The 63,188-nt window shown below is 44.8% G+C and overlaps 1 protein-coding gene across 1 annotated transcript; it reads left to right on the top strand.

Annotated features, from left to right (window-relative positions):
- Positions 1 to 38,458: 38,458 nt before the first annotated feature.
- On the top strand, positions 38,459 to 49,668 carry LOC143990335 (alpha-1,4-N-acetylglucosaminyltransferase-like). The gene is made up of 2 exons (XM_077490379.1): positions 38,459 to 38,913; positions 48,812 to 49,668. The coding sequence occupies exons 1-2, from the start codon at positions 38,476 to 38,478 to the stop codon at positions 49,397 to 49,399; spliced, it is 1,026 nt and encodes a 341-aa protein (XP_077346505.1). The 5' UTR covers positions 38,459 to 38,475; the 3' UTR covers positions 49,400 to 49,668.
- Positions 49,669 to 63,188: the final 13,520 nt, after the last annotated feature.

Below are 63,188 nucleotides of genomic sequence, written 5' to 3' on the forward strand. Positions count from 1 at the left end.
CATGCACAGGTGTCGGGGGTTTCTTAGTATAGATACAGTCCAAAAGTCTTTTTTCCTTGGAACAGTCAGTCTTTTGGTTTCAGCTTGCATTGGCTCAAATGATACCATACTGATCTCCCCTGGACTTTAAATACCGTCAAATTCTGGATCTTTCCACTTTCTCTTATGCACTTTAATATACATGTAGTCTCCAGGAATCAATGATATTTATTTTGCATTGCCTCCACCTGGATGAGATATTTCTTCGGGAACTGGAATCTGTTTGGAAAGAAACTGCACAGCTTTAGTTAACTCTTTTAAATACACTAACATTTCATCCCTACACTGGGTCTCATCCCTACACTGGGTCTCATCCCTACACTAGGTCTCTGCATTTGTATGCTGCCTTTTTTTACAGCTAAGCAGTGGGCATAATTATGCCTGTCACGATTTCATGTGGTGTTAAATTATGTTCTTTAGCTCTTGTATTTCTAAGACTAAACAATGCAAGTGGTAGACAGTCTACCCAAGTCTTTCCTGTGGTCCTGCAGATTTTAGCTAATTTTGTTTTCAACAGCCCATTCGTTCCTTTCAACCAATCCATATGATTGTGGATGATAAACACTCACCAGGTTCTGTCTTATGCCAAGCATGGTACAGATATGAGCAATTATTTCATTGATCTGAGAGCTATGCAAATTCCAAACCTGAGAAACACCTCTCGGATTAGAAATTTAGCTGCTGTTTTTGCGCTCTGCATGTATGAAAGTCCTCTATCCATTTTGAAAAAGGACAGGCTATCACTAAAATGTACCTATATCTTTGGCATTGTTCCATCATATCAATGAATTCCATGTGAAGCTGTATAAAGGTACCTTGAGGTCTTGGAATGGTAGACATAACCACTTTTTGCATGGGACTTGGTGTGTATGTTTGGCAAATGGCACAGGTTTGTAAGAAGTAACTGACTTGCTCTGCTAAATTAGGGACATACCATTCTATGCTGAGCTGTGCCATTAATGTGAGTTTTTGACTCGTGAGTTGGTAAGTTTAATTCTGTCAGCATTACAGAAAGTAATGCTTGAGGAAGCACCACTTTTCCTGACCCTGCTTGTCTCCACAATCCTGTGGCAGGGCAAAGTATACAACCCCTATATTTCCATAGCTCTTTTTAAGCCACTGGTGCATTTGTCTAACATTCTAAAAGACTGTGAACATTTTCAGCTTTTGAGGATCCTGATTTAGATTCTACTGATTCAGTTGTACGTCCATAATGTAGGCTGGGTACGGTGTCACCATGTAAGCTGCCTCCTTGGCTGCTGCATCAGCCATGTGATTCCCTCGGCTAATAACATCATTACCCTACGATGTGCAGCACACTTAACAACTGCAAGTTCAGAGGGTAATGTAACTGCAGTAAGAAGTTGCTGAAGCAATTGTTTATGATGTATAGGGGAACTATCACTTTTAACAAACCCCCTGCACTCCCAGACATAAGCATTGACATGAATAGTAGAGCAAACATAGGCAGAGTCAGAATAGATAGTTAGAGATGAATTTTGAAATTCAGATGGAGCAACAATAACAGCAATTAATTCATCAGCCTGAGCAGAAAAGTTGTTAGGTAGTGCCCTTTGAGAAACAAAAACAAAAGAATCACGTTGAAATGCCACTACCGCTGAACCTGTATGCCGTAAACCTGTGCATTGACCAATATTAGAAGAACCATCTACAAAGACAATAATGGCAGTAGACAAAGGATCTTCAGAGATAGTCAAATTATCTTGGTGAGTAGGGGAATATACAGCAAAATCATGAGGTGTTTTTTCATCAAACTCCCGGGCAAGAAAAGTGGCAGGATTAACAATAGAACACCTCACCATGTACAGATTGGCATTGGATAGGATAACTTCATATTCAGAACATCTTTGAGGAGTGAGACAAGCCTTTTCAAACACTGCATACAAGGAATGTTCAGCATACAGATTAACAGGATGCCCCAAAGTGACGAAAGAGGACTTTTCAACAGCGAAGGCAGGAGCAGCAAGGCCCTGTTCATATGGAAATAAGCCCCCCCCCCCCCCCCACCCCCCACATCTTGTTTTGCACTGTAATAACCTAAAGGCTTATGGTCAATAGAGGTTTTTTGAGCAAGAGCAGTAGACATGTATCCATTTGAAACCTGTGAAAAGAGATAAAACATTTTAGTATAATCTGGAATACCCAATGAAGGCTCCTACATGAGAGAGCAAAAAACCTCAGTTGTAGGGGCAAGTCACTCAATACTTTCATTTTGCTTTTTCTCTTTCATTAAGTCAATCAAGGGCTTAGTAAGAAGTGCATAGTCAGAGATCCATGATCTACAATAATTTGTCATCCCCCAAAAACTTTTGGAGCTGCCTGTTTGTGGCTGAGGGAAATTCATTATTACAAGCACCCTGTCTTCTGTAATGGACTTAAGATTGTGACCAATAGTCTGTCCAAGGTATGTGACTTGTTTTTGACAATACTGCAACTTTGATCTATTAACTTTATGGCCATTGCTTGCTCTAAGCAAGAGCAGTGTGTCTCCTTGACAATCTTGCTCAACATACAAGCAAATCATCTACATACTGGATGAGAGTGGATGAGAGGTAAATTAGCCAAATCGTGTGCTATTATTCTATTGAACACACTTTCACAATATCCTTGTGGTAATCTACTATAGTTATAAGGCGATTTTTCATAAGAAAAAGCAAATAAAAATTGAGATTCTACATGCAATGGTATACTAATAAAATGCTGCACTTAGATCAATCACAGTAAAATGTGTTGCAGTAGGTGGAATATTGGACACAACCGTAGCCGGATTAGGTACGACAGGGAATTCAGCTTGTACAATCTGATTAATGGGTCTAAGATCTTGGAGCATATGCCATTCCCCTGTTTTACCCTTTTTAATTAATTGGGGTGTTGCAGGGACTAGATGTCTTATAAATTACTCAGTTTCTCTAGCCTTCGAATTGTATGTTCTATTCCATGATAAGCTTCTGCAGACGTACTGTCTTATCCTAGGCAGCTGACAATTAGGCTTTAGCTGTATTTTTATTGGGCCTACTAAAGTCAGAAGACCTACATCATCCTTGTCTTTTGTCCATAATGAGTCAGGTATTTTTGAGGCACTATCCTCATGTATGTCATTTAATACAGTCTGAGACATGACATTTTGTGTAAATAACTGTACGGGGAACCTTAACTTGATACTAACAACAGAATTTAAAGACTAAATAGGTGGACTTTAAAGGCACAAAACGATTTTTAGATTTTATCTAATTTATTATTCAAATATAGAGATAAAATACAATTTTACAAATAAACATGCAAAAAAAACAATTAATAAAATTGATTATCAGTATACCCTACATATATAGATCTTGACACCACATAGCATACTAATATAGTACGTTACCACATCCACGAGTGATTGAACCAAATATGTTCTTAATTGACACTCTCCAAAAAGTGTGTGGATGTCCAAGAGGCTGTGGGTCCAGGTATAGGTCCGGGTATGAGTAGTTTCAATAGCTGGACATGTTGCGTGTGGAAAACGCTTCCTCAGGAGCAGTAATTTCTAATAGAATGTACATAAAAATACTTAAAGAAATAGAAATACACATCAATACACATTGCCCCTGTCAACCACCACTTGCTGGGTCAACAGGGGAAAGAAGCAAAATCACCTGGCTGGAGCATATGAGGCCGCGTACACACGGGCGGACTGTTCGCTCAACTTTGTCCGCTGAACAGTGTTTCAGCGGACAGTCGGCTCGTGTGTGGGGCTTCAGCGGACAGTTTCAGCGGACAGTTTGACGAACAAAGTTTTTCGGAAATTCCGAAAAACTGTCCGCTGAAACTTGGTTTGAGCGGACAGTCCACCCGTGTGTAGGCCACTTTCGAAATGAGCAAACTGTTCCCGCTCGGAGGAAAGTCTGCTCATTTCGAGCGCGTCTCCAGGTAGGCGGGGCCCGCGAAGGAGACGTCGCGGGCCCCGCCGCCTGGTATGGACTTAAAGGGGAACCCCAACGCCGAAAAAAATCAGCGTGGGGGTCCCCCCAAAGTCCACAACAGACCCTTGTCCGAGCACGCTACCCGGCCGGCCAGGAAAGGGGGGCGAGCGAGCGCGCCCCCCCTCCCGAGCCATACCAGGCCGCGTGCCCTCAACATGGGGGGTGCCTTGGGGAAGGGGGGGCCGCGCGGCCCCCCCCACCCCAAAGCACCTTGTCCCCATGTTGATGAGGACAAGGGCCTCTTCCCGACAACCCTGGCCGTTGGTTGTCGGGGTCTGCGGGCGGGGGGCTTATCGGAATCCGGGAGCCCCCTTTAATAAGGGGGCCCCCGGATACCGGCCCCCCACCCTATGTGAATGAGTATGGGGTACAATGTACCCCTACCCATTCACCTGTAAAATAAAAGTACCCAAAAAAAAAAACACAACACATGAGATAAAATACTTTATTGCACAGCTCCGGGGGTCTTCCGTCTTCGGGGGTCTTCTCGCCGGACTCCTCCGCTATCTTCTTGTAGCTCTTTTGCTAGCGGAGGAGTCCGGCTTTCTTCCTCCCCGCCGCCGGCCTCTTCTCCCGACTTCGGGGGTCTTGTCCCCCTCTTCGGTTCTTCTGCCGGGCCACCGCGCCTTCTTATAGCTCTTTTAGAGGCGGTGGCCCGGTCTTCTGTCGCCACTGTCGCCTTCCGGTCGCCTTCCGTTCTTCTTCTTGTTCTTCTTCTTCTTCTTCTTCTCCAGGAGATGTTGACACGTCACTCTCTCCGGCCGGAATGCCAGAGCCGCGCTGTGCGGCCACTTATATAGTGACAATGGGGCGGTGTCACATGGTATATGTCACATGGGTTGGTCACATGGTGACCCCGCCCCCTTACGATGTCATAGTCCCCATGTGACATCAACCCATGTGACCAACCCATGTGACATATACCATGTGACACCGCCCCATTGTCACTATATAAGTGGCCGCGCAGCGCGGCTCTGGCATTCCGGCCGGAGAGAGCGACGTGTCAACATCTCCTGGAGAAGAAGAAGAACAAGAAGAACGGAAGGCGACAGCGGCGACAGAAGACCGGGCCACCGCATGCAAAAGAGCTATAAGAAGGCGCGGTGGCCCGGCAGAAGAACCGAAGAGGGGGACAAGACCCCCGAAGTCGGGAGAAGAGGCCGGCGGCGGGGAGGAAGAAAGCCGGACTCCTCCGCTAGCAAAAGAGCTACAAGAAGATAGCGGAGGAGTCCGGCGAGAAGACCCCCGAAGACGGAAGACCCCCGGAGCTGTGCAATAAAGTATTTTATCTCGTGTGTTGTGTTTTTTTTTTTGGGTACTTTTATTTTACAGGTGAATGGGTAGGGGTACATTGTACCCCATACTCATTCACATAGGGTGGGGGGCCGGTATCCGGGGGCCCCCTTATTAAAGGGGGCTCCCGGATTCCGATAAGCCCCCCGCCCGCAGACCCCGACAACCAACGGCCAGGGTTGTCGGGAAGAGGCCCTTGTCCTCATCAACATGGGGACAAGGTGCTTTGGGGTGGGGGGGGCCGCGCGGCCCCCCCTTCCCCAAGGCAACCCCCATGTTGAGGGCACGTGGCCTGGTATGGCTCGGGAGGGGGGGCGCGCTCGCTCGCCCCCCTTTCCTGGCCGGCCGGGTAGCGTGCTCGGACAAGGGTCTGTTGTGGACTTTGGGGGGACCCCCACGCCGATTTTTTTCGGCGTTGGGGTTCCCCTTTAAGTACATTCCAGGCGGCGGAGCCCGCGACGTCTCCGTCGCGGGCCCCACCTACCTGCACACGCGCTCGAAATGAGCGGACTGTTGCCTCGTGTGTGGGCGAGTCCGTTCATTTCAAAAGTTGTGCGGACTTAGTACGACGAACAAAGTTTGCCGTATTTGTCCGCTCAAAAAGTGCCGTGTGTGGGCGTGTTCGTTCATTCAAAAGTTTGAGCGGACTGTTTGACGAACTAAGTTTCGGCAGACAGTCTCCGCGTGTGTACGCGGCCTTAGTGTCTATAGTATAACATTATTATAAGGACTTTTTTAGAAAAGGGTTCTAAAAAGTCTGCAGTGCAGTTAAAAATAGCAAATAAATTTAAACCAGTAGGGAATTTATTTAACCCCTTGCCTACTGGGCACTTAAACAACCCTCCTGCCCAGACCAATTTTCAGCTTTCGGTGCTTTCACACTTTGAATGACAATTACCCAGTCATGCAACACTGTACCCAAATGAATTTTTTGTTCTTTTTTCCCACAAATAGAGCTTTCTTTTGTTGGTATTTGATCACCTCTGGGTTTTTTATTTTTTGCGCTATAAATGAAAAAAGACCGAAAATTTTGAAAAAAAAAATGTTTTCTTTGTTTCTGTGATAAAATTATGCAAATTATAAATTTTTCTTCATAAATTTTTGCTACAATTTATACCGCTACATATCTTTGGTAAAAATAACCCAAGTTAGTGGACATTATTTGGTCTTTGTGAAAGTTAGAGAGTCTACAAGCTATGGTGCGAATCATACAAAATTGATCACATCTGATGTACTGGTGGCCTATCTCGCTTCTTGTGACCCGAACAAGCCAGGAAAGTACAAATACCCCCCAAATGACCCCTTTTTTGAAAGTAGACATTCTAAGGTATTTAGTAAGTGGCATGGTGAGGTTTTTGATGTTGTCATTTTTTTCCCACAATTCTTTGCAAAATGAATATTTTTTTTTCCACAAAATTGTCATTGTAATAGGTTATTTCTCTCACATGGCATGTGTATACCACAAATGACACCCCAAAATAAATTCTGCTACTCCTCCTGAGCATTATGATACCACATGTGTGGGACTTTTTCACAGCCTGGCCACTTAGAGAGGCCCAACATGCAGGGAGCGCCATCGCGTGTTCTAGGAGCATAAATTACACATCTAACTTGTTGACTACCTGTTACACTTTTGAAGGCCCTGGAGCACCAGGAAAATGACACATGGCACTGATGTGGCACTGATGACAGATGGAACTGATACATGACACTGATGACACGTGAGACTGTTGTGGCACTGATGACAGATGCCACTAATACAGGGCACTGATGACATGTGAAATTGATGACAGAGGGCACTAATATGTGGCACTGGTGACAGATGGCACTAATATGTAGCACTGATGACAGATGGCACTAATATGTGGCACTGGTGACAGATGGAATTAATATGTGGCACTGATGACACGTGACACTGATGACAGATGGCACTGATACGTGGCATGATGACACGTGACAGTGATAACAGATGGCATGTGACACTGACAGGTGGCACTGATGACAAATGGCACTGATACATGGCACTGATGACAGATACCCCTAATATGTGGCACTGATGACACGTGACACTGATATGGCACTGATGACAGATGGCACTATGTGGCACTGATGACACCTGGCACTGATGTTGCACTGATGACAGATAGCACTTATACATGGCACTGATGACAGATGGCACTGGGGACAAATGGCACTGACAACAGGTGGCACTAGGGACAGGTGGCACGAACAGGTGGCATTTGGGGCAGATAGTACTGGGGGCAGATGGCAGTGGGGACAGATGGCAGTGGGGGCAGATGGCAGTTTATTTTACTTTTATTTTTGTAACTTACGGCCGCTGCAGCCGTTCATCTATCCCTCCTCACACGCTGTCTGTGTGAGGAGGGAGAGCGGCGCTGAGAGATGATCTCATATGTTTACATATGAGATCATCTCTCATTGGACATGCAGATTGCACTGTAAATGGCCGCTGTGATTGGCCATTTACAGCGATCTATGATTGGCTGTGTCCAAGGGACACAGCCAGCACAGAACTTCCCCGATGCGTGCTCTCAGGAGCGCGCATTTAAGAAGTAAATAGGAGGATGTCCAGGGAAGCCCTCCCAGCAGGTAGCGTCCACGCTGTAGCCATCTTTCGGCTATAGCGTGGGCGGGAAGTGGTTAAGGAGGTTTTTTATATCAGTCTATCCGATTTTAGATTAGTAAACATCAAGATATAAATAATCTTTTTTATAAGTAGTATAGATATGCCAGCATACTGGCTAAAATAATAAACTTAAGATATATCATGGCCAAAATTTGCCAGGAAATAATCAAACAATATATTATAAAATAAATCCCACAATATGTCTAAAAGCTCTCAGAAAATTCCCTAGTAGTGTGTATTTTATTATGATACAACCATCTAATTATCAAAATATATATATATGCAGCTCGCCTGGCAAGCCCACAAATGAGTCAGCACTTACCATGAAAATAAATAGCTATTAAGCATAATAACATGCAAAAGAGCCAAAATACATGCAGAGACGTTTATGGTAAGAACCACAGAGGCGTGGGAGAGGCGCCAACACAGGGCTGATGTGCAAGTAGTTTTTAACAGGGTGATGTCAACAAAGGCAAATATAAACGCCCTGCCTATATAGTATAGAAAGGCCAGGGCTACACCGATCAAAAGATAAAGTCCCTAAAATAAGGATAAAAAAAACACTATAATCAATCACAGAGTCAAGGCTTAGATTCCAATTAAATATCAGGGAGGAAAAAGAGATGTGTCTTTAAAGTACAGATGATACCTTGCAGATGAAGTTCAGCCCTGGTGGCATCAGAATGTCTTCCTCTGCGTTAAATTGGCAACTGCATTAGATTCAGCTCACATATCAAAAATCTGATAAATCAAATCTTTATCAGTTAGTACCTTTGTTCACCTACATAATTTTGTAAATATGCCTGTAGTGCACTTGGGTCAATGCCAGGGGTTTCACATATAAGACCGCCAAAGGGTGCATGAAATGGTAAAGTTAAATTTGGACAGCAAATCCCTTCCTAGCAAGTTAGGCTTGGGTACATTCTGAATTATCCCAGAAGAACCTTGGATAGTAATATGCTTTCCTGACAGAGGCAAAGACTGACCATCCTTACCTACGCATGAAAACGTTGTATCAGTATCAGCCAGAAACTGGACGGTATGTCCCCTTACATTGACATGCACTATGGGCTCTTCTTTAGGGACATTTGTTATGGTCTTTACTGGCAACATAAGTATTTCTCTTGGGCACCCTCAGTCTTGTTTAGGGTTTTGTCTGGGGAGTCTGTATTTGCCAGCCAAATAAGGGTAGGGACCCTGTCTGGGGGGCCTACACATCCTAGCAACATGTCCCAACTTCCCACAGTTCCAACACTGATCTGTTCTTTTAGTAGGCATCCTATCAGGTGTATTTCTCTGATCTCTCCAAGGGATCCTATATGGCACATATCTCGGATTGTCCTGATTACCTCTTATATTTATAACAACAGCAGCCTTTACTACATGTGGTTTTCCCTGGTATACTTGCATCATTACGAGTTTTCTGTTCCTTCCTATCTTTTTCACACCTTTCCAGTTGTCTAAATTAATGTATAATATGTGCTTGGATTTTCATCCAAAGTTTCTGCTCCAGTCCTACCTCCTCATCCATTTTTTTCTGTATGTCTGCAGGTAATCCCTTTTTCACTGTATAGTAAAATAGAGTATGGGATCTCCCGTCTCATTCCAGTCTTGTCCTGCTTCTGCTCTCCATTTTTCTGCATTTCTGTAATATAGTCTAATGGGTCTTGTCCTTCTTTCATGTGAATTGCAGTAAGATTGCCTATATCCCTTCTATCGGGGTAAATCCTACGCAGAGCATCCCAAATGTACCCCATCATATACATCTACCTGTAGGGTAAGTTCAGGCAGTCCTGCTCCTACAAAAACTTCATTGGTCTTTGCTCCAATTGACCTTCCCAACAATGCTTTCATATCCCCTGTTGTTATGGATTGCCCTGTTGTTATTTCCTCCAGCTTTCTAATCCATTCACTTGCACCGCCAGTCAATGAGGACAGGGCTTTTATGAGATTTTCCTGATCCATATGGGACCAGGGCACATACCTCAAGTTTGCCCCACCTAGTCCTCCTTGAGCCCAGAGTAATGGCTGTTGTAAGACTGTATTTTCCCCAATAGATTCTCATTTTATTAAACAATCACCCATGTAATTATAGTCCCAATTCGGTTCACCTTGTTTTCCCCTGATCATTTCTCTTGCTGAATTCATGTAAAATGTGAAAAATTATCCCTTTTTTGGCCATAAATCAGCTACAACATTTTTTGTCCAACTGCCCAGATTGGCACTGAAGGGATTTACATAGTACCAACCATACTTCACTGCCATCGTTTCAGTTGGGGTTAACTTTGGTTGACTTTTCCCTGAATTCTAATAATTTCTTATTTCATTGTCTTTTGGAGTCGCAAAAACAGGGCACATGATATTGGTGTCTGCATATCCTGTCTCATCTATTGCCACCTTTGTTTCTCCATATTCCGTATAACTCACTTCTCCTTGTCTCCTCTGTTCTCCTTTCCCTGTGCTACTCTTCTGCTGTTTCACTTTACTTTCCTCAATCTTACTTATCTCTCCCCCTCCTTGTCACCTAGATGAATGCCAATTAGTCGTCAGATGACTCAGTGCAAATCATCCTTTACATCCTGTAGCTTTATCAGGGCTGAAGCATCTACCCAAACATCCCTATCTCCCCCAACTCCTACATTGTCTCTAGAACCCTCTGCCAATGAAGTATCAATAGTACCTCTTTTTTTATAGAAGAAGGTTTAGGGCAAAGGTGCCCAACCTTTTGAAGAGCGAGGTCCACTTAAGCAACTAAGTAACCAGTCGTGGGCCACATTGAGCAGATGACAGGTCCGCATCCACTCTGCGTATGCAAAGCGGACACAGACACAGCTCACTAGAAATAGGCAGGTGTAAATGGACACAAGTCTGTTTACATCTGCTGCTCCATAGAGGTGAATGGAACTTCCGATTGGGTCAGACAGATCATGTTAAAGAAGCTCAAGGCTACTTTTACACTGATGGTATGCGGTCTACCCACTCAGTGGATGCAGCGCACCTGTGGCTTTCCTGCATGTTAGCTGTACTTTGCTATAGAATTATATTATTTTCTGCAGTTGTGGTGCACTTTCTGAAAGTGTACCAACCGCACAGGTAAGACCAGAAGTCTATGGCCCAGTGTAGGTAAGCCGCAGGTGCACTGCACTATAATTGTGGATCAGTTTGAAAGCAGCCCAGTAACCACTGCAGAACAGATATGTCCCTATATACACTGATTTTAGTAATAAACTTGCTTTCCCAGGCAGAGTGCATTTGGTATCACTCCACCTATGACAGGAGTCCGTGCTATACAGAAAGTATTGGCTTATGCGGCTCTGCTCCGCAGCTGCTTGCTTTCTTTACTGCTGGCTTCATTCAAAACCCTAATGCTCTGGCATGGCAGGTAGGCAACCTGCAATCTGGGCTTGCCAAACCACTATCCCAGAGCAGGAGGTTGCGGGCCACATCAGAGGGCTCCGCGGGCCACATGTGGCCCCCGGGCCACTGGTTGGGCAACCCCTAGTTTAGGGCTACTACAAACTAGTGGTTGAGGTTAATTTGCTATAGGGGCTGAGGGTCCTTGTGAGGGCTGGTGGGAAGAAGCTAAAACTTGCAGAACTTTGTATCCTAAAGCCACAGTGGGCACCTCTATCCCAGGGTATAACCCCTTGGGCGTCTCATGATAAGGTGGGATTACATTAATTTGCCACATCCTTGTCCATTAGGCTGCACACTCGCACATCCTGTGCTGCCTGATGGGCTAGAGTTTAAGTATCCCTGAATGGTGTTTCTTGTGTTTGCCCTTTTTTTACAGTTTCTATCCATGTGTCGAACCCACTAAGTGTATTTGAATTAAAAGTGTACTAAGTGTATTTGAATTAAAAGTTCCAACTATTGGCCAGGCTAGAGTTAACCCCCTAGTCTGCTTCTGCCACCTTTCATCATATTTGATTATATCCTGTTTTCTATCTGGGTATTGCTTAATTACTTTATCTAATGGAGTATCTATACTTACAAACAACAAATCCTGACTCTATATTTACAAAAGGATTAGTATTCACAAAATTGCTAGTAAGTAGCAGTGCTACTTGAGAAAGAAGACCTGCCTTGTCTTCCTGACCAGCACAGCTCTGAATCTGATCAATTCCTCCATACTGCTGTTGCTAGTTTCACTTGACCCCACCCCACTCCGTGCCATGATCAGGCTCCTCCTACCGAGGCCTCTGTTGCTCCGAGTCTGATCAAACTTGATTGCAGGCAGCATAGCAAGGGGTGGGGCCAGAGCATCAGTGGAGTTCAAGGCTCTGCCCACCCGCGTCCCACTCCTTGATCAAATAAACCAACACTGGCACTGCGTGTGCATGCTGCTCATGCCTGCTGTCTGATGACTGTCTGTGACAGACAGTGGGAATTTTCAGCTCCAATTTGCGGGCAGCACATGCGGCACCACCCCTGCACCACTGCCACCCCGAGGCCTGGCCTCAGTGGCCTTGTGGTAAATCCGGCCCTGCCCAAGAATACTAAATAATTTGATCTTGCAAGGGATTTAATTATCCCAAACCCCTTCTGGACTGAATTGTACAGCCTAGGCAACCAATATGCATATAAACTTAGGTTCTCCAGGTGCCATAAATCCCCAAAACCTCTTCCAGACTAAATTTTGCAGTCAAAGGAACCAACATGCATTTAAACGTAGGTTCTCTAGGGGTCCTAAATCCTCAAAACCTCTTCCAGGCAAAAAGGGAACCAACTTGCATGTAAAACCTAGGTTTTTTTTTTTTTTTTTATTTAACTTCTTTTTTATTAAATTTTTGCACAAAAGATAACAGCAATATAAGACTTACATTGTCGTGTAGTTGTAGTCGTTGCTTCCAGTCGGGAAGCTTAGTCTAACAAGAGCAAGCATATTGAAAACGTAGATGTACATGTTAACAGTTAAGAGTTAAGAACAAATCTTGAGAGGACGAGAGCACCATCAGTCAACCCTGAACACCCCTACTGGGAACTAACTGTGTCCTGGGGAGAGTGACAGCGCTGCCCAGTCCTGGGCTATAGTAAGTAAAACAAATTGCGAAGGTAGGGGTAAACACACAACAACAAAAAAAAAAGGGGGGGGTAAAGTTAACAATCACCGCAGTAAAACCAATATTCTTTAACACTTAATATCGTAAAACCTAGGTTTACACAGAGCGTAACTAACCCTCTGCAGGGGTACCCCTTTAAAAAAAATAAAAAAAATTCCACCCAGGGTATTTCATCCTGTACAATGCACCTTAAGGCACCTACAGTTGAGCAAACTCAACCAGCTATCACAAAGATCTGCCTGCTGGACAGCAATACCCCAACAACAACCATCCGCCCCTCCTAGCACTAGAAAAATTACAGCACAATACAATGTAGAACTTTCAATAATAGGTGCTTGTTTACCTGATATAAATTGCGCAATATTGTGTTGAGCTTACTACCTCCCCAGCATGGAGTTAGGCAAGATCGGAGTTGAGGTGATGCTGTTCCCATACGGGCCATCAACTGAAGTAGAATAATGACGAATCTAACCAGGCAGGACTTCAGTGATGCAGGTTTATTAACAACAGCTGGGAACATACAGGTTTATGTATTACAAGATGCAAGTTGAATTTATACAGTTTCTTACAATGCAAGCATATTAGGTACAACATGATTGGATGTTAAGATCTACGTCAATGTAACTATACCATAACCATAAATCTGACACGTGCATACAACCAGACAAACTTATTAATTCCCAGAATTCCTATATGTTTATTAAAATTATTTATAACTGGTTTTGTCTATGATTTTACCTTTTACAATACTTGTGTAGAGACAATATGGCACCCAGTCATGTTAAATAAAACCCTCCTTGCCCTGATAAGACTTTACCAACTCAAGGATAACAGATTTACAACTTTGGGAAAATGAACTTGCAATAAACCCACCTTATGTGTTATACGTATTATTGTTTTGCACTATACAATTCTATGTGTATGTATTTATATACAGGAAGTCCCCGAGTTACGAACACAGTAGGAATGGTAGGTTTGTTCGTAAGTCAAAGTTGTTCATAAGTCGCAACATTGCATTTGTAAGTGTAACTTTCAGCCAGAACACTGCATTCATAAGTGTAGATAAATCGTTAAGATTGCGCTATGGATAAATTCTGTAAAGATTACTAACTGAAAAGATGGATGAAAGAAAAGTTATAAAATAAAGAGTAGGTAAACTAAAGCTCAAAGGGTTAAAGCTGCCTGTGCTTAGATACTACTTCTTTAGATAAAGGAGCAGGCCAGAGATATAGAATATAAATTAAGCTTTGGCGCTAGAACCCTTCATAACATACACCTAAGTGCAAAAGTAAATGTGTTTATTTTATTATGTGATCTATTCAGTGTTGCTATTAGCTAGCCTTTATGTATTTTGTTGTTGTGTGTGACAACCAAAAATGTGTATATTAGCCAAAAAAATATATATAATAAATAATATAAACCAAAATAAAATGTGTGATCTTCTTGTGTCCGCCGTACGGTGGTATTTGCCAAATATCTGTATGCGTACTTCTTGCAACTCCGTGATAATATATATATGTTGTGAAATACCCAAAAAATGAACGGCCAAAATAAATAAAAATAAATAAAATGTACCCAAAAATAAAAATAAAAATAAAAATATTTCGTGATCTAAAGGCAGTATTATATAACTGCAAGTTCCAAAAGTGACAATACAAAGTGATCTGATAAATAGCAAGAAAAAGTCCTTCAATATCCAAAGAAATTTTTTCAAAATCGCATCTCTCAGTTGCTGAAAAAACGCATGTAGTCTTTGCAGCAAAGGATAAGATAAAGTGACTAGTGCAGGAAGGTTAGGAACATTCCTCTCCAGTGCGCCACTCAGTGTTAAAGAAATATAATTGCGCTCACCAGAGAAAAAACCCTCAGAAGGGTTAGCCGAGCGACCACAGTATAAGCCACTGTGCTGCTTTCTTTAGGCTCTGCTCCTGCTGTACTGGGGGAATGTTCGCCCTTTTACTTCCGCATGTAGTCCATTGTTAAGTGCATAGAGGAGGAAACAGAAGTACATCCATAGTGCAACACTGTATTTAAACTTTTTATTCGATAAACAAGAAATTACTCACAATGTTGTTAAAAACAGTTTGCGTGTGTGTCGGCTTCGCCGGCGCTGTTGCCTGTTTACCAATGTGAAGGTGCACGTCCTTGGCCACGCCCTCATTCATAAGTGTAACTGCCATCTGTGCATGGATGTGGGATGTTCTGGGCACTTGTTATGTTATCTGGGGCATAGTACGGCAGTGTGGTATGTGTCTGGAGGTGCTCGGAAGGTATCCAGGACCAGCGTGGAGCACAAGTGGCTCGCATTTGAGGCCGTTCATAAGCAGGAGTCGTTCGTAACTCGGGTGTTCATAAATTGGAGACTTCACAAAAAGGTACTGTATTATTTACACAATATATATATATATATATATATATATATATATATATATATATGTGTATATATATATATATATATATATATATATATATATACATACACAAAGCTAACTAATTTATTCAACATTGTCTAATTATCAATACATACATACATACACATCAGTGTTCTTCTTATTCAATGCATTTTAACAGTTTTAATGAGGGCACAAGCAGAGCTTTTTGACACTGTCAAACTAAATTAATGTACATAACTTTCCCATATTACACATAATTATTTTAAAACCACCAGTATAAGATGTTTTATCACTTATTCTTGGCAATGATTATTTATTATCTTTAAGGAATTATCTTATCAGGCTGTAGTTCAAGTGCTGTCAAAGTGTTTATTTTCTAATTAGTGAACTTAAAAACTAACAATGAATTATCCTAAAACACTTTCACCCAGTAAACTTGTGACTGTCTTATAAAAAATATAAGCATGAAGCAGAGAGGTCATTTAAAGGTCAACATTTAAAAATGAAGTCTTTCTCTATATTTATGGAATAACATAGTATACATTAATAAAGATTACTAACTATTGCTTTACTATTGAATAATAATATTGATAAGACCACTACTATATAATAATAATAATAATAATATTTATAATAATATGAATAATAATTATATTATCAATATGAATAACATAAAACATATTGGTTAGTATGAAATTATACTACAGTGGCTAGCTGCTGCCTCGTGCATTTAAAAAAAAAAGAGCCTGTAGCATTTATTATGTTAGTGCATGTTAAGCAGGGCAATTCATGTTTATTGCAAATAAAAAAAATCTGAATGCTTTTCCTTTGCTTTGCATGTTGCATGAAGAAAAGAAAATGCACCTAAATGTGCATTACACAAGCACACAGTAATCATGTCAGGAATGCATGGCTACTACTTACTGCTTAACCACATGCTGACCAGTGCACAACGATATACGTCAGCACAATGGCACGGCTGGGCAAATGGGCGTACAGGTACGTCCCCTTCAAGAAGCGGCATTGTGGGCACCCACCGCGTGCTCCATACCATGGATCCCACAGCCTCAATGTTCAACAGGTGCCCACGATCGTGTCATGGGAAGGAAGAATGGGGAGATGCCTTTCTAAACAAGGCATTTCCCCCGTTCTGCCTAGTAACATGACAGAGATCACTGCTTCCTATCATCGGGAGCAGTGATCACTTTCATGTAATTAGTAACCCATCCCCCCACAGTTAGAATTAATCCCTAGGACACACTCCTTTATCGCCCCCTAGTGTTTAACTCCTTCCCTGTCAGTATCATTTACACAGCATTCAGTAAATTTTTATAGCACTGATCGCTTTATAAATGACAATGGTCCCAAAATAGTGTCAAAAGTGTCTGCCCGTTCACACAGGGGCGACGCGACTTGCAGCGCGACTCACAGACGCGACCTGCACACGACTTCAGCACCGACTTTTAAAACGACTTCTGTATAGAAGTCAATGCAAGTCGCCTGAAGTCGCCCCAAAAATAGTACAGGAACCTTTTTCTAAGTCGGAGCGACTTGAGTCGCTCCTACTAGAACGGTTCCATAGTACAGAACGGAGCGCGACTTGTCGCCTGACAAGTCGCGGTAGTGTGAACGGGCACTTAATGTCGCAGTCACAATAGAATTGCATAAAATGCCATAAAACTATTCCCTATTTTGTAGATGCTATAACTTTTGCGCAAACCAATCAATATATGCCTAAACTGAGTTTTTTTTATATATTTTTGGGGGATATTTATTAACCTCCCTGGCGGTATGATTAGTTCTGGTTTTAGGTGCTGAAAGAGGTACATTTTGCATGGAAATTTGGCGTTTTATATTGTAGTCCTGTAATTCTTAGGAATAACTCTCTTAAATCTGTTCAAACCAGAGTCTAGCAGTCATCTCGGGTATGATAATGTTTATAATATAATAAATAATAATAAAAATTATTCAATAATGTAATCAAATCCAAAAACACTGAAATTTGCTCATTTGCAGAATTGTCGCTGTCATTAGATTTAGTGTTTGATGATGAATTTCCCCACAAATCGCTATCGCTCGATTCTGCAAGTGATTATAATTTATTATCGCTGTTTTCTAGCTGGTCTAAAATCACTTTTGACATAAAGGGACACTTTTTGGTTGCTATGGACAATCTCCAAATTCCAGGCAGAAAAAAATGTATTTATAATATAAAAGTGCATGCAGGGCACTGCACAGACCACTAGGGACAAAGGGGTATGTAATGTAATTTTTTTTATACAGTACTGTAATCTGTAATACTGTATGTAATCTGTAATCTGTAATACTGTGTGTGTTTTGTGTGTTTTTACTTTTTTGAATTTGGCGCCGATCTCCGCTCCCGTGCGCCGTAACGTCCCAGGGAACGGAGCTCGGCGGCATTCGGGCACTGTGTGAATCGAGTGGAGGACAGCTCGATCACACCTCTACAAGGACCCTATAACGTTTGATCATACCTGTACAAGGACCCTATAATGATTGATTATATCTGTACAGGGACCCTATAAACCTATAACGATTGATCATAACCTGTACAAGGACACATAACAATTGAACATACCTGTACAAGGATTCTATAACGATAGATCATACTCATACAAGGACCTTATAACGATTGATCATACCTGTACAAGCACCTTATAAAGTTTGATCACACCTGTACAAGGACCCCTATAACGTTAACAATTGTCAGTGTTACTTAAGTAACTGTAAAGTGGTTTGGGTGTTAGAATTGACCCAACTTACTTTCTGCATGTATTTGGTATGGCACAAACTTTTCTTTTATTAAATCTGTATTCTATAGGGAAGAATTTTCAGTCCCATTGCTTTTCAGAAGTACTACTGAAGTATCTCCTATACCCCCTGTATAATGATGTGGTGTAGAACATGTTTAATTCAGGACCTATAGGCATGAGTGTGTGTAAAAGCCTGCCAATGCTATACAGGTAATTTAGGTGTAGCACCCACCACCTTTAGGTGGGTGCTAACAGGTTAAAGATAGGTGAAATTGCCAGTGCCTTACACTGTTTGTTTAGGCTTGGTGGGTTAATTTGGTTTGGGAGGAGTGGTAGAATAGAATATTCTGGAAAGGAGGCGGGTTAGGGACTGGAGTACAGGCAGTGTGTATTGCCCAAGGACCAATCATTTATTTGTATGGGCAGGGGCGGGACTGATATATATTCTGAGGTCACATGCTTCCTAGGGAGGATGGGAATATACTGAGTCCAGTAAAGCAGCCAAAACGTAACTCCAAGGAGCAGGCTCAAAGGCCTGGGGTTTCAGATGCCCCAGTGCTGGAGAGCAGGAACCTAACCTGAAAGCCTGGGGTTTCAGAGGCCCCAGTGCTGGATGGTCACAGCACAGCAAGTCATCCGAGAAATCCTGGGAAATTAATCCAGGCATCCCGGCTGGGATGGCCCTATATTCAAGACATGGGAAGTAGCTGCAAAGCGGGAGGAGTAGACCAGGGTTGACCTGGACTTTCCTGAACTGGCCTGGGGATGATCACAGGAGGCAAGATGGGCAGGTGAGGCCTGGGTCTTCCAGCATCCAATTACCAAGGTGCTTTTCAGAGAAACATTGGTCAGTTCGCTAAGGGAAATGGATCTAGCTACTCAGGGGAACTAGAAGGAGGAGGCAGCTCATACTTCCTATCACCACCATTACACATGGACTGCAGCAGAAGGAATAAAAGTTACCTGTTCAACATTATTAACCGTGTCTGTTGTGAATCATGCGGGGTGGAAAAACGGATGTATGTTGGCAATATGGTATGAACTACACAGCAGCTCCCAAGGGAGTAGTGCCAAAACAGAACTTCCCAGTGCGTGCCACCGCGGGATGTCCTCCCGGCAATTGGAGTCTGCACTGGAGTCTGTAGCCGTCTTTCGGCAATGAGGTTAGCAATCACTAATAATTCAGTGTTGTCACATGAAAAGATATAATAAAATATTTTCAAAAAACATTATTTTGTATTTTGACCATTGGGCTGTTTTGGCCCTAATTGTATAAATTGTTTTATATTATCTATGTAATTAAAATAATTTATATTTTTTGTAAATTTGATTTTGATTGATTTTCTTGCACCTTAAAACTTCATTCTTTGCTCTTTGGATATATACATTTTTGTCATAACGATATACTGTAGATGTTTCTTTATTAAATTAAAAGTTTTTATACTAAAAGGCCTAGTTTGATTTCGGTAAAAGGTAACTTTTACATATTGAAAGGCGGTGGTGCATTTCATAGAATCTCCAAGCTCCAATACTACTTTCATATATTATTATCTATATTGTTATCATTACAGTGCCTTGCGAAAGTATTCGCCCCCCTTGAACTTTTCAACCTTTTGCCACATTTCAGGCTTCAAACATAAAGATATAACATTTTAATTTTTTGTGAAGAATCACCAGCAAGTGGGACACAATTGTGAAGTGGAACCAAATCTATTGGATATTTTAAACTTTTTTAGCAAATAAAAAACTGAAAAGTGGTGCGTGCAAAATTATTCGGCCCCTTTACTTTCAGTGCAGCAAACTCACTCCAGAAGTTCAGCGAGGATCTCTGAATGATCCAATGTTGTCCTAAATGACTGATGGTGATAAATAGAATCCACCTGTGTGTAATCAAGTCTCTGTATAAATGCACCTGCTCTGTGATAGTCTCAGGGTTCTGTTGAAAGTGCAGAGAGCATCATGAAGACCAAGGAACACACCAGGCAGGTCCGTAATACTGTAGTGGAGAAGTTTAAAGCCAGATTTGGATACAAAAAGATTTCCCAAGCTTTAAACATCCCAAGGAGCACTGTGCAAGTGATAATTTTGAAATGGAAGGAGTATCAGACCACTGCAAATCTACCTGGCTGTCCCTCTAAACTTTCAGCTCAGACAAGGAGAAGACTGATCAGAGATGCAGCCAAGAGGCCCATGATCACTCTGGATGAACTGCAGAGAACTACAGCTGAGGTGGGAGAGTCTGTCCATAGGACAACAATCAGTCGTACACTGCACAAATCTGGCCTTTATGGAAGAGTGGCAAGAAGAAAGCCATTTCTCAAAGATATCCATAAAAAGTCTCGTCTAAAGTTTGCCACAAGCCACCTGGGAGACACACCAAACATGTGGAAGAAGGTGCTCACAATGCAAAACGATATGTTTGGTGTAAAAGCAACACAGCTCATCACCCTCAACACACCATCCCCACTGTCAAACATGGTGGTGGCAGCATCATGGTTTGGGCCTGCTTTTCTTCAGCAGGGACAGGGAAGATGGTTAAAATTGAGGGGAAGATGGATGCAGCCAAATACAGGACCATTCTGGATGAAAACCTGTTGGAGTCTGCAAAAGACCTGAAACTGGGACGGAGATTTATCTTCCAACAAGACAATGATCCCAAACATACAGCAAAATCTACAAAGGAATGGTTCACAAATAAACGTATCCAGGTGTTAGAATGGCCAAGTCAAAGTCCAGAACTGAATCCAATCGAGAATCTGTGGAAAGAGCTGAAAACTGCTGTTCACAAATGCTCTCCATCCAACCTCACTGAGCTCGAGCTGTTTTGCAAGGAAGAATGGACAAGAATTTCAGTCTCTCGGTGTGCAAAACTGATAGAGACATACCCCAAGCGACTTGCAGCTGTAATCGCAGCAAAAGGTGGCTCTATAAAGTATTAACGCAAGGTAGCCGAATAATTTTGCACGCCCCACTTTTCATTTTTTTATTAGTTAAAAAAGTTTCAAAAATCCAATAGATTTCGTTCCACTTCACAATTGTGTCCCACTCGTTGGTGATTCTTCACAAAAAATAAAAATGTTATATCTTTATGTTTGAAGCCTGAAATGTGGCAAAAGGTTGAAAAGTTCAAGGGGGCTGAATACTTTTGCAAGGCACTGTATATGTGATCTCTGATCTGTATAGGATGACCCAAGAAAAAAGTGTTTGCTCAATGGCTGAAAGGTAGCAGGGAAAGTGCAGCTTTATAACTATCACGTGATATCAATGAGATTAGCAATTATCAATGACAACACTGAAGAAAATACAGTTTGCTATACTGTAAAGTAGTGAATGTATAGCTTGTCTAAACATCTGGCAACAAAAGTGAGTACACCCTTAAGTAAAAATGTCCAAATTGAACCCAATTCGCCATTTTCCCTCCCCGGTGTCATGTGACTCATTTCGTGTTACAAGGTCTCAGGTGTGAATGGGGAGCAGGTGTGTTAAATTTGGTGTTATCGCTCTCACTCTCTTACTGGTCACTGGAAGCTCAAGATGGCACCTCATGACAAAGAACTCTGAGGATCTGAAAAAAAGAATGGTTGCTCTAAATAAAGATGGCCTAGGCTATGAGAAGTTTGCCAAGACCCTGAAACTGAGCTGCAGCAGGGTGGCCAAGACCATACAGCGGTTTAACAGGACAGGTTCCACTCAGAACAGGCCTCGCCATGGTCAACCAAAGAAGTTGAGCTTAGCATCATATCCAGAGGTTGTCTTTGGGAAATAAACGTATGAGTGCTGCCAGTATTACTGCAGAGTAGGCATGAGCATCGGCTGTTCTATTGTTCAACGAAGATCGAACATTATGAGCCGTTCGCACCAAATTAGAGAGGCACGTCACGGCCCATAATGCTCTGAGGCATCGCAGTGGTTTGCTGGCTGATGATTGGCCAAGCATGCTCTATAACCCGTATGCTTTGGCCAAACACAGCGCCATAAGCAAACAGCCATAATTGGCCAAAGGCAGAGTGACTTTGGCCAATTAGGGCTGAGGGGATTAAGTACACGCCCCACACTATATAAGGCCACCTGCACATTGGCCGTATATAGTGTGTCCCGGCATTGAGAGAGAGACAGTGTTATTTAATTTAATTTACAGTCCTGTTCCTTTGCATGTTTGTCACACTTAAGTGTTTCGGAACATCAAACCAATTTAAACAATAGTCAAGGACAACACAAGTAAACACAAAATGCAATTTGTAAATGAAGGTGTTTATTATTAAAGGTGAAAAAAAATCCAAACCATCATGGCCCTGTGTGAAAAAGTGATTGCCCCCCTTGTTAAAACATACTATAACTGTGGTTGTCCACACCTGAGTTCAATTTCTCTAGCCACACCCAGGCCTGATTATTGCCACACCTGTTCACAATCAAGGCATCACTTAAATAGGAGCTGCTTGACACAGTAAGGTCCACCAGAAGATCCTTAAAAGCTACACATCATGCCGAGACCCAAAGAAATTCAGGAACAATTGAGAAAGAAAGTAATTGAGATCTATCAGTCTGGAAAGGGTTATAAAGCCATTTCCAAAGCTTTGGGAATCCAGCGAACCACAGTGAGAGCCATTATCCACAAATGGCGAAGACATGGAACAGTGGTGAACCTTCCCAGGAGTGGCCGGCCGCCCAAAATTACCCCAAGAGCGCAGCGATGACTCATCCAAGAGGTCACAAAAGACCCCACAACAACGTCCAAGGAACCGCAGGCCTCACTTGCCTCAGTTAAGGTCAGCGTTCATGCCTCCACCATCAGGAAAAGACTGGGCAAAAATGGCCTGCATGGCAGAGTTCCAAGGAGAAAACCACTGCTGAGCAAAAAGAACATCAAAGCTCGTCTCAATTTCTCCACAACACATCTTGATGATCCCCAAGACTTTTGGGACAACATTCTGTGGACCGATGAGACAAAAGTGGAACTCTTAGGAAGGTGTGTGTCCAAGTATATCTGGCGTAGAAGGAACACTGCATTTCATAAAAAGAACATTATACCAACAGTAAAATATGGTGGTGGTAGTGTGATGGTCTGGGGCTGTTTTGCTGCTTCAGGACCTGGAAGACTTGCCGTGATAAAAGGAACTATGAATTCTGTTGTCTACCAAGAGATCCTGAAGGAGAATGTCCGACCATCTGTTCGTGTACTCAAGCTGAAACGAACTTGGGTTCTGCAGCAGGACAATGATCCTAAACACACCAGCAAGTCCACCACCGAATGGCTGAAGAAAAACAAAATGAAGACTTTGGAGTGGCCTAGCCAAAGTCCTGACCTGAATCCTATTGAGATGTTGTGGTATGACCTTAAAAAGGCCGTTCATGCTCGAAAACCCTCTAATGTAACTGAATTAGGACAATTCTGCAAAGATGAGTGGGCCAAAATTCCTCCAGGACGCTGTAAAAGCCTCATTGCACGTTATCGCAAACGCTTGGTTGCAGTTGTTGCTGCTAAAGGTGGCCAACCAGTTATTAGGTTTAGGGGGCAATCACTTTTTCACACAGGGCCATGATGGTTTGGATTTTTTTTCACCTTTAATAATAAACACCTTAATTTACAAATTGCATTTTGTGTTTACTTGTGTTGTCCTTGACTATTGTTTAAATTGGTTTGATGTTCCGAAACACTTAAGTGTGACAAACATGCAAAGGAACAGGAAATGAGGAAGGGGGCAAACACTTTTTCACACCACTGTAGATAGATTGAGCAGACATTTGATTCAGTTAGCTCCAGTATATTTAGTACATATATACATTTCAGGCATTGTATATATATATATATATATATATATATATATATATATATATATATACATATATATATATATATATAGTTTAGCTAGATCTCACTGCAGAGCGTTCCTTGTGTACTGTTCCTAATATACTACAGGCACACAGTTCATTCAGTTAGCTGCAGTATATTCAGTACTGTATCCTGTGCAGCTAGATCTCACTGCAGACCATCCCTGTTTTTTCTGTTCCTAATATACTGCAGGCAGGCAGTTGATTCAGTTAGCTGCAGTATATTGAGTACTGTATCCTGTGCAGCTAGATCTCACTGCAGACCGTTCCTGTTGTTCTGTTCAAAATAAATTACAGGCAGGTAGTTGATTCAGTTAGTGGCAGTATATTGAGTACTGTATCCTGTGCAGCTAGATCTCACCCCAGACTGTTCCTGTTGTTCTCTTCCTAATATACTACAGGCAAGCAGTTGATTCAGTTGGCTAAATTGCTAGCACTCCAACTGCTGCCTTTTCAACTGGTAGACTCTGCCCCCTTTCGTGAATTTGTGGAATGTGCGGTACCTCAGTGGCAGGTTCCCAAACGTCACTTTTTTTCGCAGAAGGCGATTCCAGCTGTCTACCGACATGTGGAAGGCAATGTCTTGGCCTCGCTGGACAGAGCGGTCGGCGGTAAGGTGCATATTACCACTGACTCATGGTCCAGCAGGCATAGACAGGGACGTTACCTTTCTTTCACGGCGCACTGAGTAACCCTACTGGCAGCTGGGAAGGATGCAGGACAGCGTGTAGTATTGTCAGAGCTTTTGTTTCCACCACCATGCCTCCAAAATGCTAGATAGTGGTAATTATGCCACTCTCCTCTACCCCCTCCTCTTCTTCATCCTCTATGGCCTCTTCCTGTGCAGATTTCTCCTCGGAACCAGCGATGCTCCGTAGGCATTCAAGGGGCTATGCAAGCACTCAGGAAAAAAGATGCCATGCGGTGCTTGAGTTGGTCTGCTTAGGGGACAGGTGCCACGCTGGGGCAGAGATTCTGCCAGCTCTGCAGGGGCAGGCTCAGAGGTGGTTGACGCCATGCCAGCTTCAGCTAGATCTCGCCGCAGACCGTTCCTGTTGTTCTGTTCAAAATATACTACAGGCAGGTAGTTGATTCAGTTAGCTGCAGAATATTGAGTACTGTATCCTGTGCAGCTAGATCTCACTCCAGACTGTTCCTGTTGTTCTCTTCCTAATATACTACAGGCAGGCAGTTGATTCAGTTAGCTGCAGTATATTCAGTACGGTATCCTGTGCAGTTAGATCTCTCTGCAGACCGTTCCTGTTGTTCTCTTCCTCATATACTACATGCAGACAGTTGATACAGTTAGCTGCAGTATATTGAGTATTGTATCCTGTGCAGCTAGATCTCACCGCAGACTGTTCCTGTTGTTCTGTTCCTAATATACTACAGGCAGCCAGTTGATTCAGTTAGCTGCAGTATATTCAGTACTGTATCCTGTGCAGCTAGATCTTACCACAGACCTTTCCTGTTGTTCTCTTCCTAATATACTAAAGACAGGCAGTTGATTCAGTTAGCTGCAGTATATTCAGTATGGTATCCTGTGCAGTTAGATCTCACTACAGACTGTTCCTGTTGTTCTCTTCCTAATATACTACAGGCAGGCAGTTGATTCAGTTAGCTGCAGTATATTCAGTACTGTATCCTGTGCAGCTAAATCCCGCTGCAGAGTGTTCCTGTTCTATTCCTAATACACTACAGGCAGGCAGTTTAGTCAGATAGCTGCATTATATTCAGTATACTGTATCCAGTTTAGCTAGATCTCGCTGCAGACCATCCCTGTTGTTCTCTTTGTAATATACTACAGGCAGGCAGTTGAGTCAGTTAGCTGCATTATATATTGAGTACTGTATCCTGTGCAGCTAGATCTCACTTCAGACCGTTCCTATTGTTCTGTTCCTAATATTCTACAGGCAGGCAATTGATTCAGTACGGTATCCTGTGCTGCTAGATCTCACTGCAGACCGTTCCTATTGTTCTGTTTCTAATATACTACAGGCAGGCAGTTGATTCAGTTAGCTGCAGTATATTCAGTATTGTATCCTGTGCAGCTAGATCTCACTGTAGACCATTCCTGTTCTCTTTGTAATATACTACAGGCAGCCAGTTGATTCATTTAGCTGCAGTATATTCAGTACTGTATCCTGTGCAGCTAGATCTCACTGCAGACCGTTCCTGTTTTTCTGTTCCTAATATACTACAGGCAGGCAGTTGATTCAGTTAGCTGCAGTATATTGAGTACTGTATCCTGTGCAGCTAGATCTCACTGCAAACTGTTCCTGTTGTTCTCTTCCTAATATACTACAGGCAGGCAGTTGATTCAGCTTTGTGCAGCTACATCTCACTACAGGCCATTCCTGGTGTACCTATTCAAATACATTACAAATACATCAAATACAGTATGTCTGGAAGGCCAACAAGGAGAGGCAGATGCTCACAGGCCACTAAAAGAGGGCAAGCAGGTTCTGTGTCTACAGCCAACATTGCTGGTCATGGACACAGTGCATCCTTAGCATGTGGCCGTGGGGCACACTTTTTTTTTGGCAGCTGGCCATTTTGAGCCACAACACGCAGAAGAGTTTGTAGAGTTGATGACCATGACCAAGCCGCCCTTATCCTCCTCATCCTCTGTCACCCAGACTCAGAGTACTTTGGCTGACAATGCAGCTGTCAAATCGGCCTCTTCCATTGGCGCAATGTCATCGGTCACTCCTTCCCTAACCCCACCATTATGCCCTGAGGAGTCCCCCAAACTGTTCAACCATTGTGTTGGGTGCATGCTGCAGGAGGATGTGCAGCGTTTTGAAGGCTCCAATGATGGTACCCAGATTGAGGAAGGCAGTAACATGAGCCCAGAGAGAGGGGGTGCCCAAGAAGGACAATGAATGAATCACTGAATCAGATGAATCACTGACCAGAGCTTGCACAGTATGCAATTGAGCTACTTGCCTGTCCTGCATCCAGCAATCTTTCGAAACGCACATTCAGTGCTGCTGAAGGCTTTGTAACCGATCACAAAGTGCGACTGTCCACCGACTTGGTTGATCGGCTCACCTTCATAAAAATAAATCAGTCTTGGATCAGCAGCTACCAAGCACCTGATGCTGATGTAACTGAATATTTTTTTTTATGAATGCAGAGTGACTACCCTCTTATGCTGAGTGACTATCCTATTCCTCCTCAATGTTCATGTTGATAGCTTTTAAGAACATTTTTGGTTCTGGGCGCCACCACCAGTGACTAAGGCCCAATTTTTTTGCCCTATTTAACAGGAGCGTGTAATTACATTTTTTTTTCTGTAATATTTTGCAGCAGGGCTTGTTCCTGCGCTCAACAGGAGTATCTGTGAGGGGTTGCAGTATTGTGGCGCCACCACCACAAGGCCCAATTTTTCTGATCAAATATTTAACAGCAGGGCTCGCTTCTGCCCTCAACAAGAGTATCTGTGAGGGGTTGCAATTTTTATGCCCCTATTTAACAGAGGCATGTAATTAAAAATCTTGATCTAATATTTCACAGCAGGGCCTGTTCTTGCACTCAACAAAAGTATCTGTGAAGCAATACAGTGTTGTGCCACCACCACCACCACCACTGCCAAAGGCCCAATTTTTCACCCCTGTTTAACAGCGGCATGTAATTACAATTCTGGATATAATATTTCACAGCAGGGCCCGTTCCAGTGCCCCCCAAGAGTAATTGTGAGGGCTTACAGTGTCCTGGTACCACCAACATCTAAGGCCCAATTTTCCGCAGAGTGTATAGGGCAGGCAGTATATATAGGTGGTCCTCTATTTTCAAAAATCCAACTTACAAATGACTCCTACTTACAAACGGAGGGAGGCAACAGGAAGTGAGAAAAAATCTACCCCTAGGAAGGGAAATTCTCTCCTGTAAGTGTTAATATGGGAAAAAGGTGTCTCCTCCACTGATTTATCACCAATCCTTGTTTCCCTTGTACGTCAACCTGTACCTGTGGGGATGGCAGTGGAATTTATTTTCAAGGGGGGATTTGCAGGACTATTTAGACCATATATCCTTGTGGAAGAGATTCATTGACGATATCTTTTTCATTTGATTGGAGCCTTTGAAGGACCTGAAGGGCTTCTTGGAAGCCCTAAAAATCAATGACTATAATTTGAGGTTTACTTCTACCTTTCATCAAATGACTGTGAATTTTTTGGACATTGAGATCTATAGAAATGAGGATGGGAGCTTAGGCTCCACCCTTTATAGAAAACCATCATCAGGTAACACCATTCTCAGTGCCAAAAGTTCACATCCGGCCCCTTTAATATCAAGCATATTGTATAGTCAGTACCTGCTCTTGAAGCGTAATTGCTCAAAACAGAAGTCTTTGTAGGAGAGTCTAGGGCATTACAGTTCCGTCTTAAAAAGAGAGGATACAGTAAGAACATATTGAAGAGGGCTTATCAGTGGGCCAATGGGCAGGATAGGCATTCCTTGATACATGGATCTAAATTAAAAACAAGGAAAGGAAATAAGGAAAGTACTGTAAAATGAATTACACGTTACTCAGGGCAGCAAAGTCAAGTCCGTAAAAAATAATGGATACATTTTGGTACCTATTAAGGGCAGATGAAAAAGTTGCAAAAAATATAAAAGAACACTCAGAAATCACTTTTAGGAGATCAGAATCTCTGAGGGACAAGCTAGTTCACAGTCACCATACACACTCCAAGGTGAAAAAAAACTCTCAGGATAGGTGGTAATGGCAAATATGGCAGGTGCAACTTTTGAAAATTTATTTGGGAGGCATAGGAGATTCTGTTGCCCACTGGCAAGATTTACAAACCTTATTTCTCCAGAGGAAGTTTACATTTAGGAAAGGATCATTTTTTTTGTTTGTTTTAGTGGTAATGTATTAAAAAGATCCTACAAAAGCTCCAGAAGAAGCCACGTTTGTGTTGAAACATGTAGAGGCAACCGTTCTTTTGTATTTTGACCAGTGGGCCGTCTTTTTTCGCCCTAATTTTATAAATTGTTTTATATTATCTATGTAATAAAAAAATTCTATTTTTTTTTTATTTGATTTTGATTGATTGCCTTGCACCTTAAAACTCCATTCTTTGCTCTTTGGATATACCGTATATACTCGAGTATAGGCCGACCCGAGTATAAGCCGAGGCCCCCAATTTACCCCCAAAAAACTGGGAAACCTATTGACTCGTGTATAAGCCGAGGGTGAGATATGCCTGTCCATCCCTGTGTGTGTGTCCATCCATCCATCCCTGTGTGTGTGTGTGTCCATCCATCCCTGTGTGTGTGTGTGTCCATCCATCCATCCATCCCTGTGTGTGTCCATCCATCCATCCATCCATCCCTGTGTGTGTGTGTGTCCATCCATCCATCCATCCATCCATCCCTGTGTGTGTGTCCATCCGTGTGTGTGTGTGTGTGTGTGTGTGTGTGTGGCCTTGTGTGTCCAGCCTACCTGTGTCCCAAGCCTCCGTCCGGTCCCGAGCCTCCGTCCGGTCCCGTCCCGTCCCGAGCCTCCGTCCGGTCCCGTCCCGTCCCAAGCCTCCGTCCGGTCCCGTTCCGTCCCGAGCCTCCGTCCGGTCCCGTCCCGTCCCGTCCCGAGACTCCGTCCGGTCCCGTCCCGTCCCGAGCCGAGCCTCCGTCCGGTCCCGTCCCAGGATCACCGCTCTTCGTCGGCGCCCATTCCCCTGTTCAAATGCCGCGCCTCCCTGTCTGTGATAGGCGGAACACAATTTCCCAGCAGCCTGTGTTCCGCCTATCACGGACATCGTCTCATCCTCGTCCGTAGTACGAGGATGAGACGATGTCCGTGATAGGCGGAACACAGGCTGCTGGGAAATTCAGTGTTCCGCCTATCACAGGCGAAGGCGGAGCCGGAGGCGCGGCTTTTGAATTATAGAATGGCCGCTGTCTGTCTGCTCGACACGCTGATCGAGCAGGCAGACAGCGATGACTCGAGTATAAGCCGAGGGGGGCACTTTCAGCCTCAAAAAAGAGGCTGAAAATCTCGGCTTATACTCGAGTATATACGGTATACATTTTTGTCATAACGATATAGATGTTTCTTTATTAAATTAAACGTTTTTATACTAAAAGGCCTAGTTTGATTTGGGTAAAAGGTAACTTTTACATATTTAAAGGCAGTGGTGCATTTAGTAGTATCTCCAAGCTCCAATACTAATTTGATATATTATTATCTATATACAGTAGTTATCATTATCTGTGATTTCTGATCAGTATAGGATGACCCAAGAAAAAAGTGTGTGAAATGGCTGAAAGGTAGCAGGGAAAGTGCAGCTTTATAACTATCACGTGATATCAATGAGATTAGCAATTATCAATGACAACACTGAAGAAAATACTGTTTGCTATACTGTAAAGTAGTGAATGTATAGCTTGCCTAAACATCTGGCAACAAAAGTGAGTACACCCTTAAGTGAAAATGTACAAATTGGACCCAATTAGCCATTTTCCCTCCCCGGTGTCATGTGACTCATTTGGTGTTACAAGGTCTCAGGTGTGAATGGGGAGCAGGTGTGTTAAATTTGGTGTTATCGCTCTCACTCTCTCATACTGGTCACTGGAAGCTCAACATGGCACCTCATGACAAAGAACTCTCTGAGGATCTGAAAAAAAGAATTGTTGCTCTACATAAAGATGGCCTAGGCTATGAGAAGATTGCCAAGTCCCTGAAACTGAGCAGCAGCAGGGTGGCCAAGACCATACAGCGGTTTAACAGGACAGGTTCCACTTAGAACAGGCCTCGCCATGGTCAACCAAAAAAGTTGAGCTTAGCATCATATCCAGAGGTTGTCTTTGGGAAATAAACGTATGAGTGCTGCCAGTATTACTGCAGAGTAGGCGTGAGCTTCAAGTTCGAGTCGAACATGAGTTTAAGTCGAACATCGGCAGAGTGACTTTGGCCAATTATGGCTCAGGGGATTAAGTACACGCCCCACACTATATAAGGCCACCTGCACATTGGCCGAATGTAGTGTGTTCCGGCATTGAGAGAGAGACAGTGTTATTTAATTTAATTTAGATAGATTGAGCAGGCATTTGATTCAGTTAGCTCCTGTATATTTAGTACATATATACATTTCAGGCTTTGTATATATATATATATATATATATATATATATATATATATATATATATATATGCACAGTTTAGCTAGATCTCACTGCAGAGCATTACTTATGTACTGTTCCTAATATACTACAGGCACACAGTTCATTCAGTTAGCTGCAGTATATTCAGTACTGTATCCTGTGCAGCTAGATCTCACTGCAGACGATCCCTGTTTTTCTGTTCCTAATATACTACAGGCAGGCAGTTGATTCAGATAGCTGCAGTATATTGAGTATTGTATCCTGTGCAGCTAGATCTCACTGCAGACCGTTCCTGTTGTTCTGTTCAAAATAAATTACAGGCAGGTAGTTGATTCAGTTAGTGGCAGTATATTGAGTACTGTATCCTGTGCAGCTAGATCTCACCCCAGACTGTTCCTGTTGTTCTCTTCCTAATATACTACAGGCAAGCAGTTGATTCAGTTGGCTAAATTGCTAGCACTCCAACTGCTGCCTTTTCAACTGGTAGACTCTGCCCCCTTTCGTGAATTTGTGGAATGTGCGGTACCTCAGTGGCAGGTTCCCAAACGTCACTTTTTTCGCAGAAGGCGATTCCAGCTGTCTACCGACATGTGGAAGGCAATGTCTTGGCCTCGCTGGACAGAGCGGTCGGCGGTAAGGTGCATATTACCACTGACTCATGGTCCAGCAGGCATAGACAGGGACGTTACCTTTCTTTCACGGCGCACTGAGTAACCCTACTGGCAGCTGGGAAGGATGCAGGACAGCGTGTAGTATTGTCAGAGCTTTTGTTTCCACCACCATGCCTCCAAAATGCTAGATAGTGGTAATTATGCCACTCTCCTCTACCCCCTCCTCTTCTTCTTCCTCTATGGCCTCTTCCTGTGCAGATTTCTCCTCGGAACCAGCGATGCTCCGTAGGCATTCAAGGGGCTATGCAAGCACTCAGGAAAAAAGATGCCATGCGGTGCTTGAGTTGGTCTGCTTAGGGGACAGGTGCCACGCTGGGACAGAGATTCTGCCAGCTCTGCAGGGGCAGGCTCAGAGGTGGTTGACGCCATGCCAGCTTCAGTCGGGATTGGTGGTGTGTGACAATGGCACCAACCTCCTCTCCATCCTGCCACAGGGACACTTCACCTATGTTCCCTGTTTGGCTCACGTATTTAGTTTGGTGGTGCAGCGGTTCTTGTACCTAGGCTTACAGGATCTCCAGAGGCAGGCCAGGAAAGTCTGTGGGCATTTACGCATATAATGCCAGTACTCGGCTGGCTGACCTCAAAAAGGAATGCAACCTGCCCAAGAACCACCTCATCTGTGACATGCCCACCAGGAATGCAACCTGCCCAAGAACAACCTCATCTGTGACATGCCCTCCAGGTGGAACTCAACGCTGGCAATGTTGCAGCGGCTACACATGCAGCAGAGGGCCATCAATGAGTACCTGTGTGAGTATGGCACCAGGACAGGGTCAGGGGAGCTTGGATTTGAAAGTGCACTTGTAGTGCAAAGTGGATTTGCCTTTAGTAAATAACCCCCATTGCCACTGTAAACACCAACTTTACTCCAAAAACTGCTTTTGAGCATTGAAAGAAGAAGCCACACATTGTTGATTATAGAACTTTTTACTCAAAGCACATTCACATGTTCATTTATAAAGGGTTTTTTGAACACACCATCTTTAGTGTATAACATTATTTTTTGTCACATTAATTAGAAATAGCCTTTTTTTGGTTAAGTAGGCATGTTTCAAAGCATAACATACACAACTCAGGAACTTGCAAAGTTCAACTTTGATAAAGTGAAGGCAATATCAGACAGTGTGTCCAAACTGTGTGGATCTTGCCTTCATCAGATGGAGTGATGTCACCCCTGTAAAAGCCAAATTTTGAAGATACACACACATTGAGAGTCAATATGGGTATTTCCCTCCTGATCCCATGCCTAATGTAAACATGTGCTAGCTCCCATCATGGGGGATCAATAGACATGTTTTGGGGGTGCAACCCCTTCATCTCAGCCACTTCAGTTGGGAGGAAGGGGTTGTACCCACAAATGTGTACATTGATCTCCCGTGATGGCAGATAGCACATGTTGACATGTGTGTGCATCTTCAAAATTTGGCTTTTAAAATACTTTTAAAATACTTTAAAACGTGTTTATAATAATAAAAATAGACGAGAAAAAAGTTAGGAATTGTGTGGTTTATATTTTGCCTAAAACATCAGTGATGTTGTTCATTTTTTGTTGAACATCACTGATGTTTTCCTTTAGATTTTCTAAATCACGATTGCTCCCCATTATCTCCCTAATGAGGATCTGAGCACTTTCACTTGTAAAATGAGATGCTTCTTGCACAACATCCACATCACCTAGAAATAAACAAAAAAGCACACCATGTATTATAAATATGCAGAGATCCATCTATTACCTGAAACTGTGGTCTAAGACACTCACCTGTTGTGGTGACTATTTCGCCCACTTCCAAAAGTTCCCCCTCCTCCTCCACTGCTTGTGTTTTGGGGAATTCCCCTTCTTTCAGAGGTGGGGGGTCCCTGGTGTCCTTAGACCTCCTGAGTCTTTTCTCCCCTATGTGAATACAAAAAAGGAATACTTAGCACACAGATATTTGAGGGCAAAAATAGGAATATGAAACATTGCTTGGAAGTGTTGTACAATTGTCTGTTTTGGCAGAGTTCCAAGCTCAAAACATTATTTTTTTCCCTTTCTAAAGCCGGAATACTTACCTGTTTTGTGCAAGTTTCACACGGAGACACCCCTAGTATCCACTGGAGCACCTGTGTGAGACACCCTAAAAAGTTTGTTCTAGTGCTCCTGCATCCAGATGTGTAAACAGATGCTGAGTGTCCTCTCCTTACACTGAACCAAGTTTGCATAATAGTTAAAAACCCATCTAGACAACAAACTTCTTTTAATACAAATAGGCCTAAACAAATGTAGTTAACTACATCTGCCCAAAACATTGTATTTTAGTGGGCAAACGAAGGATGTTTACTATGACGGAATAACGTGCCCATGAACATGAAAGTTGCCATTTTAAACTGTACAACAGTAAAGAAAAGCACATGGAGCAGCATACAAGTAATAGTAATAATAGATACACACAACAACTACTTACTTTTTAGAAGAACTCTTCACAGAAGACTCTTCACAACTTTAGTCATGATCTTGGCCTTTCTCACATTTGGGTTTAGGTAAGGTCCATACTTCCCATCATAGTCGGCCCTCTTGAAGATGTCCACCATCTCCACCATCTCTACAAAGGACATATTTGAGGCCATAAATCTCCTGTGGGATCGGGACGTTTGTGGCTCTGGGCTTTCGTCATCTTCGGTGCTACGATTATCACGCACCTGCTGTGTCTTCACCATGTGCTCTCCCCACTGCGCCAAAAGAGAAGGGGCGGGGAATAGACTAGAAATAACGTCGGGCGGTTGGAGTTTCGCGCATGTATATAAAGCGTAACATGCGTGCATCGTACGTACAATCTGAGCAGAGGACGAAGTGCCGAAAAGCGAAGATCGCTCTAACGAAGGTACAATTTGAACTTGGTGCATCACTGACCTATACTGCTTATAGATTGAGGCCTATATTGTGTCAAGATTAGGAGAGTTTAGCCTGACATTAGGGTTTGTCTTGTGTTGTGTCTTGCAGAGAAAATGGATGGGTTCAAAGACCACAGCTTCCTCCTAATCTTCATAGATAAGTACAGGGACCTGCCCTGTCTGTGGCAGGCCAAACACTCCCATTATAATAACAAATTAAAGAGGCAGGCAGCGCTGGAGAAACTGCTGGAGTTGGCAAAGTCGCAGGTCCCCACAGCAAACATCCCCTATTAAAAGCCAAAATTGGTGGCCTAAGGAGTACATATCTTAGGGAGCGAAAGAAGGTCCAGGATTCCATGAGATCAGAAGCAGCAGCAGATGACATTCATGTCCCCAGGCTGTGGTACTATGAGAGACTGCATTTTCTGTCAGTCCAGACTGAAGTCAGGGAATCACTCTTCCTTCCAGGCTTCCTTCCACCCCAGTTGAGGCTTCCAATGTCCAACCTGGGCCTTCCAGCCCGGAAGAAGTGGAGGAGCCCAGCTTGAGCCAGGTATAGCATTGTTCTACATATTTATTGTCAAAAAATTAATGATGTTTACTAGATGTTATTATTGATCACTAATTGCTGATTTAATAAAGTGGTTTACATATCAATAGACAGTAGTAGCCAAAAATAATTGGGACAAGAATGAAAAATGCTGGGCTCAGAATGATAGTCTTTTCAATTTGTTAACATTCAATTTGCAACAGTCATGAGCTGAAAATTGTGTGTGCCTTTTTCATACACAGGAAGACCTCAGCCAGGAGGATGGCGTGGAATGTGGCAGCCAGGTGGAGGCAGGGGTTTGTGTCAGCCAGAAGGTGGCTAGGCCTAGGAACCTCACAGAATCCCAGGTCCCTCCCCTCTGCCTTCCATCAAAATAGCCCAGGAAGGGGAGGAATGTGGAGGATTCAGCACTCAGGTTGATTGGGGTGGCTTCTGCGGCCCTCACAACCACCCCCCACTCTTCAAGAGGCGTTTGCCTCCATGGCTGCATGCAAAGTGCAGGACATGGAGGAGGGGCAACACCTCTTGTGTGAGGAAATCATTTATCTCACACTAAAAAAGGGGTTGAGGGGACAACTCAGCAACAAAACCCACCTGTGTGAGTTGGCCCATCCTCCTCCTCCTGCTACACCTCCAACACCACAGCCACAGCCTGGATGTAAGGCTGGAAAGAAGAGTGTAAGAAAGAGAAGAAAGTGATGGCCTGGGTTCAGTCTGGTCTGACAAAAGATGCAGGTTCTTGTATGACCACAGCCTGGGACATGCATGTCATCTGCCGCCATTCCCAATCTCTTGGACTTTCTGGACCAGATTGCACTCCCTTATATATGGACTCCTCAGGCCACCAATTTTGCCTTAAAATAGTTGATATTTGCCCTAGGGGCCAAAGGCTTCACCAATTTCAGCAGTTTCTCCAGCGTTGTCTTACTCTTTATTTGGTTATGACCTATAATAAAGGTATATTTTTTTCATAAATACTTGCCTATGTGTTTTACTTCAAAAAGGACAGTTTATTGGTGAGTAGGCAGGTATATTTCTAAAATACAATGTCAAATTAACAAGGGACACCAACACCAAACACCCTCCCTGAGGTTAAAAAATACAAGATAATAATGGTGTTGTGGTAACTTGACACACAAAACCTACAAAAAACTATGGAGATCACCAAAAAAAATAAAAAATCTGTAGATCTTGATTAAAAATACAACCACAAGAAAATTTAAAATATAAAAACAAAAATAAAATATTTGGGAGATCTAACAAATAAAAATATGATATTCATGAAATCACAAGAAATAATAAAGAAATCAGTTTGTGAGAACTCTGTGTGAATATGAGCAGCAAAACAACTTAATTTGTCTAGCATTATAAAGAAGAAGAGAATGCTCTGCATTAAACTATTTAAAACATTGCAGTGTGACGAATGTGCTATATCCATTACGAACGCTAGTTTTTCCAGACCGTCTCAAAATTTATTCTGAGCATGAGTGGCACTTTGTGCATTGGAATTGTCTACACACGATCACAATTTATGCAAATGGATTTTGTTGTTGGAAAATTGTAGATCAAGATCTCAAATTTTGTGTGTTGGAAATTCCGATGGAAAAAATCCGATGAATCCTACACATGGTCGGAATTTCCGACAACAAGCTCCGATGGCACATTTTCCGTCTGAAAGTCCGACCGTGTGTACGGGGCAGTAGACTTCTCATTTACACAGGTAGATCTCCTTCCCATTTTTTAAATCCCTTGTTTCTACAGGTAACTCTTATCCCAACCCATTTTGTTTCAAAATGTAGCTTTCTCTCACTGATTTTAGGCTTCTAATTTCTTCAGGTAGCTCTTCTCCCTGCTCTTAGACTGCATATTTCTTTCTTCCAGGTTTTTGGACTTCTCATATCAGCAAGTAGCTCCCCCTCCTATCTTGACCCTCTCCCTCTTTCCTATTGCATTGCCTATGTCTAACATGCCCACACAGCTGCAGAAAGGGGTGGAGTCATCTGCGGCTCAGTAGCACTGTAGGGTGCATCACTATGTGCAAGGGGCAAGTTGACTCTTGATCTCTGCACAAATAATATTTCTCAAATTTCAGCGCTAGAGGAAACTCTCAACTTCTGAGAATCCTGAAAGGAACACTGGTTAGCCAAAGTTTCTGGGCAAGATCTGGCGAGCTCTGAGCTATGTCTATGTAGGACTGCTTTGTCACAAGAGGACAGGAAGTGTTTTGGGACTGCAGGGCACCCTGGGCACTGTGGTTTCATGTGAGATGGGGGGTGCTGTAAGGGGGTGAAAGGCAGAGGAAAATTGTGCTAGGAGGGGACATTTTTGTTTTGGTGGGATTTGTGCTAGTAGGAGGTTGATTTGTGGTGGGGGGGGGGGGGGGGTATTTGGAGTGGGGGCAAGAGGATGTGTACTCAGTAGGAATATTTGAGAGGTAGAATATTCGTGCTAGGAGGTGACTCTTATTGGGGAGAGGCATTTTTGTTGTGGGGGGGTGGGGGAATTTGGGGTATGGGAGCAAAGATTTGTCCTTGGAAGGGGGATTTCAGAAAGAAATGGATTTGTACTCGGTGGATTTATGCTTAGGGGGTAAGCATACATATTGGTGCTCAATACATCTTGGGGGGGGGGGGGGGGGTGCAGTTGGGCATGTTCACCCTGGTCCTTAAATTACCTTGTCCCGACACAGGGAGGAAGATGTTTTATATTTCACAGAAGAAAACTTGGAAGGCACATACTGTTTGATATTTCAGCTCAGTGCACAGGAAGTCAAAAGGACACTGGATTTCTGGCAGGATTAATAGGCATTTCACCATCAGTTTACCCCCCCATGGTTATTACCTTTTGTATCACTTGACGCTCCCTTTTAGATTGCAAGCTCTAACAAGCAGGGCCCTCTGAATTGTATTGTAACTGTATTGTCTGCCCTCATGTTGTAAAGTTCTGTGCAAACTGTTGGCGCTATATAAATCCTGTATAATATTAATTTTCCTGTACTTGCCTAAAAAAGAAAATTAATGTAGCCACTATATCCATTATAGGGATTGGTAAACTGCAATTCATTTATTTTTTGTTGAGTGTAGATATACTCAGGAACAAACATACTGCTGTGATACTACATCTTCTTGCCCTGCTGCAATAGACATTGACCCAAACATTTTGTATGCTTATCTTTAATAAATGTGATCATTGGATCTTATCTAATATAATTCTGTTTTTTCTTGTAGCTCAACCATAGTATTCCACAGTCATGCTGAAACAACTAAAATTATGCACTATATTCGTTATGGCAGTGGCTATAGCCTATATTAGCCAGAACTCTTTTAAACATAAACGTGGTCTAATTTTGGATCTCCTTTCCAAGTACTTTGTAATCTCAAACAGAGCCAATTCGTTCAGTGCTTCCACCATTCTAAGAAAAGGAAATGGAATCTTATTTATGGAGACCACGGACAGAATGAATCCACCATCCCTGGTACTTTGTGCCATTGAATCAGCCGCACGAGTCTACCCTGACCGACCGGTGGTCTTCTTCATGAAAGGACTGGAGGACATTACTACCGAGGAAGATGAAAAGAGAGCAAAACAACAATTTCCAACCCTGTCATCTTATAGCAACATTTATCTCTTCCCTCTAAGAATGAATCAGTTATTTAATAATACACCACTTAAGTCGTGGTTTGATAAGGTATGTTAGAGACGGATTGGGGTACCTCGGGGGAAAGCAAACACAGTAAAAAATTTGGATACATGCAGATAAGGAAGCTCAATAACATGTGGAAACTGTTGCAAATCCTAATAACATTATTAGCTGTATCAAAGAGGAACTGAACTCTAAAATATGTGCCTAAAAAAGTCATAAGAGTGCAAGTCACCAATATTGTCTGTGGTCTCCCAGCAACTGATATTTCCCCATTACTGGACTACTATGCTTTGTTCAGCACTATGTGGAAGCAGCCATCTTGGTAGAGGCAAGGGTTTGTTTTCTCAAGGTGTCCAGTACAATAGTGACTTCAGTAAATCTCCCTCCAAATCCAGTAAGATTAGAAGTCAGATGTAGCACTGCTTAGATCTCACATATACAGTGCCTTGAAAAAGTATTTACACCCCTTAAAATTTTAAACCAACACAAAGTGGCACATCATTGTGAAGTGGAAGGAAAGTGATAAATGTTTTACATTTTTTTACAAATAAATATGTGAAAAGTGTGACATGCATTTGTATTCAGCCCCCCTTTACTCCAATACCCCTATCTAAAATCTAGTGGAACCAATTGCCTTCAGAAGTCACCTAATCAGAAAATAGAATCTACCTGTGTGTAATTGAATCTCAGTATAAATACAGCTGTACTGTGAAGCCCCCAGAGGTTTGTTAGAGGACCTTAGTGAAGAAACAGCATCACGAAGACCAAGAAACACACCAGACAGGCCAGGGATAAAGTTGTGGAGAAGTTTAAAGCAGGGTTAGGTTATAAAAAAATATCTCAAACTTTGAACATCTCATGGATCAATGGTCAATTCATCATCCAAAAATGGAAAGCGTATGCCACAATTGCAAACCTACCAAGACATGGCCGTCCCCCTAAACTGACAGGCCGGGTAAGGAGAGCATTAATCAGAGAAGCAGCCAAGAGACCCATGGTAACTCTTGAGGCGCTACAGAGATCCACAGCTCAGGTGGGAAAATCTGTCCACAGGACAACTATTAGTCATGAGCTTCACAAATCTGGTCTTTATGAAAGAGTGGCAGACCATTACCACTCACTCATTGGTTGCTAGAGGTCACTACACATTACAGCTCATTGATTCCTGTAATGCCGCATACACGGGACCAGACTTTCCAGCAGACTAGGTCTGACGGCCTTCCCGATGGACTTCCGGTGGAGTTCCGATGGACTTTCCGAATGAGTGCACTTGCCCTCACATGACCGGACTTTCTGGCAGACTAGGTCTGGAGTCTTCCCGACAGACTTTTGACGGAGTTACAACGGACTTCCAAATGAACGGACTTGCCCACCCATGGACTAAAGTCTGTTCATTTTGAATGTGATGAGTTACGACGGGACTAGAAAAGGAAGTCAATCTCGCCGCTTTTATCGGCAAGATTGACACCTTGCAAGCCCTGTCGCCTGGTATGGATTTTAAGGGGAACACCCTACGTGGAAAAGGGGTGTGGTGGTCCCCCCAAGGTCCATACCAGAACCTTATTTGAGCACGCAACCCAGATGGTCAGGAAAGGGGACGGGGACAAGCGAGTGCCCCCCTCCTAAACCGTACCAGGTTGCATGCCCTCAAAATGGGGATGGGTGCTTTGGGGAAAGAGGGGCGCTCTGCAGGCCCCCCACCCCAAAGCACCTTGTCCCCATGTTGATGAGGACAAGGGCCTCTTCCCGACAACCCTGGCCGTTGGTTGTCAGGGGTCTGCGGGCGGGGGGCTTATCAGAATCCGGGAGTCCCCTTTAATAAGTTCTCAGTTTAGAGCCAGCGGGGGACAGACGCAGCAATGGACCGATTAGAAAAAAAAAAACGATTGCCATACTTCTCTTTTAACTAGGATATGTAAATGCATTTATGTGCATGATTAGGACACAGGTTCACTGTTAAGTGGACCTCCAGACAAATAGGATTTTTAAAACAGCTTACCTATAAAATCATTTTCTTTGATGTACATCAGGGGACACAGAGCCGTAGTGTTTACTACGTGAGTTATAGCGGCTTATCAGGTGCTGGACACTGGCACGCCCCTTAAGGCGTGAACTTCCCCCATATAACCCCTCCCACTACTGGGAGTCCTCAGTTTTGTAGCCAAGCAATCAAAGTGTATAAGAAGAAGGGAAGGACCTCTGTGTCCCCCTGATGTACATCAAAGAAAATGATTTTACAGGTAAGCTGTTTTAAAAATCCTATTTTCTTTTCTTACATCAGGGGACACAGAGCTGTACTACTTACTACGTGGAATGTCCCATAGCAATGGCAACTGAAGGGGGGGAGACACAACAAAAAAGGAAGTCAGGGGACTTATACTGCAGCCTGCAGTACGCTGCACCCAAAGGCAGAATCCTCCTGACCCTTAACATCGATTTGATAAAATCTGGTAAATGTATGAACTGAAGACCATGTTGCGGCTTTAAAGATCTGAGCCACAGATGCCTGATGATGCACCATCCAGGAGGTACTAATCGCCCTGGTAGAGTGTGCCTTAATATGAAAAGGAGGAATTTTCCTCTTAAAACCATAAGCCTGCACAATGACTTGACAAATCCACTTGGCAATATTGGATCTAGATGCTGACTGTCCTCTCTTTGGACCTTCCGGCAGAATTAACAAAATATCTGTCTTACAAACCTGAGCGGCCACCTTTAAATACACTCTGACCACCCTTACTACATCAAGGGAATGTAACAACCTCTCTTCCCTAGATTGGAGCTCTGGAAAGAAAGAAGGAAGAACAATATCTTGGTTTAAGTGAAACCCTGTCACTACCTTTGGCAGGAATTCAGGATGAGGGCGTAAAACCACCTTATCCTTATGCATAATCAGATATGGCTCCTTACAAGATAGAGCCGCTAGTTCAGAAACTCTTCTGGCAGAAGAAATGGCAACCAGAAATACTATCTTTCTGGTCAATAGAACCAAGGGAATCTCCTATAAACGTTCAAAAGGCTGCTTTTGTAAAGCTGACAGGACCAAGTTCAAATCCCAAGGATTTAGGGATGTCTTGATCGGAGGACTGATCCTTGTTACCCCGTGCACAAAGCTACACACTAAAGAGTGAGAAGCTAAAGGCCGCTGAAAGAACACTGAGAAGGCCGATATCTGGCCCTTGATGGTATTCAGGGCCAGATTAATCTTTAATCCCATCTGTAGGAATTCAAGAATTCTACCTATAACATATTTCCTGGGGTACCAACCCCTAGATCGGCACCAGGCAACATATGCCTTCCAGACTCTATAGTAGATGATCCTGGAAGCTGGCTTCCTGGCATTAATCAAGGTAGATATGACTGAAGGAGATAATCAACAACCCCTTAGGATGTGGGTCTCAACAGCCAGACCATCAAATTTAGCGTCTGTAAGGTAGGCTGGAATACCGGACCCTGTGAAAGAAGGTCCGGCCGTAATGGCAGAGTCCAGGGAACTCCTACTGCCATCCTTATGATCTCGGCAAACCAAGGCCTTCTGGGCCACGAGAATCACCTCCCTTTGTTCCTGCCTGATCCTGTGAAGAAGACACAGAACTGGAGGGAATGCATAGATCAGAGAAAACTGATCCCATGGGAAGAAGAATGCATCTGTTCCGCAAACTAGCGGATCCCTTCTCCTTGACGCGAAGTTGTCGACTTTGTTGTTGAATCTGGACACGAACAGGTCCTTGTCCGGGGTACCCCATCTCTGACATATTGCAAGAAAGATGTCAGGGTGAAGAGACCACTCTCCTGGAAACAGTTTTTGGCAGCTCAAGTAGTCCGCCTGCCAATTCTCCATACCGGGAATGAACACTGCCGATAGGCAAGGAACGTTGTGTTCTGCCCAAGACAAAATGCGATTCACCTCTCTCTGGGCTGCATGACTCCTCGTGCCCCCCTGGTGATTGATGTAAGCCACAGCCTTGGCATTGTCAGACTCAATCCTGACAGGACAGCTCTTCAGTCTGGCTGTCCAGGCTCTTAAAGCCAGATGGATTGCCCGAATTTCCAAAATATTGATAGGCAAGGTCCTTTCCAGCCTGGACCACCTTCCCTGGACAGAATCCTCTTCCAGGACCGCTCCCCAGCCTGAAAGACTGGCATCTCTGGTTACTACCTTCCAGGTGGAAGGCAGAAATGTCCTTCCCTTTTGAAGGTTGCTGGATATCAGCCACCAGTTCAGGGTCTGACGTACTTTGGGAGCAAGCTGAATCGGAAAATCTAAGGCCTGAACCTTTTTGTTCCAGGCTGACAGAATTGCGCTTTGTAGTAATCTTGAATGAAACTGTGTGTAAGGGATGGCCTCTTCCCCAATAATCTCATGCACAACCAAATTGAAGGCTTTTTCTTTGCCTTGATGAGGTGAATTAGTTCTACAATGGAACTGATTCTCTTTGGAGGTAGAAATACCTTTCCCTGCCTGGTATCTATGATTAGTCCCAGGTACTGTACTCTCCTTGATGGCCACAAGGACGACTTTTCTAGTTTGAGAACCCAGCCTAGAGATTCCAGGTAGTTTACCATTGTCACCAGACCGTGGTCTAACCCGGAACCCGAATGATCTACTAAAAGTAGGTCATCCAAATAGGCTAGGACCATTATGCCCTGAGCCCTTAACCTGGCTAAAGCAGGAGCCAGAATCTTTGAGAATACTCGAGGAGCTGTGGCTAGACCGAATTGCAGGGCCACGAACTGAAAGAGAACGGTTTTCTACTTCGAAGCATAGAACTCACTGGTGAGCGGGAATATTGGCACATGAAGATATGCATCCCTGATATCAATTGAAGCCAAAAATTATCCTCCTAGGAGGATGGCTACTACAGACCAAATTGATTCCATGCAGAAGGATCGGATGCACAAGTGCTGATTTAGATCTCTGAGATCTGAAATAGATCTTACTTCCCTGTTTGGTTTCGGGACCATGAAGAGATTTTAATAAAAACATGTGCCCTGTTCATCCAAGGGAACATCTGATATGACTGCCTTGGCTAGCAGATGGTCCAGTGCTAGAAGGAGAGCCTTCTTCTTTTCTGGGTCCTTGGGAACCCCTGGCCTTAGAAACCGGGGAGATGGCAAAACTCAGAACTCTAGTTTGTAACCTAGAGACACCACAGAAGCCACCCATTTGTCCTGACATTGCTCCTGCCAGATCTTTGAAAATTGCGGGAGCCTTCCCCCCACCCAAGCGAGAGGGGGCGCCCCTTCATAAGGAGGCTTTAGTACTCTGCTTGGTGGGCTTCTTTCCCCATGATCTTTTCTGACCTTGGTGCCATCCCCGGGGTTTCCCCCCTGAACCTGACGGCTAAGGCCGTTGAGACTGCCTAGTGGCTGATGTCCCTGATACAGGAGAAGAGGCTCGCTTAAATGAGAAATGTCTAAATTTCTTCTTTCCTGGCAACAGAGAGCTTTAGCCATTGGAAATATTTTTGTAAGTATTTATCCAAATTTTCTCCAAATAGCCATTCACCATGAAAAGGGAAAATGGCTAGGAGCTTCTTACGCGGTGCTTCGGCTGACCAACTCTTAAGCCAGAGAACTCTGTGAGAATGCACTAGTCCCAACATCAGACGTGAAATTTGAATGGACGCATCTCTCATAGCATCTACTGTGAAATACAGTTTGTCTGCTAAATCAGCGTACAGCGGAACCTGGTCAACAGGTAAAAATGTAAGCATCTCCTCAAATTGCTCTTTAATGGCCTGGGATACACCCCATGTGGCCAGAACCGGCTGCATTGCTGAACCTGCTAAAGCCACCTAGTTCTTAGAAAAGTGCTCCAGCTTCTTATCTGCTGAGTCCTTCAACATGAGTGCATTATCAACCGGACATGTGAGATTCTTATTTACGGAGGTAATCGCAGCATCAAACGCTGGAATCCCCCATTTCTTATAGAAATTCTCTTCCATAGGATACGGTTTGGCAAACCTCTTAGGAGGATAAAACTGCTTATCCGGATGCTCCCACTCTACGTACATAAGCTTTCTTAGCCATGCATGGATAGGAAAGGCATCTCCAGCCGGAGGAGGTTTTAATGAAAAAAAAACCCCAATCTTCACCTGCTTCATGGTAGGCTCCGAGACCTTGAAAGGAAACATTCAGGAACAGGGGTACACTCAGGTAATCCCGCAATCCTGGACCTGCAAGAAGACCCTGCCAGTAAACTTTTATTGGCCTTACTACCAAAAAGTACTGGATCCCAGGGCCCAGCTTTAAAGCATTCGCAAGCAAAACCTTGTGTCTTCGGAGGACAAGGCCCTGGTACTGTTCATTTAATCCATTACGGAGAAATCAGACTGGATTCGGTCAGAATGGCTGGCTCTCATCAAAGGATTACTGCCCGTGGAGCTCTGTGCACACATCCTTACATGTGCCCAACACCTTAGACACTGGCAAAAAAACAGAGTACCCCCAGTAGTGGGAGGGGCTATATGGGGGAAGTTCACACCTTAAGGGGCGTGCCAGTGTCCAGCACCTGATAAGCCAATATAACCCACGCAGTAAGTACTACAGCTCTGTGTCCCCTGATGTAAGAAAAGAAAGATAAATCTATTGTCAAAATACATGTGTGAGAGTTGATTTGCTTGCTAAAGATTTTGTATTTCTATCGATTGTGTCATGAAAATTTACACACACCCATCACGCAGCATAGAGTTCATCTTTAATCAGAAAAGTGGGTCATCTGTTAGGAGAGTGTAGATCTCAGTACTGAATGGATAGAAATACAAATTCTTTCACAGGTAAAATAGCTCCTATAGATGTATTTCATCTATCTACCTTGTCCAGGGGTGGCCCGTCCATTAGGGGCGCCCTGGCACTGCCCCCTCTCTCCAGGCCACCCCCTATATGCAATGGATAGATTCATGCATAGCATTCAACTATCCATTGCCACCATGGACACACCATATTCATGTGTCTGGCCCCTTTCAGGGCACTGGATGCATGCATTACAGCAGCCAGGGTTTCTTTTTAAGTACCTGATTAGAAGCCAGAGGCTCTAATAGGCTTCAAAATAGGCTGAGCTCAACATGCAGAGAGTGCACTCCGATCCCACCCAGTTATCTGGCAACAGAGAATGAATATTCGCTGTTGCAACACTTATCCTCCTCCCGGCCAATCGGGAAGCGGGTCTGATACCCATCACCCGATTGGCTGAAAGGACAGGCGATCCTATTGGCCATTTAGGAGGAGGGGAGGAGACGCACAGCAGAAGAGAGGAGAAGAGCCACCGATGCCTGGATGCTTGATCCCTGCCTCCACTCCATGGATGCCTGATCCCCTCCACCACTCTACCGATGCTCGATCCCTGCTGTAGCTCCTCGGAAGCTCGATGTCCACAGACTAGATGGGGTAGACCAACCAGAAGACAGCGCGAGGGGATTTGAGTTTCCGCGGGGGAGGTTGGTTGTTTGCCGCCTCCCCCAAATTAAAAACCACCAGCCGCCCCTGACCTCATTTATCTTGTCTATTTATCTGTTTTTCCATAGTTCCACCTTAAAGGACAGCTGTTTTCAAAAGGGTCCTGGGCGTTTTTGGGTCCAGTTCTGATGCGAATTCAGGTAAAATTTCGGACCTGATTTGCACCTGAACCAGTGAACAGAAATGCACAGGACCCGGGGCTGTAAACCATGGCCGCACATACACTATAGTGCTAAAAGTATTGGAATGCCTTCTTTTACACGCACATGAACTTTAGTGGCATCCCATCTTAGTCCACCCTTTGCAGCTATAACAACTTCAACTTTTCTGGGAAGGCTGTCCACAAGGTTTAGGAGTGTGTCTATGGGAATGTTTGACCATTCTTCCAGAAGCACATTTGTGAGGTCAGTCTCTACTCTAATTCATTCCAAAGGTGCTCTAATGGGTTGAGGTCAGGACTCAGTCAAGTTCCTCCCCTTCAAACATGCTCATCCATGTCTTTATGGACCTTGCTCTGTGCACTGGTCCAAATAATTTGGTTAAGGGGGGATTATGGTGTGGTGTTGTTTTTCAGGGGTTGGGCTTGGCCCCTTAGTTCCAGTGCAGGGAGCTCTTAAGGCGTCAAAATACCAAGACATTTTGGACAATTTCATGCTCCCAACTTTGTGGGGACAGTTTGGGGATGGCCCCCTTCTGTTCCAACATGACTGCGCACCAGTGCACAAAGCAAGGTCCATAAAGACATGGATGAGAAGGTTGGGGTGGAGGAACTTGACTGGCCTGCACAGAGTCCTGATCTCAACCTGATAGAATACTTTTTGGGATGATTTAGCGCGGAGGCTCAAAGACAGGCGTTCTCGTCTTACATCAGTGCCTGATCTCACAAATGCGCTTCTGGAAGAATGGTCAAACATTCCCATAGACACACTCCTAAACCTTGTGGACAGTCTTCCCAGTAGAGCTGAAGCTGTTATAGCTGCAAAGGGTGGGCCAACTCAATACTGAACCCTACGGACTAAGACTGAGATGCCATTAAAGTTCATGCGCGTATAAAGGCGGGCGTCCTAATACTTTTGGCAATACAGGGTGTGTGAACTCGACCTGAGCCTGAGGTGTAACATGAACTCCAAACTGGAGACTGTAAAGTTGATTTACTAAAGATAAACTGTGCACTTTGCACAGTGCAGTTGCTCCAGAGATTAGCAAATTAGGTAAATCCTAATTTTACAAAAAGTCCCCAATCACATGCAAGGAAGATTAAAAAGCAGCTTTTTTGCTTGCACATGAGTGGATGATAGTAAATGAGCAGAAACACTGCTGACTTCTATGTTCTGGAGCAGCTACACTTGCAGAGTGCAACTGAACTTTGCAAAGTGAACAGCCTATTTGCCTTTAGTAAATCAACCCCTATTCAGGGGCGTAACTATAGGGGGTGCAGCAGTCGCAGCCCCCTCTACACATGGCCGGCAGCAGCATAGGCAGCTAAGGGTACCAGTGCACCATGCACACGAGTGGTGGAGGGTGACTAGCAGAGCTCCATGCTCGACTATCGCACTGGCTGCTCTTTAGTTGTGCATTCCCCGCATGACCTGTGACCTCGGCCGGCTCCTCAGAGTACCCCTCTCCTGCTCCATGCATTGCCGCTCAGTCCGATGTCTGTTCTCCCCAGCCAGAGTCCTGCCCCCCCCCCCCCGAGTCCAGCCCACACTGCACTGCATACTTCTCCCGGGCAAACAAACTTTAAGCACACAGATGCAGTACAGCCCTATGAGAGACGGCTCCCCGGATTACACTTCAGGCTTGTCTGCCAGCCCCCCTCCTTCCCCATCATATACAGATGATGAAAGGTCTTTCTGGGAGATATGCTGACCGCCCATCCAGCACACTGGATGGAGCCCAGGCCCACATGGATGAGTGCGTGGCCTGCAGCTTGGTCATGGTGAGTGAGAGGACCCCATCCCCCACACACTATTACATACCCCCTCCATCTCCCCCTGGGGACAGGGACCCCTTCTCACCTGGGGGCAGTAACTTCATCTGCCCGGGAGAAAAGGACCTCATCTCTTCTGGGGACGGGGATCCCATCCTGCCTAGGGACAGTCCCTCAATGGGGCACCTAAAAAAAAACTAATAAAAAAAAAACTACTGATACCAGTGGTGGAACTACAGGGCTCACAAAGGTCATACCTGTGACCACGCCCTGGAGTTCCACCGCCGGACTCGGAGGGAAGGGCCCTGGCTGGGGTTCAGGGGGGGCCTTCATGGTTTCTTGCATCAGGGCCCTGAAGGTTCTAGTTACGCCACTGCCCCTATGAGTTGAGTTTTAATGAAGTTAACAAGAACTCTGGCTTGCTATATGATGGGCCATAAAGAATATTAACTGAGAAAGCATTGTTGAAGACATTATTGTTTTTTTGTAACAGAAAAGCTACTTTTTAATTTATAAGCTAAAATATATTTTAAATGTATTTCTTTGAATTACCAGATAAATCCTGAAAAAGAAGTCTACTGGTCCCATGTGAGCTCAGATGCCTGTAGGTTTGCCCTAATTTGGAAATACGGTGGGATTTACACGGATACAGATGTCATCTCACTTCGCCCAATACCCAAAGACCATTTTGTAGCAACTCAGGATAACGCGGTTATTAGCAGTGGTGTTTTGGGCCTCTCCTCACATCACCAGTTGGCATGGCAGTTTATGGAGAACTTTGTTAATAACTACAGGGGAGAGATATGGGGACACCAAGGGCCGGGGGTTGTCACACGTGTTATGAAGAAATTGTGTGCCATACCTGTATTTAACTCTATAGATGACGTCATGTGTGCAAGCATCAGTTATTTTCATCCTCAACGTTTCTACCCCATCCCGTATCCAGCATGGAGAAGGTACTTTGTAGTCTGGGAAGATTTGCCAACTTTTACTGACTCCTATGGCTTACATCTTTGGAATTTCATGAATAAAGAAGGTAAATCTATTGTACCTGGAAGCAACACATTGGTGGAACATCTCTACCGGAAACAATGTCCTACAACCTATGGATATATCTTGAGAAATGAATCAACTCACCTCTAACAAAATTTGTTGAGCTTATAAAACAGATTGTGTGATTCATTCAAAGAGTACATATTCGGAATATTGGAAGCACCTCAAGGGTAACCCAAAAATGTTGCATAAAAAACTTACTCAGAGGGCTCAGTGTACGGCTGAACTCTAGCTTTAACGTACATTTTGCAGTTGTACAGGTTAAATCCCTTAGCGATTAAGGATAAAACAAATGTTAAATTGCCAAAGTACCATTTTGCAACATTGGCAGTGTTAGTAAAACTGTAAATATCAACAAAGCTACTTTGTGTATCCAGGTGTTTTTTTCAGGACATATTGGGCTTTCTTTAGCCCCCGTACACACGGTCGGACATTACAACAACAAAATCCATCAGATTTTTTCCGACAGATTTTGTCCAAAACTGGTGTTGCATACACACGGTCGGACAAAGTTGTCGGAAAATCCGATCGTTCGTAAAGTGATGACATTATTTTGTTATGACAGGACTACGTTCAGGCTAGTAGCCAATAGCTTTGGTCTAGGAATTTGATCTGAGCATGCGTGTCCGATCGGAATTCTCTACAAACGATCGGACAAAGTCCGACTGGATGATGTTGTCGGAAAATGTTATATCCAGCTCTCAAACTTTGTTGGTCGGACATTCTGACGGAAAAAGTCAGATGAAGCCCACACGCGGTCGCATAATCTGACAACATGGTCCGATCGGACATTTTCCATCGGAATGTCCGACCTTGTGTACAAGGGCTTAGGTGGTAAATGGTAATGGATATGCCTTGTTTTTGTTTTTTTTATTATCCAGTGAAAACTTTTCCAAATGAGAAAAAAAAATATATATTCTCCTCCTGATGCAGTTTTACCACATATTTGTCTGTTGGTTGTTTGTGCCCGTAGTACAGCCCAGAAACAATGGTGCACATTTAGCATTTTTTTATCCTGCCTAAAACATACTGATACTAACTGACATGGATACTAATTACATTTTTTTTAATTCTACCCAAAAAAGGTGATTGGGATTTTTGGCCCCAACCTTGACCTTTGAACCTTACCTTGACCCTAACATTAGCCCTTGCAAACCTTGAGCTATTTCTTTTTTTATTCTTTCTCTTTGATTACATTTTTTACACACTTGTGTTTGTTTATATTTTCCTCTCCAGCAAGAATGATAAAAGGGGGCTCTAATTGGGGCACCCTTTCCTGAGATTGTGGCCTCCTCAGCCTCACTTTTTTTTATTCCTCAGTTTCATAGTTAGTAAGGTTGAATAAAGACACCAGTCCAACCTGAGTGAGTGTCTACCCCTATACATTGCACACTCACATTGGTCCCTACCCTCAAGGAGCCCACAATCCATAGTCCCCATTCATATACTTGGGCCAATTTTGGACAGAAGCCAATTAATCTACCTGCATGTCTTTGGAGTGTGGGAGTAAACCAGAGTACCTGGAGGAAACCCACGCAGGCACAGGGAGAACATGCAAACTCCAGGCAGGTAGTGTTGTGGTTGGGATTGGGATTAGGGATTTGAACCAGTGACCCTTTTTACTACTAGGTGAGAGTGCTAACCACTACACCACTGTGCCGCCACTGTGTGTGTGTGTATATATATATATATATATATATATATATATATATATATATATATATATATATATATATATATATATACATATATATATATACACACACACACACACATATATATATATATATATATATATATATATATATATATATATATATATATATATATATATATATATATATATATATATATATATATATATACATATATATATATATATATATATATATATATATATATATATTTATGGTGAAGAGCCCTCTGACCGATACGGACAAGGATGATAGACAAGGACAACATAAACTCGCTACCTGAAATGGACCTGAAAGTGTGCCCTGGTCTAACGTACGGTATACCAAAATAAGGGGGCATACCCTAAAATGAAATGAATATGAAATGGGTGAAATGAGTACTCATATGAGGAGTATGCTAGAGTGAAGGCCTGATAAAAGGGGACGGGTGGGCGGGTATCGCGCACCGGAACCGACAAGGAAGATGGGCGGACGGCAGGTTATATACACCACCGGGCTCCTCCCATAATTTCAGGCCACCATACTGGCCTTTCTATTTATGGTGAAGAGCCCTCTGACCGATACGGACAAGGATGATAGACAAGGACAACATAAACTCGCTACCTGAAATGGACCTGAAAGTGTGCCCTGGTCTAACGTACGGTATACCAAAATAAGGGGGCAAAACACTCAGGTAGGGGATGCATTTTATTGAACCAAGATTGTTACTGGGTAAGTTTGACAAAGGCCTGAGCCATCTCAACTTGCGGATTGGGTACATAACGGGCAAAACAGGAGGACTTCCATCTACCCAACTTTTTGATGACGTGGACCGGGACCCCTTGGCGGGAGGCTGTTGAAGCTGCCCCGATGCGAAACGAATGTCCCGAGTAGTGCGCAGGATTGAGGTGAAGGATGCTCAGGAGTATCCTGACATGCTCCATGAACTGGGCTGCGTTGAGAGGTTTGGAGTGAAAGGGGAGAAGTGGGCCAGTCCCTGGTTGATCGGCCAAAAGGGTCAGCAAGCGGGTGAGGACAGCGACCGGACACCAGCGGTTGTGGGTCTTATAGAGATGTATGTCCGTACCTGGGCCAAGCTGCTGTGTCTTTGAGACCGCTAAATGTAGGATGAAATGGTCCTCAAACCTTACTAGATGGTGTTTGCACAGCATACGTGCCGAGGGGCTACTGCAGGTAAATTCGCCTGGCCGCAAGAAGCCGTAGAAGGCCAGGTGTATGGCTGCTTGCAGGACGACACTGACATGGAGACCGAAAGGTGAGGAGGCCAGAATGTCTGACATGTCCCTGAATACTTCGCCCGTGATAGGCAGCCGTTTGATGCTGGAAACCGGCCGACGTTTCTGAATGCCGCGCATGAGTGCCCGGACGGCGTGACAGGTGAATAAGGAGGGCTTAGTAGGGTCCTGGAGGGACGTGAAGTGTTGTACCCCGGCCAAGTACAATCGGATTGTGTTGAACGATAATGCCAAGTCCGAATGGCAGTAGGAAAGGAAGGCAAGGACTTGCTTGACCCGGGAGGTCTCTGTATTGTGGGACGATATGAAGCGAGTAAAGGCCCTCCAGGCCGACTGATAGGCCTTGCGGGTATTGTCTGAGAGGGAGTGATCAATAAGTTGAGTCGCTGCTGACAAGTGCGGGGCTAATCCAATGTCAGTTGAGACCAGTCCGGGATAGCTGCAGAAGTTGGTCCGGCTCCGGGTACCTGATCAAAAAACGAAACAAAGTTAAAGCGGGAGAGGGCATCCGCCGCCTGATTAAATTTGCCGGGGACAAAAGAACAATGAAGGTTGAACTGAAACAATAATGAGAGCTGGGTCAGTCGCCGCAGGAAGGACATAATCTGTAGAGATCTGGACCTGCCTTTATTGACAATCTCCGCAGTGGCCAGGTTATCTGTAGAAAAGACCACCGTCTGGCCTGACCAGCTGCGGCCCCAGGTGTGTGCAGCGGCTACAATGGGATATAGCTCAAACAGGGAGGACGTCTCAGTGAAGCCAGGAATAGCCAGTATCTGTGGAGGCCAGGGGGCTGCGAGCCAGAGGTTGCCAAAAATAGCCGCAAAGCCCGTGGAGGCCGCTGCGTCGGTCACCACCCGAGGTGACAGGGCGGACACGGAGGGGACGAACAGGGACACTCCGTTCCAGGAGGACAGGAATTCCTCCCACATGGCTAGGTCTGCAATAGCCGCGGAATCCAGGTTGAGTACTTGCTCCGGGTCCTGAGAGTGGGATAATAAGGCCAGCAGGCGTGACACGAACGAGCGCCCCTGGGGGATGATGCGCATAGCAAAATTGAGCATACCAAGGAGGGACTGGAGCTGTCTCTTGGTACAAGTCCTGGCATGAGTAAAGTCCCTCAGGACCGTCCTGATGCGGGTCAGTTTATCCGGGGGAAGGCTGGCCTGCATGGTGTTAGTGTCTAGGCTGACCCCGAGAAAGGTGATAGCCTGCGACGGACCCTCCACCTTGTGCTCCGCAATGGGGACATTAAGGTTACCGAAGACTCCCCTCAACTTAGCCAGATCTTGTGGGGGAGAGCCGGGCGGCTCTATCAGCAGGAAGTCATCCAGATAATGAATGACTTCCCGACACTGGGCTACATGTAACAAGATCCAAGCAAGAGCCTGTGCGAAGGTGTCGAAGAGCCAAGGACTACTCTTGGACCCGAACGTGAGCTTAGTGGCAAAGTAGTACTGCTGCCTCCACTTGATTCCATGCCAGCACCAGAGGGAAGGATGGATAGGAAGAAGTTTAAAAGCATTTGAGATGTCGGCCTTGGAGAGCCAGGTACCTGTACCTGTCTTAAGAATGGCCTGGATGGCCATGTCTACTGATGCATATTTAAGGGAGAACTCCTCAGAGGGAATAAGGGAATTGAGACTGGGGACCGTAGAGGAATGAGGCGCTGACAAATCATAAACCAATCTGAGTTTATTAGAGAACTTGCCCTTGACAAGCCCAATAGGGCTGACTCGCCAGGTGACGAATGGGGGCTGTATGAAAGGGCCGATGACAAAGTCCTGATCTAGTTCAGATTGCAGCAGTTGGTCGATGGCAAGCTCATCCGTGGCTGCTGAGCGGAGGTTCTGGCACTCGTGTGTGACGTGAGGGAGAGAGATGAGTCCAGTGTGAAAGCCTTCCGTGAAGCCCTGGACGAGGAAGGTGGACAGTGAGGGGGTAGGGTGGCTGGATAGGTAGACGCTAAGCCACGACACATTGAGCCGGCTTAGTCAGGACCTTTTGAGCTGCTTGATCTCACACATGAGCCGGGGGTGAGCTCTATGACATTGGGTGCACACATGGAGCAGCCTACACTGGCTGAAATTACACGACCCACTGTTATAATTATTGCAGATCGAAGCACCGCCCATGGTTTTAACTGGGCGCCCTAGCTTATCGGTCTGTGGCGGGCGAGCTGGCACTTGCAGGCCCTGAGCGGCCCCCGAGGTAGATGGGCCGACGAAGGGCGGGGCTGCCACTGAGGTAGCGCACCAGGCCGCAGTATGTGTTGCTGACTGGCAGATTGTACACAGAGGGGACCGAAGCCCCGCGAAGTGGCGGCAGAACAGTTCTGTGTCCATTGTGCTCCAATCCGTAGGGGTCTGGAACTGGGAAAGCCTGGCGGCTGCTTTAGCGGAGAAGGATCGGTGGTAGTCATAAAAAGAAGATCCGCCGTATTTGTAGCCCAGGTCAACTACCACATGGAGGTACCGATCCAGCTCCTCCCTCCTGCCAGGGGAGGCCGAGCAAATGATGTCCCTCATCATGCCGAAAGCTAAGGTAAACTCAGTAACTGAGAGCTTCCTATCTAATCTGGAGTCCTTAGCTTTGAGGACCACTGATACGTCCCCCCAAGTATAGGCTTTATTCTCTGCCAGCTCATGAATTGAGATCAGCAAGGAAGCCAAATTGACGTCCTTTCCCTCTAAAATGTCCTTCCTGATGTTTGCTGACACCATATGCGATGGGAACACTATCGGTGCAGCTCCGGGGATACCTGCAGGAGGGCTCACAACTGGTAGGGACGCTGGTACAGGCGGAGAGACAGAGGGTTGGGTCTCGAGGAGGGCTACTCGGCCCTGCAGATCTGTCATCGAGGTCGTGATAGATGACACCAGGGTGTGGAGCTGGGAGATAGAAGAGGCGATGGAGCCTAAGGAGGCCTGCTGAGTAGAAGCCTCCACCGCCGCGGGAGGAGGAAACAGGAGCCGGAAAAGCTCTGCCTTTCTGGCTGTTGCTGGGAAGGGGACACCCCTGCGTCTTAGCTCGGCTGTTAGCCTGGGAATGGTCCAAGCTCTGAAGGCCCTTTGGCTGCCATTCTCTGAACCGGATGGAGACAATGGAGCCGTGAGGTCCTCGCTGCCGGCCTGGGACATGGTGGCGGAAATTGGGTCTGACGAGGCCACAAGCCCTCTGATGCGATTCTTTCTCCTAATACGGACCTATAAGGGGTGAGATGGATTACAACTGGTTGGAGACTCCTAAAGAAATACCTGTTTCAAAGAAGGCAGCTTTGCTGAAGGGCATTTCCCGCTAGATGATTATGCTTACCTAAGAAGGCACCGTCTGACCAGGTGCAGGCTGGACCTACTGAACTCGACTGACCTGAGGAGATGAAGGTGAAGTTTGTTTGAGACTCCCACCTGACGAAGGCTAGCTAACAGTGGAAGTGAGACGTCACACACGAGATAAACGACACCAAGGAAGGAAATAAATTTTCCTCTTTCCCACCCCCCTGAATCGCCCCCCCCCCCCCCTTTTTTTTTTTTTCCCTTTTTTTTTTTTTTCCTTCCCCTCCTTTTTTTTTTTTTTTTTTTAGTGAAATGAGGCTGATGAGCAAGGCCCCCCGATAAGAATCCAACGTTGAAAAACCAACTGGACTAGAAGCGGGAAGTAACACGTGACCGTGAAATGAGTGAATCTGCCATGACAGAGATCCGAATCGCCATGCCACAAACTTGCGACCGAGCACGAAGCGGAACCTGGAGCATGTACTGAAATGAGGCCATTCCTGGGGCACGCCGGAACGAATTTGGTCCATGAACATGACTATTCGTACCGGAACGTGATAGGTGAAATGAAATGAAACCCATGACAAAGACTGGAATCAGACGACGAGCCCAAGCACCTAACAAATGAATCCCGTCTTTGGAGCATGTACTGAAATGAGGCGTAGCAGCTGGGCACACCGGAACGAATTGGTGCATCAAATAAATGCAACGAGATTCGAATCGGAGTGTAATAAGTGACAGAAATGATATCCCATGACAGAGACAAGATTCAACGACTGGACTGATGGTAGCAAATAATGAATCCGTCTCTGGCGCATGTACTGAAATGAGGCGTAGCAGCTGGGCACGCCAGAACGAATCGGTGCATAGTAACATGCGACAGGATTCGAATTGGAGTGTAATAAGTGACAGAAATGATATCCCATGACAGAGACAAGATTCAACGAGTGGACCGATGGTAGCAAATAATGAATCCGTCTCTGGCGCATGTACTGAAATGAGGCCATTCCTGGGGCACGCCGAGACGAATTGGTCCATGAACATGACTATTCGTACCGGAACGTGATAGGTGAAATGAAATGAAACCCATGACAAAGACTGGAATCAGAAGACGAGCCCATGCACCTAACAAATGAATCCCGTCTTTGGAGCATGTACTGAAATGAGGCGTAGCAGCTGGGCGCACCAGGACGAATCGGTGCATAGAGGAATGCGACAGGATTCGAATTGGAGCGTAATAAGTGACAGAAATGATATGCCATGACAAAGACAAGAATCAGGGACCGAGCGTGAACCTGCAAGTGATTCCGTCTCTGGAGCATGTACAGAAATGAGGCCGAACCCTGGGGCACTTCAAAGCGAATCGGTGCACCAGCGGTGCGACAGGATTCGCGACGGAGCGCGACTAGTGACAGAAATGATATTGGAGCAGCAGAAATGACTGGGACTGAAATGTTTGAACGAGGTGAAATGAGACACATAACATAATTGCAAGAAATGAAGAGACACATTCGAACTGGAGCAGAGCAGCGACACGTGCGGACTGATTGCCTTGTCGTAACAAGCAGTCGGCTGTGGGTCGAACGATTCGACCGCTACAATAGAAATGCACGGCAGTCGAACGGTTTCGAATGCCGTAGCTGCGAATGAATCGCCTGTCGTGGCGTAATCGAACGTGTCGAATGATGACAACGCCTACGTCGAAAGTAGCATACAGTGACAAGTGTACGAGGCCACCGAAACATTCGATATGACAGAACAGAGCGGCTTGTGCGTACAAGCAAAATAATGGTACATCGAAAACGTAATAAAAGAGGGTGCCGAAGCCCTACCTGCGACAGCCGGCCCGAGCGACAAATTCGATGGGTACAGCGACGACGAACCTACGGACGCTGATGGACGAGACGGGATTGTCGAATTGAAGACGAAAACGCGGGAACCGCCGAACAGGCTCGCTGCGTCTGATCTGGATAGTCGGCCCTTGATATCTGACGTGTCAGATATCGCGCACCGGAACCGACAAGGAAGATGGGCGGACGGCAGGTTATATACACCACCGGGCTCCTCCCATAATTTCAGGCCACCATACTGGCCTTTCTATATATATACATATATATATATATACATATATATATATATATATATATATACTGCATCCAGCGTAGCCAAGCCTATATCTGACTGCAGGCCATTCCTGGTATACTTTTTCTAATATACAGTACACAGTACCATGCACACAGTGCACCCATAGTGCAGTTGCTACTACTTTTCTGGTGGTGTACACCATACCTACAGTGCACCCATAGTCTTTATTAGACTTCTGTTGGGGAACACAGTACCGTGCACCCATAGTGCAGTTGCTACTACTTTTCTGGTGGTGTACACAATACATACAGTGCACCCATAGTCGTTATTAGACTTCTGTTGGTGTACACAGTAAAGTGCACCCATAGTGCAGTTGCTACTACTTTTCTGGTGGTGTACACAATACATACAGTGCACCCATAGTTGCTATTAGACTTCTGTCGTTGTACACAATACCGTTCACCCCTACCGTTGCATACACACGGTCGGACCAAGTTGTCGGAAAATCCAATCGTTCAGAACTTGATTTCGTTTACGATGGGCCTACTTTCACGCTAGTAGCCAATAGCTTTGATGTAGGAATTTGATCTGAGCATGCGTGGCACTTTGTCCGATCAAAATTCTCTACACATGATCGGAGTATGTCCGATCGGACCAGTTTGTCAGAAAATATTTCCAACAAGTTGGAAAATTGGGTCCGACGGATATTCCGACAGAAACAGTCCGATGCATAACACACACAGTCGGATTATCCGACAAAACGGTATGATAGGACACATTCCGCCGGAATCTCCGATTGTGTGTACAAGGGCATACAGTGCACCCATAGTTGCTATTAGACTTCTGGTGGTGTACACAGTAAAGTGCACTCAGTGCAGTTGCTACTACTTTTCTGGTGGTGTACACAATACATACAGTGCACCCATAGTTGGTATTAGACTTCTGGTGGTGTACACAGTAAAGTGCACCCATAGTGCAGTTGCTACTACTTTTCTGGTGATGTATAGTGATGGACGAACTTCCGATGGGACGTTTCGCGAACGCGGACCGCGAACGCGGCCGATCATTCGCGAACCGTAACGTTTGCGGCGGGCCCCATTGACTTCAATGGGAGGCGAACTTTGCAAACTTACAGGTCAAATTTGCAGCCACAAAATAATTACTAGCTGTGCAAACATAGTCCCACCACATGGCCAATGACATAACACATGTATGAGGTGAATCTGGGATCGACAACTACAAGCATTCTTTTTTTATATGTGAAATTGTTGTGACAATTCAGGACTGTGGAGCGCATGAAGGCAATGGAGGAGAGGGAAGGTCAGGGTAGGCAAAGAAGAGGGTGCAGGAGATGATCACCAGCAGCGTGACATAGAGCAATGACACCCGCACCGTGATAGAGAGCACTGACATCAGCAGCGTGACATACAGCAATGACACCTGCACCGTGATAGAGTGATCTGACACCAGCACCGTGATAGAGAGCACTGACATCAGCAGCGTGACATACAGCAATGACACCTGCACCGTGATAGAGTGATCTGACATCAGCACCGTGATAGAGAGCACTGACATCAGCAGTGTGACATACAGCACTGACACCTGCACCGTGATAGAGTGATCTGACACCAGCACCGTGATAGAGAGCACTGACATCAGAAGCGTGACATACAGCACTGACACCAGCACCGTGATATACAGCACTGACACCAGCACCATGATAGAGAGCACTGACATTAGCAGCGTGGCATACAGCAATGACACCTGCACCGTGATAGAGTGATCTGACACCAGCACCGTGATAGAGAGCACTGACATCAGCAGCGTGACATACAGCACTGACACCTGCACCGTGATAGAGTGATCTGACACCAGCACCGTGATACAGAGCACTGACATCAGAAGCGTGACATACAGAACTGACACCAGCACAGTGATATACAGCACTGACACCAGCACCATGATAGAGAGCACTGACATCAGCAGCGTGACATACAGCAATGACACCTGCACCGTGATAGAGTGATCTGACACCAGCACCGTGATAGAGAGCACTGACATCAGCAGCGTGACATAAAGCACTCCCACCAGCACTGTGATATACAGCACTGACACCAGCACCATGATATACAGCACTGACACATGCACCGTAAGCATCCCCAGGAGGAAGTTGGCATAGCACAGGGATGGTGGGAGCCCCTCATAATAAGCAGCCCCAGGAGGAAGGCAGCACAGCACAGGGATGGTGGGAGCCCCTCATAATAAGCAGCCCCAGGAGGAAGTCAGCACAGCACAGGGATGGTGGGAGCCCCTCATAATAAGCAGCCCCAGGAGGAAGGCAGCACAGAACAGGGATGGTGGGAGCCCCTCATGATAAGCAGCCCCAGGAGGAAGTCAGCACAGCACAGGGATGGTGGGAACCCCTCATAATAAGCAGCCCCAGTAGAAATATGACACTGCTCAACCTCTTCAAACAGGAGGGTACGAGCATATAGTACGGTGTGCTTTTTTTGGACAAGGAAGTGAGCCAAATGAAGAAAGAAGGTCTGTGTGCTCGATTAAAAAAAATCGTTTATAGACATATACATGGTCTACTGGTCACATCTGTTGAATTCCTCCGAGATCCATGCCTCATTCATTTTTAGAAATATATTTACCAACTGTCAAATTGTCAAACTGAGCGGTGTTAGCCACTGATCTGCCTGTGAACGCAAAGCTGAAAGGAGTGCCGGGCCAGTGTGGCTCTTGGCTTCCAGGCACAACAGACGCAGCACGGAATGGCAACGTCTCACCTGGCATGTTGAATAGGTTCTGGGGAGCTTGGGCGGCGCAGCGAAAGAGACGCTAGCAGCGGAAAAGGAGGAGTCAGCCGAGGAGGAGAGAGAGGAGGATGGAGTAGGAGGAGGAGGAGAAGAAGAGCCAGGCCTGCATGCAATCCGTGGCGGTAAAACCAAATCTCCACGGGTGCCATGGGTTACATGCTTGACGGCCGTCAGAATATTCACCCAGTGGGCAGTAAAAGTGATATACCTTCCCTGCCCGTGTTTGCTAGACCACGTGTCTGTGGTCAGATGTATCTTGGCACCGACACTGTGTGCCAGAGATACATTCACTTGCCCCTGAACATGGCCATATAGCTCTGGGATGCCCTTCTGTGAGAAATACTTCCTTCCTGGGACCTTCCATTGTGGTGTTCCAATGGCCACAAATTTGCGAAAGGCCTCTGAGTCCACCAGTTTATACGGCAGTAGTTGGCGGGCTATGAGTTCTGACAACCCAGCCGTCAACCGTTGGGCAAGAGGGTTATCCGGCATCATCATTTTTTTACGCTTGAACATTAGGCCCACTGAAGTCTGCCTTTTTGCAGAAAAACGTGAGCTTGGCGTGATGGAAGGTGGAGTGGAGGACAATTGTGAGGAGAGAGGAGAAGGAGAAGTAGAAGATGAGGCTGGACGGTGAGAGCCTGGAGTGTGGCTTTGTGTGTTCTGTTGCTCCCACTGGGCTCGGTGATGGCTGCTCATGTGCCTTCTTAAGGCGGTCGTCCCTAGGTGAGTGTTGGGCTTGCCGAGACTAATGCGTTGACTGCAAAGATTGCAGATGGCAACGCTATTGTCAGCAGCGGACACGTTCAAAAAAGCCCACACTGTGGAGCCATGTGCCAGCGTCCTGGGAGCGCCAGATGTGACCGTACAGGGTCGATGACTCGCTCTTGATACATTAGCAGTCTGCTTTGTCCCTCCTGTGCAATGTAAGTTATTCCTGATTCTCCTCCCTATCTGCTGGTCCATATCTCCCTCTGAACTCCCCTCCTCTTCCTCTCTTGTGGGCACCCACGTGACATCACTAGACACATCATCATCGACGTCACCTTCCCCACCGCTATAAGTAGAGATCTGATTGGGCTGATCTGGGTACTGTCGTCAGACTGCTGAGTGGCGGTTCTTGCTACCTCCTCTTCCTGATCCAATACCAAGAGTGGCTGCGCATCAGAAATGTCTTGGTATGGATCGGAAAATAATTCCTTTGACTCAAGCAGAAGGTATGTGGTGGTGGTGGTGGTGTTGTTGGTGGTAGTGTCTTTGGGGGTGCACATAGCAGAGAGTGAAGAAGAGGGTGCAGATCGAGAGGATGAGGAGGGTGCAGAAGAGTAAGGCTGAGTGAGCCACTCAACCAAGTCTGGTGCGTCCTTTAAAGTAATTGAACGCACCTTCTGCAACTTCCCACTTTGGCTCAAGCCTGTTGCTCCTGCCCTACCCCTACCACCCCTGCGGAAGGGCCTGCCTCTTCCCCTGCCTTTCATTTTTTAAATGACCCTGTGACACAACTCTCAGTCCCTATACTGATAAAGGACTGCTGCAGAATAGGGCAGCAGTCAGCAGTAGTGCACCTCAACCCTATATATTGTGGACCTATACCAGTCCTTAAGGATTAGCAGACTGTACCTCACTCAACCCTATATACTGTAGTATGCTATACCTTACCAGTCCTTAGAAAGACCTTTGTGCAACTAGTAGGTTGTGATTAGCAGACTGTACCTCACTCAACCCTATGTACTGTAGTACACTATACCTTACCAGTCCTTATAAGGACCTTTGTGGAACTAGTAGGTTGTGATTAGCAGACTGTACCTCAGTCCCTATACTGATAAAGGACTGCTGCAGAATAGGGCAGCAGTCAGCAGTAGTGCACCTCAACCCTATATATTGTGGACCTATACCAGTCCTTAAGGATTAGCAGACTGTACCTCACTCAACCCTATGTACTGTAGTACACTATACCTTACCAGTCCTTATAAGGACCTTTGTGGAACTAGTAGGTTGTGATTAGCAAACTGTACCTCAGTCCCTATACTGATAAAGGACTGCTGCAGAATATGGCAGAAGTCAGCAGTAGTGCACCTCAACCCTATATATTGTGGACCTATACCAGTCCTTAAGGATTAGCAGACTGTACCTCACTCAACCCTATGTACTGTAGTACACTATACCTTACCAGTCCTTATAAGGACCTTTGTGGAACTAGTAGGTTGTGATTAGCAGACTGTACCTCAGTCCCTATACTGATAAAGGACTGCTGCAGAATAGGGCAGCAGTCAGCAGTAGTGCACCTCAACCCTATATATTGTGGACCTACACCAGTCCTTAAGGATTAGCAGACTGTACCTCACTCAACCCTATATACTGTAGTACACTATACCTTACAAGTCCTTATAAGGACCTTTGTGGAACTAGTAGGTTGTGATTAGCAGACTGCACCTCAGTCCCTATACTGATAAAGGACTGCTGCAGAATTGGGCAGCAGTCAGCAGTAGTGCACCTCAACCCTATATATTGTGGACCTATATCAGTCCTTAAGGATTAGCAGACTGTACCTCACTGTACCTCACCATATATACTGTAGTACACTATACCTTACCAGTCCTTATAAGGACCTTTGTGGAACTAGTAGGTTGTGATTAGCAGACTGTACCTCAGTCCCTATACTGATAAAGGACTGCTGCAGAATAGGGCAGCAGTCAGCAGTAGTGCACCTCAACCCTATATATTGTGGACCTATACCAGTCTTTAAGGATTAGCAGACTGTACCTCAC

Source organism: Lithobates pipiens, unplaced genomic scaffold, assembly GCF_037356315.1.
Source record: "Lithobates pipiens isolate NorthernLeopardFrog02 unplaced genomic scaffold, aLitPip1_a1.2 Scaffold_18, whole genome shotgun sequence".
NCBI classification, from domain to species: domain Eukaryota; kingdom Metazoa; phylum Chordata; class Amphibia; order Anura; family Ranidae; genus Lithobates; species Lithobates pipiens.

Excerpts from the sequence above, each read along its gene's own strand:
- LOC143990335 (XM_077490379.1), top strand. The coding sequence starts at position 38,476 with ATGCTGAAACAACTAAAATTATGCACTATATTCGTTATGGCAGTGGCT. Across the intron at positions 38,914-48,811 it reads TTAAGTCGTGGTTTGATAAG|ATAAATCCTGAAAAAGAAGT; the intron begins GTATGTTAGAGA and ends TTGAATTACCAG.